Source organism: Panthera onca, chromosome A2, assembly GCF_046562875.1.
Source record: "Panthera onca isolate mPanOnc1 chromosome A2, mPanOnc1 haplotype 2, whole genome shotgun sequence".
Lineage (NCBI taxonomy): Eukaryota > Metazoa > Chordata > Mammalia > Carnivora > Felidae > Panthera > Panthera onca.
Genome location: NC_138340.1, coordinates 10,722,486 through 10,794,574, shown reverse-complemented (window position 1 = coordinate 10,794,574; position 72,089 = coordinate 10,722,486). Strand labels below are relative to the sequence as shown.

The window sequence follows — 72,089 nt, the reverse complement described above, 5'->3', positions numbered from 1 at the left end:
TCCATTTTTGTTTTTGTGTATGGTGTAAGAAAGTTGTCCTGTTTCATTGTTTTACATGTATCTGCCCAGTTTTCCCAGCACCATTTATTGAAAAGACTGTCTTTTCCCCATAGTCTCACCTTTTTAAATTTTTTTTAAAATTCACATCCAAGTAATAGATTAAACCCATTTAGTCATATTTTATTTCTGGGGTCTTTATTCTGTCCCACTGACCTATGTGTCTATTTCTGTGCCAAAAGCATACTGTCTTGATTACTACAGCTTTGGAGTATATCTTGAAACCTGGTAGGTCTGTTCTTTTTTCTCAGGATTGCTTTGGCTATGCAGGATCCTCTATAGTTCCATACAAATTTTAGTTTTATTTGCTCTAGTTTTGTGAAAACTGCTGTTGGTATTTTGATAGAGATTGCAATGAATCTGTCGATTGCTTTGCTTTGGGTAATATGGACATTTTCACAAGAATAATTCTTCCAATCCATGAGCATGGAATATCTTTCCATTTATTTATGTTACCTTCAATTTCTTTCACCAGTGTATTATAGTTTTTGGAACGTAGGTCTTTCACTTTTTGGCTAAGTTGATTCCTAAATATTTTATTCTTTTTGGTACAATTGTAAATGGTGTTTTTAAATGTTTTTCTTTCAGCTCCTTCGTTGTTAAGGTACAGAAACGTTGCTGATTACTGGGTATTTATTTTTTATCTTGTACTTTACTGAATTAATGTAATACATCTAGTAATTTCATATGTATGTATGTATGTAAAATCAAGTTAGTTAACATGCACTGTAGTATTGGTTTCATGAGTAGAACCCAGTGATTCATCACTTCTATAGAACACTCAGTGCTCATTCCAATAAGTGCCCTCCTTAAATATATGCCCATCACCCATTTAGCTAACCTCCAATCCACCTCCCCTCCAGGAACCCCCAGCCTATTCTCTGTATTCAAGAGTCTCTTATGGTTTTACTCCTTCTGTTATTAACTTATTTTCCCTCATTTCCCCTATGTTCGTCTGTTTTGTTTCTTAAATTCCACATATGGGTGCAATGATATGATATTTGTCTTTCTCTGACTGACTTATTTCGCTTAGCATAATACACTCTAGTTCCATCCACATTCTTTCGAATGGCAAGATTTCACTCTTTTTGATTGTATATTGTATGTATATATACCACATCTTCTTTATCCATACTTCTAGGAATGTTTTGGTAGATTCTTTTGGATTTGCCATGTATAGTATCATGTCATCTGCAAATAGTGACAGTTTAACTTCTTTACCAATATGGATATCCCTTATTTCTTTTTCTTATCTGATTGCTGTGGCTAGGACTTCCAGTACTATGTTGAATAAGTGTGAATGGACATATTTTCTTCTTCCTGACATTGGGGGAAAAGCTCTCCACTTTTCACCATTGAGCATGATGCTACCTATGCGATTTTCATAGGTGGCCTTTATATGTTGAGGTATGTTGCCTTTAACCCCACTTTATTGAATTTTTATCATGAATGAATGTTGAATTTTGTCAAATGATTTTTCCTCATCTATTGAGATGATCAGATGATTTTTACCCTTCATTCTGTTGATGTGTATAACATTGATTTTCAAAATATTGAAACATTCTTGTATCCTTGAAATAAATCCTACCTGATCATGGTGAATGATCTTTTTAATATACTGTTGTGTGTGGTTTGCTAGTATTTTCTTGAGGATTTTTGCATCTATCTTCATCAAGGATACTGGTCTATAGTTTTCTTTTTTGGGGGTGTCGTTGTCTGGTTCCAGCATCAGGGTAATGCTGGCCTGATTGAATGTATTTGGAAGCTTTACCTCCTATTCAATATTTTGGAATAGTTTGAGGAGAATAGGTACTAATTCTTCGTTAAATGTCCTGTAGATGGGGTGCTTGGGTGGCTCAGTTGGTTGGGTGTCCAAATTCAGCTCAGGTCATAATCTCATGGTTCATGAGTTTGAGCCCCACATTGGGATGTGTGCATTGGGCTCTGTGTTGACATCTTGGAGCCTTGAGCCTGCTTCAGATTCTGTGTCTCCATCTCCAAAGGCAAGGGAATTAAAAGCAAAAATGAACTATTGGGACCTCATGAAGATAAAAGCTTCTGCACTACAAAGGAAACAATCAACAAAACTAAAAGGCAACCAAAAGAATGGGAAAAGATATTTGAAAATGACATATCAGACAAAGGGCTAGTATCCAAAATCTATAAAGAACTCACCAAACTCCACAGCCAAAAAACAAATAAGCCAGTGAAGAAATGGAAAGAAAACATGAACAGACACTTCTCTAAAGAAGGCATCCAGATGGCCAACAGGCACGTGAAAAGATGCTCAACGTCACTCCTCATCAGGGAAATACAAATCAAAACCACACTGAGATGTCACCTCACGCCAGAGTGGCTAAAATGAACAAATCAGGAGACTATAGATGCTGGCGAGGATGTGGAGAAATGGAAACCCTCTTGCACTGTTGGTGGGAATGCAAACTGGTGCAGCCACTCTGAAAAACAGTTGGAGGTTCCTCAAAAAATTAAAAATAGATCTCCCCAATGACCCCGCAATAGCACTGCTAGGAATTTACCCAAGGGATACAGGAGTGCTGATGCATAGGGGCACTTGTACCCCAATGTTTATAGCAGCACTTTCAGCAACAGCCAAATGATGGAAAGAGCCTAAATGTCCATCAACTGATGAATGGATAAAGAAATTGTGGTTTATGTACACAATGGAATACTACGTGGCAATGAGAAAGAATGAAATCTGGCCTTTTGTAGCAACGTGGATGGAACCAGAGAGTGTGATGCTAAGTGAAATAAGTCCTACAGAGAAAGACAGATACCATACGTTTTCACTCTTATGTGGACCCTGAGAAACTTAACAGAAGACCATGGGGGAGGGGAAGGGGGAAAAAAAGAGAAAGAGGGAGGTAAACCATAAGAGACTCTTAAAAACTGAGAATAAACTGAGGGTTGATGGGGGGTGGGGTGGGCATTGAAGAGGGTACCTGTTGGGATGAGCACTGGGTATTGTAGGGAAACCAATTTGACAATAAATTTCATATTAAAAAAAAGACTCTGTGCCTCTCTCTTGCTCTGTGTCCCTCCCCCATTCTCTCTCTCTCTCTCTCTCTCTCTCTCTCTCTCTCTCTCTCTCCCTCTCTCTCTCTCTCAAAAATAAATAAACGTTAAAAAAATAAATGTCTTTTAGAATTCACCTGTGACTCCATCTGGTCCTGAACTTTTAGTTTTAGGTAACTTTTTGTTTACCAATTCAACTTTGTTACTGACAATTAATCTGTTCAGATCCTGTATTTCTTCCCAGTTCTGTTTTGGAAGTTTGTATTTTTCTAGGACTTTATCCTTTCACCTGGGTCATCCTCTTTGTTGGCATATATTTTTTAATAACATTCTCTTACAATTCTTTGTATTTATATGGTGTCAGTTTTTACTTCTCTCTCATTTATGATTTTACTTATTTGGGTCCTTGCCCTTTTTTTTCTTGATGAATGTGGCTAAGGGTTTGTCAATTTTGTTTATCTTTTCAAAGAACCAGCTGTTGCTTTCATTGATTTCGTTCCATTCATTTTTTAAATCTCTGTGTCATTTATTTCAGCTCTGTATTATTTCCTTTCTTCTACTCTCATTGGCTTTGTTTATTCTTCAGGAAAGAGTACTTTGAATATAAAATCAGTACTGGATAGTGACTTAGTGGCATATCAAACTTAACTTAACTTCATTGGTCCTATATCCATATAGACATTTAGCCTCTTTCTATTTAGGAGAGAGATATTTCATCCTTCTTCGATGTGAATCAGCTACCAAGGTTCTCGGTCCTCCCCTCAGCCATGCTCCACTAGACTTTTTTCCTTTTAACTCTATCATTGTAGCTTAATTATATATAATCATCTGTGTACATTTAAAGTTTATAGTTTGACACTTTGTGAGCACAGCATAACATAAAGAGTCTGTCGAATCAGTATGTTGTATACCTGAAATTAATGATTTTGTGTGTCAATGATACTTCAATAAAATTTTTTAGTAAATTAAACTGTTTGTTCTATTAAGGGAATCACAAATATTTAGGAGCACCTTCTGAACATTCATTTGTATGTAATTTCAGAAAGTGCACAATAAGTTTAATTGCTTTGTTCTGTAACTTATTAAAATTTAATCCCCTTGAGGTTCAGTTTTCTTATTTCTGCAGATAATGTGGGATAATAAAACTAATTTCAGAGGGATATTGTGGGAAATAAACAACTGTGTGGTAACATTATGTGGATTCCAAAGAAAATGCTCAATGGCGAGGGGTAGATATGGTGTGTGTGTGTGTGCGCGCGTGTGTGTGTATGTGTGCGTTTATACATTTTTCTTTAAAGTAAACATGGACACTCATGTGTGCACACACAGATTCATTATTAGGAAAGCTTTCGTGTCAAAATAAACTTGAGAGAAAGTGGGAGAGGACAAAAATGAAAATAACATTTGGATTAACATGAAAATAAAAGTAGGTAAAAATTTGAACATAAAGATTTAAGGTACAACAAGTGGCCTTAATGTTTTAGTTTGTCTACGTCAGTGCCTGCAAGACAGTACAGCTCATGGTTTAGGGGATTTTCTGTACCAGCTGTTGGGGTTGAGAGACTCCAAAGTGACTTCAGATTTTGTGTTTTACATAAAGTGGTATTTCAACACCAAATAGCCTTATTTGAAAGAATATAAACATGATCCAAGGCTGAATTTCATTTCTCTAAACAGAGTGTTATTGGATAACTATCTGGAATAGATATTTATTGTGGTTGTGACAAATTCCATGCCGCTGGCTTAGAACAAATAAATTTATGTTCTGATAGTTCCGGAAGTCAGAAGTCTGAAGTAGGTCTCCCTGGGCTAAAATAACTCTGTCTGGGGGAGGTCCTGGGGAACTAAAGTCACCTGTATTCCCTGACTCCTAGTCCCTCCCTTTATCTTCAAAGCCAGCAACATAGCATCTCAAATTTCTCTGTGATTCCTACTCTTCTGCCTCTGTCTTCCATATCGGGAGGCACCTTTTGATCTATTGAGCCCACCTGGATCATCAGAACAAATTTATCTTCAGGTCAGCTGACTTGCAATGTTAACACCTTTTGTCACCCTAATTCTCACTTGCCATGACACAAGATATATTCAAAAAGTTTGGAGATTAAGATGTGGAAATATTTGGGGGGCATTATTCTGCCTACTAAAAGTCTTTTTCATGGGTGTATTTGAGGCCAACTCAGGGGTCTTCAGATTAAAGAATCAAATACAGACTTTTTTTCAGACTCTAGGGTGAGTCCTTAGACTCTTCTTTCAAAACCACACATAAAGAGGATCTCATGGCTCATTTATTAAAATCACCCAGAGTTATAAATGGTAAACCCTCAACTCAATGAATTCAAAATCAACTCAAGGTGAAGGTAAAGTGCAAGCTGGTTAGACCTCTGATAAGCAGGCAAGTTCATGAGAGTGAGTAATACAAAACTAGATTCACCTGACTTCCAATCTGATATCCCAGCAACAGAGTATCAGCAGGAAACTTTTCCTTTCCCACCGCTCCAGTGGCCCACGGGGAAATGATGTGCTCCAATGTGGGAGTAACAATGGAAACAGTGTCTAATGAGCAGACATAGGGAGCTATAAATATCTCCTCCACTGCAGAAAGTCATCATCTGAAACCTTGTATATGGCAAGGCATGGTTGTTGCTTTTGGGATCCAGGTCTGTGCAGGGAGACCAATGCTTCACTCCATCCTGCTGTCCTGTCTGGGAACAGAGCTTTGGTCTCCATGATCAACCATCCAGGGACGAAGTCGGACCTCCACACAGAGACGTTCTTCTCATAGACCCCATCCATGTGAGTCTCAGAGCTCAGTGGTTATTTTGGGAAAGATTCTGAGAGAATGGAACCTGAGAGATTTTACCTGAGGTCACCTGAGGTGAGGTAGATTCATTTATAATTAATTTATGTAATATGTTCAAAAGAGAAGCTCCACTGGACTCAGCAATACAGGGATCATTGTTGACAATGAGCGGTGGGAATGGAAGTCCAGTTGGATGAGAATGAGGAAGGAATGGTGAGGGGGAGGACACAAATTGGTCGCAGTGAAATTAGAACATACCTAGGAGGTTTGCAGCTAAGGGGAGTGGGAAAACAGAGTATCAAGCTTGGAAGCATGTGCCGTGAGCTTTTCAAGATGTGGTGTTTTTGAGCATGTTCTGTATTTGTAAAAAGACCCAGAGCCATGGAGGTAGCTGTTTCCTTGCAACAGCACTTCTCGAGACACATTTCTCAGCATCACCTTTCACATGGAGTATTCACATAAAATTTGTATTCCATATGCAAAAGAGGGTATGCCAACTAGCTTCACTGCGTAATACTTCATTACCAAGTTGTATAGAAACTAGGAAGATATTTGTTCAACATAGAAGAAAAAACTCAGCCAATCTCTTCACCAGTGATAACCATCCACTTGCTAACGAGAAGGAACCATTGTAAGCCTTTTACATACACTGACTAACGCTGTCTACCACCCTAGGAGGATGGACACTGCTTATCCCTTCTATCTGAGTAAGGATATTCGCATTTGGAATAGATTCATTGTCTTTCTCAAGTTCAAACATCTTATATGGGGTAGATCTGACATTCAAACGCTGGTTTTCTGATTCCAAAAGTTTTGCATTTAAAATCGCTCAGAAAACTCTTGTTCTGCATCTTGAAAAATCCCTTCTGTTGTTGTACACTGTGTAATTTCTGTTGTCTTACGTAGGTTTCTTCCCTTTGCACATTTTTCTAGAGGGATATTCAATCATTAAAATGTCTTAACATCATAAATAATGCCACTCCTCTCTGGGTTAGATATACTGTTTTGTTCTGGTTTTGTTAATTATTCTGGGCATGAGGGTATGTAACTGGGGCTGGAATGCTGCCAGAACCAGGGAAGCTTTCTCATCACAGTCTCTCAGGGACAACCTGAGTTTCTTAGATCTTCTTTCCCCTGTGTCCATTTCTTTCCTCTCTGTGTGCTTGGAACCAATTTCTTTTGTTTATTTAAATACAGGACACAAGAGGATCTAATTAAAATGGAGCCCCATATTACATGTCCATGGCTTTCTAATTAGAATTTAAGTACTATTTACACATTCTTTAGGGTAAAGGTAATCTGATGTTGACAGCTTGCCTTGTATCGTTTCTTTCAAAATTATGGTGGTTGCATGTGAGAAAAGCATGATAGTAACGCAGCGCCAGGAGGCCACAGTGCACTCTGTGTGTGCGTGTGTGTGTACACGTGCGAGTGGGCATGTGCGTGTGTGTGCACGTGTGTGTTGTGGGGCACAAGCAGTCCTCAGGACAATGGTACCTGAGTTCATATACTCCAATATGTGACCTTTAAATGCTAGGATGTTAACCAACAGACGGAAATAAGGAAGGGATCTAGCTCAATTCGCAGAATACCTTGGAACAAAATTTTAAAAATGCCAAGAACATCTTGGGAAGGAAGGACTGCCTGTCTTTTCAAGTTTCAACAGTGGCGGGAGAGCCACCTTGCCCCTCAGCATTCTCTGCCAACACCTCTCATCCCTAGTCATTCCCTCCCCACGCTGACTTCATTTTGAGATTTGAATATCTGGACTAAACGCCTTCTCCAGGGCCTTGGCTCTGTTTCCCCTGCAGGGCACGCGCTTCCCCCAATATCCTCATGCTTCCTGCTAAGCCTTTCTGGAAGCCTCTGTTAAAGTGTCACCTTCTTTGCAGGTCTTCCTGAACACCTATTTAAAAATAGAGCCCTCCAGGGGCGCCTGGGTGGCTCAGTCGGTTGAGCGTCCGACTTCGGCTCAGGTCATGATCTCACGGTCCCACCCGTTGAGTTCAAGCCCCGCGTCGGGCTCTGTGCTGACCGCTCAGAGCCTGGAGCCTGTTTCGGATTCTGTGTCTCCCTCTCTCTCTGACCCTCCCCCGTTCATGCTCTGTCTCTCTCTGTCTCAAAACTAAATAAATGTTAAAACAAAATTTTTTTTAAATAGAAAATAAAAAATAGAGCCCTCCCCATCCATTCCTTTATATACCTACTTTTTTTTTTTTGCATAGCACCTGTCACCATCTGACACGGTATATGATTTTTTATTTTTTATATATATATTCTTTCTCCATAATTGGATTGTAGGGACTTTTTTCCTGCAAGTTTTTATTTAAATTCCAGCTAGTTAACATATGGTGTAATATTAGTTTCAAGAATAGAATTTAGTGATTCAACACATATACAATACCCAGCTCATCAAAAGTGTCCTCCTTAATCCTCAACCCATATTTAACCCACCCCCTCCACCATCCCCCTGTAGCAACCCTCATTTTGTTCTCTAGATTTACAAGTCTGTTTCTTGGTTTGCCTCTTTTTTCCCCCCATGTTCATTTGGTTTGTTTCTTAAATTCCACATATGAGTGAAATCATACAGTATTTGTCTTTCTCTGACTGACTTATTTTGCTTAACATAATACTCTCTAGATCCATCTACATTGTTGCAAATGGCAAGATTTCATTCTTTTTGTGGCTGTGTAATATTTCAGTGTGTGTATGTGTGTGTGTGTGTGTGTGTGTGTATACACACATAACATATACCACACCTTCCTTGTCCATTCATCAGCCTACGGACATTTGGGCTCTTTCCATAACTTGGCTATTGTTGATAATGCTGCTATAAGCATCAGGGTGTGGGTATCTCTTTGAATTAGTATTTTTATATGCTTTGGGCAAATATTATATACTGCAATTATGGAATGGGAGAAGATATTTGCAAAAGACTTATCTAATAAAGGGTTAGCATCCAAAATCTATAAAGAACTTATCAAATTCAACACCCAAAACACAAATAATCTAGTTTAAAAAATGGGCATTAAATATGAATAAACATTTTTTTCCAAAGAAGACATCCAAATGGCTAACAGACACATGAAAAGATGCTCAACATCACCCATTGTCTGGGAAATACAAATCAAAACTACAATGAGATATTACCTTACCCCTGTCAGAACGGCTACAATCAAGAATACAGGAAACAAAAGATGTTGGAGAGGACGTGGAGAAAGGGGAACCCTCTCTCTCTGTTGGTGGGAAGGCAAATCGTGCATCTGCTCTAGAAAACAGTATGAAGATTGCTCAAAGCATGAAAAACAAAATTATCCTATGATCCAGCAGTCGCACTACTAGGTATTTACCTAAAGAACACAAAAATACTAACCCAAAGGGATACATGCACCCAGATGTTTATAGCAGCAATATCTACACCAGGCAAACTACGGAACTGGCCCAACTATCTATACATACATGGACATGTATGTGTCCACATGTGTGCTGTGTGCATGTATATATACACACATATATTAATATATACAATGGAATCTTACTCAGCCATCAAAAAGAATGAAATCTTGCCATTTACAACAACGTGGATGGAGCTAGAGTTTATTATGCTAAGCAAGATAAGTCAGAGTAAGACAAATACCATATGATTTCACTCACCTGTGGATTTAAAAAAGAAAACAAATGGAAAAAGGGAAAAAAGAGAGGTAAACCAAGAAATACACTCTTAACTGTAGAGAACAAACTTGCCAATGGGGAGGGAGATGGGGTTTGGGGGAAATAGCTGATGGGGATTTAGGACCGCACTGGTCCTAAAGAGCGCTGGTCAAGTGTGGAAGTGTTGAATCATTGTATTCTACACATGAAACTAGTTTTACACTGTATGTCAACTACCTGGAACATAAATAAAAACTTTAAAAAAAGAAAATGAATAAATAAAGCCATTTGCTTGAAAATTAATCATGTTATTTTTTTATTTCCTAAGTAGTCAACTCCACCAGATGGAACTAGGCAATGATACACACATTTCAAAGTTTCTTCTTCTGGGATTTTCAGAGGAACCAGCATTATGGCCCCTCATATTTGGGCTTTTCCTCTCCATGTACCTGATCACTGTGTTTGGGAACCTGCTCATCATCCTGGCCGTCAGCTCTGACTCCCACCTCCACACCCCCATGTACTTCTTCCTGGCCAACCTGTCCTTTGTAGACATCTGCTTCACCTCCACCACCATCCCGAAGATGCTTCTGAACATCCTGACTCAGAGCAAGGTCATTAACTATGCAGGCTGCATTAGCCAGATGTATTTTTTCTTACTCTGTGTAGAGCTGGATGACTTTCTCCTATCTGCAATGGCCTATGACCGGTTTGTGGCCATCTGTCACCCCCTGCACTACACCGTCATCATGAACCCCCAGCTCTGTGGATTGCTTGTTCTGGTGTCCTGGATCATCAGTGTTACAAATTCCTTGTTACAAACCTTAATGGTGTTGCAGCTGTCCTTCTGTACAGACATGGAAATCCCCCACTTTTTCTGTGAACTCAATCAGATGCTCCAACTTGCCTGTTCTGACACCTTTCTTAATGACATGATGATGTATTTTGCAACTGTGCTGCTGGGTGGTGCTCTCCTGGCTGGGGTCCTTTACTCTTATTCTAAGATAGTCTCCTCCATATGTGGGATCTCATCAGCTCAAGGCAAGTACAGAACATTTTCCACCTGTGCATCTCACCTGTCAGTTGTCTCCTTATTTTACTGTACAGGCCTAGGTGTGTACCTCAGCTCTGCTGCTACCCAGAGCTCACGGTCAAGTGCCACAGCCTCGGTGATGTACACGGTGGTCTCGCCCATGCTGAACCCCTTCATCTACAGCCTGAGGAACAGAGACATAAAGAGGGCTCTGAAAAGAATCGTTGGGGTTCCAGTGACATAAGGACCAATTGTCCGGGGACTGAAGACATGCCCATGACTGCAGGGCTCAAAGCCTCAGAGCTAGAATCTGCCGTTCTTTGATCAGACTCTGGAAGAAGAATCTGCTTTTGCTATTTATTTCCCAGAATTTCATTTGCTTGACTTCAACTTCTCCATATTTTTTTAAGTAACTCACTTATTAAGCCTCTGCTCTGTCTGATATATAGACAGTTTCCCCTTTGTCCATTTCTTACTTTTTCAAAGATTTTTTCAGTTTTGATGAAAAAATATTCAGAAATTCCCACTTGTCCCCTGGGGTAACATGAATTTCTTAAAAATAATTTCTACTCAAACAACATATGTCATTCCAAGTAATTTTTCTCCTGTTTTACTAAAAGGATAGCCATGAGTTATATTATTCATATAGAAAAAGGAAAACAGTGTGGAGGTTCCTCAAAAAATTAAAAATAGAACTACCCTATGACCTAGCAATAGCACTGCTAGGAATTTACCCAAGGGATATAGGAGTGCTGATGCATAGGGGCACTTGTACCCCAATGTTTATAGCAACACTTTCAACAATAGCCAAATGATGGAAAGAGCCTAAATGTCCATCAACTGATGAATGGATAAAGAAATTGGGGTTTATATACACAATGGAATCCTACTTGGCAATGAGAAAGAATGAAATCTGGCCATTTGCAGCAACATGGATGGAACTGGAAGGTATTATGCTAAGTGAAATAAGTCGGGTAGACAAAGACAGATACCATATGTTTCACTCATAGGTGGATCTTGATAAACTTAACAGAAGACCATGGAGGAGGCAGAGGGGAAAAAAAGTTACAGAGAGGGAGGGAGGCAAACCATAAGAGACTCTTGGACACTGAGAACAAAGTGAGGGTTGAAGGGGGGTGGGGGAGAGGGGAAAGTGGGTGATGGGCATTGAGGAAGGCACTTGTTGCAATGGGCACTGAGTGTTGTTTGGAAACCAATCTGTCAATAAATTATATTTAAAAAAAAGAAAAAAACTACTTTTGATAACCAAGACCATTCATATAATTTCATAATAGGAAAGTATGAAACCACAGTTTTTCACTTGTGTATATCAATACTTTGTACTTCACTGCCTTGACTTCTCGTTCTGACAATGTAGACTAATATAGTTCATCTTATAGGTAAGCCATTGCATTCCATTCTCCTTATTATGATCATGTTCTCCTATGCAGCTGTATCCACAGTGCTTTCAACAGTGATTGGCAAAATGATCACCAAATACATGTCTCCAAATAGCGTTTACAACAGAAACACGTATTTGAATAAATAGATTAACTTCATATGGCCTTTGAGCCTAGGAAGATCTTAACTATGATGAAGAAAAATTGAAATTATACTGGGTATTACTGAGAAAAATATTTCATTTTGTGATGTCCATCTACTCACTGAAGTATGGAGTTAGTTTTGTGTCCATGTACTAGAGTTGTATTTTTTCCGTGTTTTCCAAAAACTTGTTTATGGTGTTTTTACTGAATCATCTTACTCTTTCTGCTGCATACAGATAGGACTCATTCCACTGCTCTAAATGAAAGATCATAACCATGCTATGGGCAATGATTGAACAATATCAATATCATCTTTTATATATCATACATATATATCCTCATGATCAAAGGATGACTCTTTAGACATTGAATTCCTGTCCAGTCATATGATTCAGGTCACAACTTTGGTGCCAAGAGCCTTGTCCTTCCAACTTCTCTTGATTACCTGGTTGGAACCCTAACAAAGTCTCTTTATAACACAGTCTATCTAAAATAAATTTTAATAACAGAGTAACTGTGACTTCTGTCCCCAAATATCAGCACAAATACCTAAAATGGGAAGAAGCATATTATTATAATTCCTCTCTGTTCTGGTTGCTGTTATAATTATATCTGTTCCCTAGGACTGTGTAACAAACCCTTCTGAAAACTCCTGTTTTAATATAATGTCTTTGTAATCGAATGGGATTGTCTGGTGGGAGTTGTTCTGATCTATTCAATTCTGTGCTACTTATCAGTCTCTACATTGTGTTTCTTCTTTTTTTTAAAGAAACTTTTATTTTATCTTATTTTATTTTATTTTATTTTATTTTAGAGACAGCACATGAGTGGGGAAGAGCTGCAAAGGAAGAGAGAGAGAGAAAGAGAAAGAAAGAGAGAGAGAGAGAGAGTGAGAGAATCTCAAACAGGCTCAACATTCAGCATGGAGCCTGATGCAGGTCTTAAACTCATGAACCGTGAGATCATGACCCGAGCCGAAACCAAGAGTCAAACGCTTAGCTACCAAGCCACTAGGCACTCCTATTTTTCATTTTCTTACTGACAGTGTTGAGCAGGCACTTCAATATTCTTCTTGTGTCAGTCCTTGCTATACACAAGAAATAAAGTGCTTCATTCTTAGCCATAATAAATTACCCTTTAGGCATGTTTCTGACTTGTTTTCATATCTTTGTTATTCCTTATTGGTCTTCTTGGCATTTGGGGAGTAGATCTATTTCTGAAAGTTGCATCACCTTTGGCCATCATCTGGAAGGTATTTTTCTTCATCATTTGACTAAAGATCACCTTTCCATTCTAGAAGTCTATATGAATCTGTGTATCTTTGTGTAAGATGAAATCACAACTTACTTACTGCTTCTTCCCCACGTTGTAAATGCCCTTCTGATATACCTTTTCATTTCCAAGTCTTTGGCCATCTGCCCTTGAATTAGTGACCAATGTTGGTATCATTAGGTTATTGTTCTTGTAGGTCTTTATGTAAGTTAGTAGCACATATTCATTCAATTTTGTTGTTTTCATTCAATATAGTTGTTTAGAAACAGTAGACTTAACCAAATGTTATTCTCACTGATTTTCTTTGTTCCAGAAGTCTTATAAAATTTCTCTTCCATTTTATGCATGAATTCCTATTCATACACTTTCATACAAATATTTCAGTAAGATCCTATGCACATCATGAATGCTCTTTATATTTCAGTGCAGGCTTTTCTTCTACCTTGTGTCCCTTTTCCTTCTTTCTTAACAATTCCTCATGGACTTGTCTCCAATCCACTAATGTAATGCTGGCTCCTTTTTTGATGAATATCAATGCAAAAATCCTCAACAAGTTATTGGCCAACTGGATCCAACAATACATTAAAAAATTATTCACCATGAACAAGTGGGATTTATACCTGGGATGCAGGGCTGATTCAATATCCACAAAACAACCAATGTGATTCATCACATCAAAAAAAAGACAGGACAAGAACCATATGATCATCTCAATAGATGCAGAGAAAGCATTTGATAAAATACAGCATCATTTCTTGATAAAAACCCTCAGGAAAATAGGAACAGAAGGATCATATCTCAAGATCATAAAAGCCATATATGAAAGACCCAATGCTAATATCATCCTCAATGGGGAAAAACTGAGAGCTTTCCCCCTAAGGTCAGGGACAAGACAGGGATGTCCACTCTCATCATTGTTATTCAAAATAGTGTTGGAAGTCCTAGCCTCAGCCATCAGACAACACACAAAAAAAAAGTCATCCAAATCAGCCAAGAGGGGTCAAACTTTCACTCTTCACAGATGACATGATACTTTATATGGAAAACACAAAAGATTCCACCAAAAACTGCTAGAACTGATTCATGAATTTGGCAAAGCTGCAGGATATAAAACCAATGCACAGAAATCAATTGCATTCCTATACACCAACAATAAAGCAATAGAAAGGGAAATCAAGGAATCGATCCCATTTACAATTGCACCAAAACCTATAAAATACCTAAGAATAAATTTAACCAAAGAGGTGAAAAATCCATACATTGAAGACTATAGAAAGCTCATGAAAGAAATTGAAGACAACACAAAAAAATGGAAAAAGATTCCATGCTCCTGGATAGGAAGAACAAATATTGTTAAAATGTCAACACTACACAAAGCCATCTACACATCCAATGCATTCCCTATCAAAGTAACACCAGCATTCTTCACAGAGATAGAACAAACAATCCTAAAATTTGTATGGAACCAGAAAAGACCCCAAATAGCCAAAGCAATCTTGAAAAAGAAAACCAAAGCAGGAGGCATCACAATCTCAGAATTCAAGATGTTTTACAAAGCTGTAATCATGAAGACAGTGTGGGACTGGCACAAGAACAGACACTCAAATCAATGGAACAGAGTAGAGAACCCATAAATGGACCCACAAACCTATGGCCTTGACAAAGCAGGAAAGAATATCCAATGGAATAAAGACAGTCTCTTCAGCAAGTGGTGCTGGGAAAACTGGACAGCAACTTGCAGAAAAATGAACCTGGACCACTTTCTTACACCAGACAAAAAAAAAAAAAAAAAAAACTCAAAATGGATGAAAGACCTCAATGTAAGACAGGAAGCCATCAAAATCCTCAAGGAGAAAGCAGGCAAAAACCTCCTTGACCTTGGCCGCAGCAACTTCTTACTCAACACGTGTCTGGAGGCAAGGGAAACAAAAGCAAAAATGAACTATTGGGACCTCATCAATATAAAAAGCTTCTGGGAACAAAAATAATATAAAAATAGGGAGGGGGACAAAACAGAAGAGACTCATAAATATGGAGAACAAACTGAGGGTCACTGGAGGGGTTTTGGGAGGGGGAATGAGCTAAATGGGTAAGGAGCATTAAGGAATCTACTCCTGAAATCATTGTTGCAGTATATGCTAACTAATTTGGATGTAAATTTTTAAAAATAAAAAATAAAATAAAATAAAAAGCTTCTGCACAGCAAAGGAAAAAATCAGCAAAACTAAAAGACAACCAACAGAATGGGAGAAGATATTTGCAAACGACATATCAGATAAAAGGTTAGTATCCAAAAATCTATAAAGAACTTATCAAACTCAACACCCAAAAAACAAATAATCCAGTGAAGAAATGGGCAAAAGACATGAATAGACACTTCTCCAAAGAAGACATCCAGATGGCCACCAGCATATGAAAAGATGCTCAACATCACTCATTATAAAGGAAATACAAATCAAAACCACAATGAGATACCACCTCACACCTGTCAGAGTGGCTAACATTAACAACTCAGGCAACACCAGATGTTGGCAAGGATGCAGAGAAAGAGGATCTCTTTTGCATTGTTGGTGGGAATGCAAGTTGGTGCAGCCACTCTGGAAAACAGTATGGAGGTTCCTCAAAAAACTAAAAATAGAACTACCCTAGACCCAGAAATTTCACTACTAGGCATTTATCCACGGGATACAGGTGTGCTCTTTTTAAGGTACACATGCACCCCCATGTTTATGTTTATAGCAGCACTATCAACAATAGCCAAAGTATGGAAAGAGCCCAAATGTCCATTGATGGATGAATGGATAAAGAAGATGTGTATAACAATGAAGCAACAGAAAGACAAATGAAGAAACTGATCCCATTCACAATTGCACCAAGAAGCATAAAATACCTAGGAATAAATCTAACCAAAGATGTAAAAGATCTGTATGCTGAAAACTATAGAAAGCTTATGCAGGTAATTGAAGAAGATATAAAGAAATGGAAAGACATTCCCTGCTCATGGATTGGAAGAATAAATATTGTCAAAATGTCAATACTACCCAAAGCTATCTACACATTCAATGCAATCCCAGTCAAAATTGCACCAGCATTCTTCTCGAAACTAGAACAAGCAATCCTAAAATTCATATGGAACCACAAAAGGCCCCGAATAGCCAAAGTAATTTTGAAGAAGAAGACCAAAGCAGGAGGCATCACAATCCCAGACTTTAGCCTCTACTACAAAGCTGTCATCATCAAGACAGCATGGTATTGGCATAAAAACAGACACATAGACCAATGGAATAGAATAGAAACCCCAGAACTAGACCCACAAACGTATGGCCAACTCATCTTTGACAAAGCAGGAAAGAACATCCAATGGAAAAAAGACAGTCTCTTTAACAAATGGTGCTGGGAGAACTGGACAGCAACATGCAGAAGGTTGAAACTAGACCACTTTCTCACACCATTCACAAAAATAAACTCAAAATGGATAAAGGACCTGAATGTGAGACAGGAAACCATCAAAACCTTAGAGGAGAAAGCAGGAAAAGACCTCTCTGACCTCAGCCGTAGCAATCTCTTACTCGGCACATCCCCAAAGGCAAGGGAATTAAAAGCAAAAGTGAATTACTGGGACCTTATGAAGATAAAAAGCTTCTGCACAGCAAAGGAAACAACCAACAAAACTAAAAGGCAACCAACGGAATGGGAAAAGATATTTGCAAATGACACATCGGACAAAGGGCTAGTATCCAAAATCTATAAAGAGCTCATCAAACTCCACACCCGAAAAACAAATAACCCAGTGAAGAAATGGGCAGAAAACATGAATAGACACTTCTCTAAAGAAGACATCCGCATGGCCAACAGGCACATGAAAAGATGTTCAACGTCGCTCCTTATCAGGGAAATACAAATCAAAACCACACTCAGATACCACCTCACGCCAGTCAGAGTGGCCAAAATGAACAAATCAGGAGACTATAGATGCTGGAGAGGATGTGGAGAAACAGGAACCCTCTTGCACTGTTGGTGGGAATGCAAATTGGTGCAGCCGCTCTGGAAAGCAGTGTGGAGGTTCCTCAGAAAATTAAAAATAGACCTACCGTATGACCCAGCAGTAGCACTGCTAGGAATTTATCCAAGGGATACAGGAGTACTGATGCATAGGGGCACCTGTACCCCAATGTTTATAGCGGCACTCTCAACAATAGCCAAATGATGGAAAGAGCCTAAATGTCCATCAACTGATGAATGGATAAAGAAATTGTGGTTTATATACACAATGGAATACTACGTGGCAATGAGAAAAAATGAAATATGGCCTTTTGTAGCAACATGGATGGAACTGGAGAGTGTGATGCTAAGTGAAATAAGCCATACAGAGAAAGACAGATACCATATGGTTTCACTCTTATGTGGATCCTGAGAAACATAACAGAAACCCATGGGGGAGGGGAAGTAAAAAAAAAAAAAGAGGTTAGAGTGGGAGAGAGCCAAAGCATAAGAGACTGTTAAAAACTGAGAACAAACTGAGGGTTGATGGGGGGTGGGAGGGAGGGCAAGGTGGGAGGGAGGGCAGGGTGGGTGATGGGTATTGAGGAGGGCACCTTTTGGGATGAGCACTGGGTGTTGTATGGAAACCAATTTGACAGTAAATTTCATATATTAAAAAATAAAAAAAAAATAAAAAAAAAAAAAGAAGATGTGGTGTATATATACAATGGAGCATTTCTCGGCAATCAAAAAGAACGCAATCTTGCCATTTGCAACTAGGTGGATGGAACTAGAGGGTATTATGCTAAGCGAAATTAGCCAGACAAAGACAAATATCATATGACTTCACTGATATGAGGGCTTTAAGACACAGAACAGATGAACACGAGGGAAAGGAAGCAAAAATAATATAAAAACAAGGAGGGGGAACAAAACATAAGAGACTATTAAATATGGAAAACAAACAGAGGGTTACTGGAGGGGTTGTGGGAGGGCGGATGGGCTCAGTGGGTAAAGGGCATCAAGGAATCTACTCCTGAAATCATTGTTGCACTACATGCTAACTAACTTGGATGTAAATTAAAAAAATAAAATTTAAAAAAAGTGCCTTTTTGCTACTTGTTTAAAAATTCTGATCCCAATCTGTGGGACAGCCCTTTGAGTATTTTCACAAGATGATCAGTGTGAAAGAGATTACTTGTTGATTCTTAAAACTATTAGTGAGCTCAATTAAAGATTCACATATTTGATTTAATTTGCCTATTATTATTATATGTCCACATATTATATCTATATTGATCTATTTATCTGTAATTTATATTTATCTATAATTTATTTATCTATAATTTATCTATAAATTTATATTATATTATTATATATATTATATATATTATATTATATTATATTATATTATATTATATTATATTATATTATATATCTATTTATCTATAATTATGAACATTTGAAATAATTGCTGTAAATCACAGCTTCTCTATTGACTTTTAGTTAGGTCTTTTGGCCCATAAGATAGTTTTAAAATTCATTTAGTGAAATGTATGTATCTTCTACCTTCTGAGTTTTTTTTCTTGCCTTACAAATGATGATTTTCCCACCAGTAGATTTTATATGTAATTTTCTAGATATGCATCTAAAATGGAATGGTTACTCTTACACTGGGGGTTTGCTTACTCTTTTGGATTTTTGGTGAGATGTGTGAAATAAGCAAGCATCACACTTCCTTCCACGTAGAAAGCCTTCGTGCCAGCTTTCACTCAACAATCCAGTCTTTTCCGACGACACTTAAATGCAGCTTTGTCGAGTATTAAATGCCCACATATAATGAGACCTAATTCCTGACTCATTGAATTAATACTGAAAGAGCATCTGCTATGGTGCCAGAAATTTTTAAGAGCTTTATATGCTATACTCTTATTTTTATCCAGGTCTTGGGGAATTTTATTATTTTTCTATCTTGATTTTGTTGACTTACTGGTCCTGTAGATCATGTTTCAGTTACTGCTCAAAACTTCATTCAGTTTTGTGTAACATGGTTGTACTGAAACTGCTCTTTAACCTGGTTTTATTCTGTCTGTCGTTCTTTGTATTTCATAATGTCTCATTTTCATGAATCCGTTTCTATATAAGTGCATATACATCCACATACTTTTGTAAAGGGAAGATGAGCAGACGTTCCTGCTCCTTTGGTAATCACGTCACAATGGCACACAGGAGTGCAGTAAAAATAAATGTGAGTCCAAAATAATGTACTTGGGTAAGTTGCATGAAGCTTATTCAGAGTTAGGGGATAGACTGTCATGGGGTGTTTAGGATTTCATAGAGTCTGGAGAGCACGTTACCTGTTGGACAAGGAACAGAACCATGACTAGTTGTGCTCGTCAGACTTGTCAAGAAAGCGACTAAAATTCAAAGCATAAGAACATCAAATACACACCAAAAAAATGCCACATAAGACAAGTGGCAAAGAGGCTTACCTCATCCTCTATTTGGCCATATAAAAACTGATTAATCAAATGAATATGGAATAAACACAGGAAAATCAAGTCTGCTCTCTGCCAATAAAAATGCCCAAATTATGAGACGTGTTGGTTTATTCTCTTGCGATGTTCGATCTGTGATGTTCACGTCATAAAGATGTCGCTACTTTTTTCCTTTAGAGAAATTTATTTTTGCCCTTTAATTATTTTTGCTGGGTGTAAATGCGATATAATTAGGATTGGAGGCCACCAACATCACTCTCTCCCTCTCTCTCTGTCTCTGGTCTCTGTCTCTGTCTCTGTTCGTTGAACACAATTTTTTAATTTTTCTTTATGTACAGGCCAGAAGACCATTCCAAAATGGAGCCCCAGGATTATTTGTCCTTAGGAAGCAATGAATAGGACTTTCTGGTACTATTTCTACTTTCCTTCTGGGAAAGGTAATATGATGTGTATGCATTCATATCCTAAAAAGTGTGTTGGTTGGGGCGCCTGGGTGGCTCAGTCGGTTAAGCGTCCGACTTCAGCTCAGGTCACGATCTCGCGGTCCGTGAGTTCGAGCCCCGCGTCAGGCTCTGGGCTGATGGCTCAGAGCCTGGAGCCTGCTTCCGATTCTGTGTCTCCCCCTCTCTCTGCCCCTCCCCTGTTCATGCTCTGTCTCTCTCTGTCTCAAAAATAAATAAACGTTAAAAAAAATTTTAAAAAAAAAGTGTGTTGGGGCAGGCAGGGGGAGGTGAAGACATACAAGTAACACACACCAGGAGGATACGGTGCAGTGTGTGTGTGTGTGTGTGTGTGTGTGTGTGTGTGTGCAGTGAGAGCAGGTCTCAGAGCAGGTGTTTATAGGCGCCTCTATTCCAGGTTGACCCTATAATACACAGGTCAGACTCCATCAACAGATGATACTGACAAGGGATGTTCAGTTGACAGGATGCTTTACAACCAGATTAACAAAGTGCAAGAGGTACATAGTGTGGACAAAGAGCTCCCTGTGTCTTGAATTTTAAGCAGCTGCGAGGCCACATGGATCCACAAAATTCACTGCCAATACCTCTCATCACTCTCCCTCTTTTCAACTCCCCGCCATTACACTGGCTTCCTTCTGAGCCTTGATTTTCTGAAAAAAAGTGTTTCCGCAGGGCCTTTGCACTGTCCTTCCTCCTGCCAGGAAGACCTTCTGTCTTGCACTCTCTCTTCCTTGAGGTCTCTGTTCAAATGTCACCTTCTTAGTCAATCTTGACTGAACACCCAACATAACAGCCCATCCACTCTTTCTTTTGACTTGCCTTCATTTTCTTCATAGCCTCAGTCCACATCTCAGGATTATTTAATTTTTATATACGTGTATATCCTATCACCAGCAATGATTAGTAGGTACCTTTGCTTTTCAGCACCGTCTACTTTATGACTTGGAAATGCTGAAAACATGGTTGATGGTCTATATATCCCTCAAACGCATGAGATAATTTCTTATTAAAACTGCACAATACCCAGCCTTTTGGGGAACATCTGATGTTGGGATGAAAATTCCTAATAAGAGAGGAAATGAGGATCCCTTCCAGAGCACCCATCCATTCACAAAATATTGAAATAACTTTCTTGACTGGAAAATGTAAATTGTAGCATTTCAACAATGTGAGCCATGTCTATTGATGTGAAAATTAGTCATGTTATTTTCCCCTTTATTGGTAGTCACCTCCACCACATGGACCCAGGAAACAATATAGGAATTTCAGAATTTCTTCTTATGGGATTTTCAGAAGAAACAGAACTGCAGCCCCTCGTATTTGAGCTTTTCCTCTCCATGTACCTGATCACTGTGTTTGGAAACCTGCTCATCCCCCTGGCCATTAGCTCTGACTCCCACCTCCACACGCCCATGTACTTCTTCCTGGCCAACCTGTCCTTTGTAGACATCTGCTTCACCTCCACCACCGTCCCGAAGATGCTCTGGAACATCCAGACCCAGACCAAAGTCATAACCTATGAGGACTGTATCACACAAATGAACTTTTTCATAACCTTTGCAGGGTTGGATGACTTTCTCCTGAATGTGATGGCCTACGGCAGGTTTGTGGCCATCTGTCACCCACTAAACTACATGGTCATTATGAACTCCTGGCTCTGTGGACTCCTGGTCCTGGTGTCCTGGATCCTGAGTGCTCTGCATTCCTTGTTAGAAAGCTTAATGGTGTTGCAGCTGTCCTTCTGTACAGTCTTGGAAATCCCCCACTTTTTCTGTGAGCTCAATCCGATGATCCAACTTGCCTGTCCTGACACCTTTCTCAATAACATGGTGGTGTATTTTGGAGCTATGCTGCTGGCTGGTGGTCCCTTTTTTGGGATCCTTTACTCTTACTATAAGATAATTTCCTTCATATGTGGGATTTCATCAGCTCAGGGCAAGTATAAAGCATTTTCCACCTGTGCGTCTCACCTTTCAGTGGTCTCTTTATTTTACTGTACAAGCCTAGGAGTGTACCTCAGCTCTGCTGCTACCCAGAGCTCCCACTCAAGTGCAACAGCCTCAGTGATGTACACGGTGGTCACACCCATGCTGAACCCCTTCATCTATAGCCTGAGGAATAAAGACATTAGTTCCTCTGATGAGATTCTCTGGTATGGCAGCTATAAAAGGGCCAATTGTCTTGTGCTGAAAAGTACCCATGATTGCAGGGTCCAAAGTCTGACCCAAATGTTGAGATTCTTTGATCAGATTGTGGGAGTGGAACATGCCTCTTCTATTTTTTTTCCTGGAATTTCTATTTTTTTTTTTAATTTCAACATCTGTGTACAATTTATGTAACTCCCTACGCTAAGCTTTTTGATATCTCTTATATCTAAAAGATTTTCCCTTTGTCATTTTCCTACTCTCCCAATGTGATTCCTCACCTTTGATGTGAAATATTTGGAATTCTCACTCATTTCAAAGGACTACATGGATCTGTTACGAATAATTTCTTCTCAAATAAACTATATCATAGTATTTTTTATTTTGTTTGACCAAAAAAAAAAACCCCAGTCATGAGTTATACTACTCCTATGAAAGTCTACTCTTGGCCATGACTCTTATTGATATAAGAGTATAAAAGAGTCATTAGAAATCATTGCAACCTATCTGCTGTGTTGAGAGCAAGCTTGAAAAAAACTTGGAGGGTAAAGAAAGGAAGAGAATGGAGGTTTTCATTAACATGGAATTCAAGGAATGCAGAAATTTAGGCAAAATAAATTATAATAGAACAGGTGGCCATAAGTTAATGATATATGGTTTTTCCTATCTTAATGCCCAGAGGCCTCAAAGACAGAACCATATTTACATTTATGCAAGGAGACATTCTCTGAACCAGGCAATAGGCTGAATATCCCCCAAACTGACCTTATTTTGCTTCTTCTACTTAAGTAGGGTTTCAACACACATCTCCTTTATCCAAGAAAGCTAAGTGAATGAGTTGAGAGGCTTAAGTTCCTTTTACTAAAAAAATTGGGGCACCTGGGTGGCTCAGTCAGTCAAGTGTCCAACTTCAACTTGGGTAATGATCTTGTAGTATGTGAGCTCGAGCCCTGCGTTGGGCTCTCTGTTGATAGTTCAGAGCCTGGAGCATGCTTTGGATTCTGTTTCTCCCTCTCTCTATGCCCCTCCCCCCACTTGCATTCTCTCTCTCTCTCTCTCTCTCTCCTTCCCTCTCTCTCTCTCCCTCTCTCTCTTAAAAATCATTTAAAACATTTATTGGATAAGTGTCTTTGTTATTTACTATTGCTGCTATATCCAGTTACCACACTAAGGGTTTAAAAGAAAAAAAATTCTACTCTTCCAGGTCTGGAGGTCAATGCCAAAAATGAATCGCATTTGGGCTAAAATTAAGATGTCTCTGCAAGACAGAAGAGAGCTTGAATTCCTGCCCACTTATGTGATTCCAGGTCACCGTTTTTTCTCCACAAAAATGCCTGTCCTTCCAACCTCTACTGGTTACCTGAATAGAATCTTCAATGGAGAGGATTTTTTTAATAGTCATCCAAAATAAATTTGAATAACAAAATAATCATGAATGTTGCTGAATAGCAAACCTTCCTGAAAACAAATGGCTTGGTAGAATATCTTTAGTATCAAGTAGAATTGTATGGTGATGAGTTGTTCTAATCTCTGTTGATGTCCTCAAGGATCTTGAATCAGGTTTTGTGTCACCTGGGAAGGCTCTGCTGATCTTGCCAGGGTTTGGGTCTTGGCTAGCTAGCTGTGGCTGATCAGAGTGGCCTTGGCTTGGACAACTGGGCTGTGCTCCACATGTCTTCACTTCTTCTGGCAGCCCATCTGGTTTTATTCTCTTTTCAGAGCAGTATTTCAAGAGAGAGCAGCAGAAATTCACAGGGCCTCTAAGGTCCACTGCCACTTCTATCATATTCTGTTGGCCACAGTAAATAAAAAGTTCTGATCCATCCAGAATCAAAGATGGAAGAATAGTCTCCACCTCCTGATAGAAGGTACTGCGCACATTGCCAAAGATATGACTACAGAGAAAGACCAGGACTTGGGGCCATCTCTGCAAACAGTCTACCACTGCTGTTAATTTCAATTCAAAAGGTTTATTTCCAATCCACATTCAGCAGTGGAATGATCCAAGAGAAGACAGTGAGAATGAATTAGGCGTCTAATGAGCAGTTATGGAAATTCTACTCCAGAGGGTCAGGTTGTAAATATTTCCTCCATGCCTCTTGCCTATGCATCACCTTTCCTAGTATAAGGAAAGATCAAATAAATAAAAGGTTTACTTTCCAGATGGCTCAGAGATACCAGGGACCTTGTATCTATTTCATTGATTAATGGAGCTAACAAGTGTTCTATCACTGATACTATCTTCACAGAATCCTTCTGTAGATACTGTTTTCCTATTGATAGACCTCACCATTGAAATACTCATAATAGTTTCCACTCTGGTATCATTTTTATGGGTATAATTCCCCTAGGACGAGGTGACATTTGAAATGCAATGGAAGACAGAGACATAGGAATGTTTTTCTTCATTTTTCCAGCCTTATTGAAATTTAATTGACATATAAATTGTGGAAATTTAAGCATACAACTTGGTGATTTCATGTACATATATGTTGTGAAATGATCACCATAATAGGTCCGTGAACACATCCATCACTTCACATAGTTACCACTTCTTTTTGTTGTAAGAACATTTACTAAATACTCTATTAGCAACATTCAAGTATACAACACAATAGAGTTAATCATAATAGCCATGTTGTACATTAAGTCCCCAGAACTTATTCATCTTATAACTGAAGGTTTATAGACTTTCACTAACATCTTCTCATTTCCCCAAACCCCAGCCACTATCAAACATCAACCTACTCTCTGTTTCTATGGTTCAGATTTTTATATTTCACATATAAGTGAGATCATACAGTATTTGTCTTTCTCTATGTCACTTAGCATAATGCCCTTGGGGTCCATTCATGGTTGAGCAAGGAAAAAATGTCTTCATTTATTATTGCTGAACTCCACTGATAGATATGCCATCATTATTAATTCATCTGTTGATGGATGCTGGGCTGTTTCCAAATCGTGGCTATCCTGAATAATGCTGTAGTTAATGTAAAAGTACAGATACCTGAGATGGTCACAAGTTTGTGGGATTTAAACCATGCACTTGTGAGTGGCTGATGGGTGAAAGAAGACATGAAAACTAAAATTTAAAAATCATGAATCAAATTAAAATGGAATCAACGCATATCACAATTTATGGTATGTTACAAAAGCAGCTCCAATAGAGAAGTTTAGAGCAACAAATGCCTACATTAAGACAAATAAAAAGACCTTAAGTAAATAACCTAAACTTTGATTCAAAGGCCTGGAAAAAAGAAGCACCAACTAAGTCCAAATCAACAGAGGAAAAGAAATAAATATCAGAGAATACATAAATGATATATAGACCAGAAAACCAATAGAAAAGATTAACAAAGTGAAGAGCCAATTTTTTAAAGTGAAGCAAAATTGACAAGCCCTTAGGTAGACAAAAAAAGGAGGAGAAGGCTTAAATAAATATAATCAGCAGCAAAATATTATACCTTACAACCAATATCATAGAAATGCAAAGAATAATAGGAGACTACTATGAATGATCTCATTCCAACAATTTGGACAACCTAGAAAAAAAATGGATAAATCCCTAGAAACATACAATTTACCAAGACAAAATCAGGAAGATATAGGAAATATGAACAGACCAATAATGAGTAAGGGTATTAAATTAGTAATCAAAAATCTCCCAGCAACAAAAGCCCATGAGCAGAGACCTTCATAGGTGAATTCTACCACTCATGTAAAGAAGAATTAATGACAAATTCTTCTCAAACCCTTCCAGAAACTAGAGAGGAAGACACGTTTCAACCTCATTTTCCAAGGCCAGATTTGCCTTAATACCAAAGTCAGAAAAGGCCAGTACAAAAAAATAAAACTATAGACCAATGTCCCTGATGAACACAGACACAAAATTTTTGAAAAATACTAGCAAAATGAATCAAACAACACATTGAAGGGATTTTACACCATGATCAAGTGGGATTTATCCCTGGGGTACAGGGATTGTTGAGCACAAACAAATCACTAAATATGATACACCCCATTCATAGGGTGAAATATAACAATCATATGATCATTTCAATACATGCAGAAAGGGCATCTGACAAAATACAGCATCCTTTAATGATTTTTTTAAAAATCTTTGACAAACTGGGTATAAGAGGAACACACCTCAACAAGAAAAGCAAAAGGCTGTATATGACAAACCCACAATAACATTGTACCTAGTGGTGAAAGATTAGAAAATGTCTCTTCTGAGATCAGCAGCAACACAAGGGGGTCCACTCTCACTGCTCCTATTCAACATAATCCTTCATGTCCTAGCTAGAACAATCAGGAAAGATTGAGAAAGTAAAAAGCACCCAGATGTCTTCTTTGGAAAAGTGTCTATTCATGTCTTCCACCCATTTCTTCACTGGATTACAAATCAGAAAGAAAGAAGTAAAATTGTCTTTATTCACAGATGATACGAACTGAATATAGAAAACCCTGTAAAGTCAGGGCACCTGGGTGGTTCAGTTGGTTAAGAGTCCGACTTTGGCTCAAGTCATGATCTCAGGGTTCATGAGTTTGAGTACTGCATCGGGCTCTATGCTGACAGCTCAGACCCTGGAGACTGCTTTGGACTCTGTGTCTTCCTTTTTCTCTGCCCCTCCCCCATTCATGATCTGTCTCTCTCTGTCTCTCAAAAATCAATAAACATTGAAAAAAAAGTAAAGAAAATCCTATAGACTCAATCCTTAAGAGCACACTCACAGTGATGAGCAATGAGTAATGTGTTGAATGGTTGAATCACTATATTGTACTGCACTATATTGTTCTGTGTGTTGATTTTCTGCCCCACACCAATAAACTTTATTGTATTGAAAACTACACTTATGGTAGACCTTTTGCAGAGGTGGACCCAATTCACCACTTATCTCTGTATTCGTGTACTTTGCAATGTGATTGGGAAGCTCCTCCCATTGAGAGGTGGGGTCGATTTCTCCACTTTCAAATCTGGACTGAATTTAGTATTTTATTTGCCTTGGCTAAGAGTGTATGGTGAAAATGACAGTGTGTCTGAAGGGTCCTTGGTGTGTTTCTGCTGCGCTCTTGGAACCCTGTCTCTGCCATGGAAACAAGTCCAAGCTAGCCTGCTGTAAGAAGAGAAATCACGTGGAGCAGAGCCCTGTTGCTCTAATGAAAGCCAGCCTAGACCAGCCTATCACCAGCAAGCCCCCATATGTGAGAACACAGCCAAGATTAACAGAGCTCCTCCAGCTGACCCACAGCTGACCACCACCTCATGAGGAGACCAACAGAGACCAAAAGACTTCCCCAATACAGACCCCCATGTGATGGATGGAGCTAGAATGTATTATGCTGACTGAAATAAGTCAGTAAGGACAAGAGTAAGATCATATGATTTCACTCCTGTGTGGAATTTAAGAAACAAAACATATGAACATAAGGGAGAGGGAAGAGAGGCAAACAAACCAGAAGAGGCTCTTAATGATAGAGAACAACCTCTGGGTTGACAGAGGGAGGTGGGTGAGAGATGGGCTAGATGGGTAATGGGTACTAAGGAGGGAACTTGTTGTGGTGAGCACTGGGTGTTGTATGTAAGTGATGAATCACTGAATTCTACTTCACTACATATTAACTAACTAAAACATATATTTAAAGAGCTAAAAAAGATAAATGATAAAAGATAAAAAGATAAAAAGCTTCCGCACTGCAAAGGAAACAGTCAACAAAACTAAAAGGTAACCAATAGAATGGGAAAAGATATTTGAAAATGACATGTCAGACAAAGGGCTAGTATCCAAAAGAGCTCACCAAACTCGACACCCGAAAAACAAATAACCCAGTGGATAAATGGTCACAAAACATGAATAGACACTTCTCTAAAGAAGACATCCGGATGGCCAATAGGCACATGAAAAGATGCTCAACGTCACTCCTCCTCAGGGAAATACTAATTAAAACCACACTGAGATACCATCTCATGCCAGTCAGAGTGCCTAAAATGAACAAACCAGGAGACTATAGATGCTGGTGAGGATGTGGAGGAACGGGAACCCTCTTGCACTGCCGGTGGGAATGCAAATTGGTGCAGCTGCTCTGGAAAACAGTGTGGAGGTTCCTTGAAAAATTAAAAATAGATCTACCCTATGGCCCAGCAATAGCACTGCTAGGAATTTACCCAAGGGATACGGGAGTACTGATGCATAGGGGCACTTGTACCCCAATGTTTATAGCAGCATTTTCAACAATAGCCAAATGATGGAAAGAGCTAAATGTCCATCAGCTGATGAATGGATAAAGAAATTGTGGTTTATATACACAATGGTACTACATGGCAATGAGAAAGAATGAAATATGGCCTTTTGCAGCAACGTGGATGGAACTAGAGAGTGTGATGCTAAGTGAAATAAGTCATACAGAGAAAGACAGGTACCATATGTTTTCACTCTTATGTGGATCCTGAGAAACTTAACAGAAGACCATGGGGGAGGGGAAGGAAAAACAAACAAAAGGTTAGAGAGGGAGGGAGCCAAAACATGAGAGACTCTTGAAAACTGAGAACAAACTGAGGGTTGATGGGGGGTGGGAGGGAGGGGAGGGTGGGTGATGGGCATTGAGGAGGGCACCTTTTGGGATGAGCCCTGGGTGTTGTATGGAAACCAATTTGACAATAAATTTCATATTTAAAAAAATGTTTAAAGCATTATCTTAAAACATTTACTTTTGGCATGGCTTGTCATGCAGTAAGCATATAGCTTACTGACACAATAATCAATGTAAATAGTACTGAGAATATTAAGAATAACCTACTGCTGCTTCTTTTTTGGCATTTGTTCTGATATTTGAAGGGAGCATTCATAATGACCTGGTTAGTCACATTAATTTTAGGTAACTGTATTAAAAAGGTACTATCTCTTCCAGGTAGAGATTGGAAAGACCTGTATGTTTTTGCACGGATAACTTGTAGGACTCTCAGGCACAAGTCTCCATTCCCAGAACATCACTGGGCATGAATTCAAGCTCTTGTCTGAGTCATCCTTTGATCATGAGGATTGAAGAGATTTTAGAGCATAAAAAAGTGAAAGAACGTAATGAGAGAGTGAATACACATATTGTTCACTCACTCTATCATTTTTAGGACATCATTTTTAAAGGGGGAGATATTAAGTTTAGGGCAATGGAAATCATAATATTTGTAGGCAGCACTAGAAATTTTCAAATAGAAACAGCAGTATCATCCAATGAAATAGTATAAAATCTGCCACTAGATTCTTCACTCCAATTAATAAATCCCTTTAAACATGGACACCAAATATCCCACACCTCAATAAGTAGTTATACATCATCAAAAACAGATTTTGTGCAATAAAATACGGCGTGATTGAAAATTTTATGTCATCATTTTTTTCAGGTCTTCTCGGATAGTAACCCCATATTAGTCACTTGGTTTATGCAAATTTGTCTTTCTGTACTTTACACTTGGAGCAGAGCATGTTTTTCATAAGGAATTTTTGCCTTGCTATTCTGTGCCAGGGATACTGTGGATGCTGAGCTGATAAGAGAGAGAACAGGATCCTAACGAGGATCCTAAAACCCCACGACTAGTGACAAAACAAACTAGTATGTTAATGTCTACATTATCAGGAAGAGCATTTAAGGTAGAATCTATAAAGGAATGGCAGACACAGAGTGAAAAAAAAAAACCTGTGATCGCACAATTTCCTCTACGATAAAATTATATACATGGCTTCAGTTGCCAAATGTAGTTTATTCCATAAAACTAGGACCGTTCATCACTATATGAGGCAAATGGGAATTTCCCAATTGTTCTGATTCAAGGTGGGGACTAACTTTGGAAACTAGGGAGAAAAAAAGGAAAAACTCTTGGGTATCAGGAGCAGAGAGTTAACCACAGGGACTTATTTAAATTCAATAAAGCAGTTGAACTTTAGAAAAACTGAAACTCTAGGCTATAAATAGAGGCATTAAGTTCTTCTTTCATGATCTGGTTAAAAAATCACAAATTCAGGCTATTAAGCAGTAAGCCTGCAATGACTGGTACTTCTTAAGAAATGGCCTTTTTATGGCTTCCCTCTGAAAAATACATTTAGAACCTCCTTTATGTCTCTGTTCCTCAGGCTGTAGATGAAGGGGTTCAGCATGGGCGTGACCACCGTGTACATCACCGAGGCTGTGGCACTTGAGAGTGAGCTCTGGGTAGCAGCAGAGCTGAGGTACACTCCTAGGACTGTACAGTAAAATAAGGAGACAACTGACAGGTGAGATGCACAGGTGGAAAATGCTTTATACTTGCCCTGAGCTGATGAGATCCCACGTATGGAGGAAACTATCTTAGAATAAGAGTAAAGGACCCCAGCCAGGGGAGCACCACCCAACAGCACAGTTGTAAAACACGTTACCATGTCATTAAGAAAGGTGTCAGAACAGGCAAGTTGGATCATCTGACTGAGTTCACAGAAAAAGTGGGGGATTTCCATGCCTGTACAGAAGGACAGCTGCAACACCATTAAGGTTTGTAACAAGGAATTCAGGACACTCACGATCCAGGACACCAGAACCAGCAGCCCACAGAACTTGGGGTTCATGATAACTGTGTAGCACAGTGGGTGACAGATGGCTACAAAGTGGTCATATGCCATCACAGTCAGGAGGAAATTGTCCAAAACTACAAAGAGTACGAAAAAGTATATCTGCGTGATACAGCTTTCATAAGTTATGACCTTTCTCTGTGTTTGTATATTCACCAGCATCTTGGGGACTGTGGTGGAAGTGACACAGATGTCTACAAAGGACAGGTTGGTGAGGAAGAAGTACATGGGCGTGTGGAGGTGGGAGTCAGAGTTTACAGCCAGGATGATGAGCAGATTCCCAAGTATGGTGACCAAGTACATGGACAGGAACAGCCCAAAGAGGAAGGGTTGCAATTCTGGTTCCTCTGAAAGTCCCAGAAGAAGAAATTCTGAACTTCGTGTATCGTTGCCTAGTTCCGTATAGTTGATGTGACTATCAAAATAAGAAGAACATGACACAATCATGCATTACTAACCTGGCTGGTACATTATTGTTTATATTCTGCACTCAAGAAATTAATTTTTTATATTTGTGTATGGAACATGATAAAAACACTAAAATGTGGGAATAGAAGGAACCTATCTCAACATAAAGCCATTAGTGAAAAACCCACACCAAGCATGATACTCAAGGGTGATACAGTATGCATTTTTCTGTATGATCAGGAATAAGGAAAGGGTGCCCACTTTAACATCTTCTACTCAACATAACACTGCAAGTTCTGGCCAGAGCAGTTAAAGAGAGAAAACGTATCCAAACTGGAAAGAAAGAAAGAAATTTATGTATGTAGATGATGTGATCTTATATGTAGAAAATCCTAAAGATGCCACAAAAGGACTAATACCACTAATAAATGAATTCAGCCAAGTAACTGGATACAAAGCCAACCCTCAAGAACTCAACTGCATTTTTATATACGAAGAATAAACAATCTGAAAACAAAATAAAATAATTCCATTTATGTGACAACACCCAGTGCTCATCCCAACAGGTGCCCTCCTCAATGCCCATCACCCACCCTCCCCTCTCTCCCACCGCCCATCAACCCTCAGTTTATTTTCAGTTTTTAAGAGTCTCTGATGGTTTGTCTCCCTCCCTGTCTGTAACTTTTTTTCCCTTCCCCTCCCCCACGGTCTTCTGTTAAGTTTCTCAGGATCCACATAAGAGTGAAAATATATGGTATTTGTCTTTCTCTGCATGACTTATTTCACTTAGCATAACACTCTCTCGTTCCATCCACATTGCTACAAAAGGCCATATTTCATTCTTTCTCATTGCCAAGTAGGATTCCATTGTGTATATAAACCACAATTTCTTTATCCATTTGTCAGTTGATGGACATTTAAGCCCTTTCCATAATTTGGCCATTGTTGACAGTGCTGCTATAAACATTGGGGTACAAGTGCCCCTATGCATCAGCACTCCTGGATCCCTTGGGTAAATTCCTAGCAGTGATATTGCTGGGTCATAGGGTAGATCTATTTTTAATTTTTTGAGGAACCTCCACACTGTTTTCCACAGCGGCGGCACCAATTTGCATTCCCACCAACAGTGCAAGAGGGTTCCCGTTTCTCCACATCCTCGCCAGCATCTATAGTCTCCTGGTTTGTTCATTTTAGCCACTCTGACTGGCATGAGGTGATATCTCAGTGTGGTTTTAATTAGTATTTCCCTGAGGAGGAGTGACGTTGAGCATCTTTTCATGTGCCTGTTGGCCATCTGGATGTCTTCTTTAGAAAAGTGTCTATTCATGTCTTCTGCCCATTTCTTCACTGGGTTATTTGTTTTTCAGGTGTGGAGTTTGGTGAGTTCTTTATAGATTTTGGATACTAGCCCTTGTCTGATATATCGTTTTCAAACATCTTTTCCCATTCCATCGGTTGCCTTTTAGTTTTGTTGATTGTTTCCTTTGCAGTCTTCTGTACTTCTTTAAAACTGTTGAGACCTCTCATTAAATTCTACTGCATGGATTTAAAAAAAAATTAATGTTTATTCATTTTTTGAGAGAGAGAGAGAGGGAGAGAGAGAAAGAGGAAGGCCAGAGACAGAGGGAGACATAGAATCAGAAGCAGGCTCCAGGCTCTGAGCCGTGTGCACAGAGCCTGATGCTTGGCTTGAACCCAGGAATTGGGAGATCATGACCTGAACCAAAGATGGACACTCAACCAACTGAGACCCCCAGGGGCTCCCATTTCATGTATTTTTAGAAACATATATATAATATAGCAAATTGAATACTTAAAATGTGATAGGAGACAGGGAGTAAATGTGAAATGCTTCTTCTGTGGGTTGAAAACAGGTACCTGTTAGAGTATCTGCTTTTGGAGGAAAATCATTGAACATGCCAGAATTTATAGATGAGTTTCCAGGGTTTTATGCCAATTCACCTTGGCAAGTGATCATATCTATAAGAGCAGAGCCACCGGGAACCCTGTGTGATTAGCTTACAATAATCCACATTCAGTATGCAATCTGTAGTTTCCCCTCACACAGTCCTAACCATAAATTAAGTGTGAAGGTAACAGAAATTGCAGCTCCTGCTGTTTCAGGCCTTGATGGTGTCAACCTTGGTGATTCTCCCAGGGATGCGTTATTACTTTTCTCTTAATATTTGGTAGGGGGCAGCACTGTCTCATGATTTCCCTCAGCACTTCCTACCGTAATAGGCTCTTCACAGATCTCACACACAATAAGGCTACTCTGCTTATTGCCACCTCCATCTTTTCTAATCTTGCACCCCAGGAATTAGCAGTGAGATCAGGATACACTTATGGACATAACCTGTGCTGTGTGAGTCAGAGTAAGACGAATGTCTCCTTATCACCTGATGCCAGAGTCCCCCACTTGGATTGTAGGCGATAATGGTAATTCCCTATTACCTGATTCACAGTTTTCCAGCTGAAAGTTCACAGGTCTTTTCAAACACTAGTATGCAGATAAATGTTCATGGAATGATATCTCAAATGCACAGACAAAAAGAAACAGGGAAAGCAAGAAGAAAGGCAGAAAATAAAAACAAAGGAATAAGAAGAAAGCTTCTTTATAGCATTTGCCAATTTCCATGGTATAGTTGCTCTCATATTGCCCAATATCAAGGCGCCAATTTTGGTTCAGACCACGGTCCCCATGAACCATTATAAGCTAGCCAGCGCCATCATCTCAGAGCCTTTGGGTTGTGTTTGGAGGAAAATGTAAATACTTGTTGTCATTTTACAGCCTTCAATCAGGTGTAAATGGTCCCATCAATTGAGGATCTGGGTCAGTGAACAGTCTCAGGACGGATAGTCCGAGATTATGACCCCTTATTGTGGTGACTCAGGTCAATCTTGTCTTCATGATTATTAGAGGTGGATTTTTTTTTTTTTTAGTTACACAAATCCGATGTGCCCTTGGTGAGCTGCCCATCAATTCTGTCTCTTGGAGACACCCTGATGAATTTGTCATTTCTAAAAATCCCTGTGGCCTCACCAATTTGGATGAAAATGATGAACTCTTACATGCACTATGAATAGCATACCTCAAATGGTGTTGGACAGCTGCTGACATGGCCTCTGGCAGTTCAGGAGGGGCTGAAGTCAGGACAAAGGCATTTCAATTTCAGCATGTCCATGGTAAGTCTGTCATATGGAGGGCAAGCTCTGTAGAGCTTGTGAGGGAAGACTTTAGGCGCTTCCCAAGGTAGTTCTCAATGACCTTATGAATTTCATGTCGTCTGAAACCTCAGTTTTGGTATACTTTGGGGTTGAGACATTGAATCACACAAGATAAACATATCACGATGCCCTTGTCTCCTTGTATTTTGGATTCCTTCCTCTACATCATATTAAGCTATTTATGGCACTGAAATTCTTTTTTTTTTTTTTTTAAGTTTATTCATTTACTTTGAGAGAGAGAAAGAAGTAGCTGGATTGGGATAGAAAGAGGGAGAGTGAGAAAATCCTAAGCAGGCTCCATACTGCCAGTGAAGAGCCCAATGTGGGGCTGGAACTCAGGAAACTGGCCTCAGGTCAGATCATGACCTGAGCCGAAATCTAGAGTCAGATGCCTAACCAACTGAACCACCAGGCACCCCTGAAATTCTTTTAGAACATGTCACTCTTTTAAAATTCTTTTTTGTTAGGGTAAAGTCTATATAAAATTTATATTTTGAACACTTTGAGATATACTTATGTGGCATTAAGTATTTTCTCTCTGTTGAGCAACCACCACCTCTATCAATCTCCAGAACTTTCTCATTGTCTCAAACTGAACCTTTGTGCCCTTGAAATACTATATCCGCATTGCCCCTTAGCCCAGCCCCTGTCTCCCACCCTCCTACCTTCTCTCTCTAAAACCGAGTACTCTAGATACCTCACGTAGATGTCACTGTGTGAAACTGGTCCTTTTGTGTCTGGCTTCTGACACTTAGCCTCGTGTTTGAGAGTTTCACCCATGTTGTAGACTATGCCAGAATTCCGTTCATTGTAAAGGCTGAATGCTGTCCCACTGTCTGCGTTCACGACACTTCGTTTATCTGTGAGTTTCTTGATGGACATTTGGGTTGTCTCCACATTTTCATTACTGTGAATAATCTGTTATGAAATTGGTGTAGAAATATGTGTTTTGCTCCCTGCTTTACATTCTTTTGGGGTGTTTAAGTGGGTATATAAACAGAAGGAAAACTACTGCATCGAATGAAATTCTACATTTTATTCTCATCAGCAAAGCACAACGGAGTTCCAGTTTCTTCACCTCCTCACCAACACTCATTTTCTGTTTTGGTTTTACAACAGTCATCCTAGTGTGTGTGGCGTGGTATCACGCTATGGTTTTTATTTGCATTTCTGTAGTGATTAGTCATGTTGTGCATCTTTCATGTGCTAAGTAGCCATTGCTATAAATTCTTGAGTCCATTGCCTTTTTTTGTTTTCCAAAATTAGTTTTAGTTTTTTTATAAATGTATTTTTTATTTTTTAACTTTGTTTATTCTGAGAGAAAGAGAGAGAGAGAGAGAGAGAGAGAGAGATCACACGAGCATGAGAAGGGGAGGGGCAGAGAGAGAGGGAGAGAGAGAATCCCAAGCAGGCTCCATGCAGTCAGTGCAGAGCCAGACGTGGGGCTCGAACTCACAAACTGTGAGATCATGGCCGAGCTGAAACCAAGAGTCAGACATTTAACCGACAGAAGCAACCAGGCTCCCCATTAGTTTTACTTTTTTAAAAATTTATTTAAAAGTTTTAATTCCTATGTAGTTAACATACAGTGTAATATCAGTTTCAGGTGTATAAGGTAGTGCTTCAACACCTCCATGAAACACCCAGTGCTCATCACAGCAAATGCACTGCTTGATCCCCATCACCTATTTCCCCCATCTCCTCCTTTCCCCTCTGGGAACCATAAGCTTCTCCTCGCTCTCTTTTCCTCTTGTACTCATTTGTTTTGTTTCTTAAATTCCACACATGCGTGAGGTCATGTGGTATTTGTCTTTCTCTACCTGACTTATTTTGCTCAACGTTATACTCACTGACTCCATCCAAGTTGTTGCGAATGGGAAGACATCATTCATTTTTATGGGTGAGTAGTATTCCATTGTACGTCTATACCAGATTTTTATCCATTCATCTTATCAATGGACATGTCGGCTGCTTCCATTATTTGGCCACTGTAAGTGATAGCGCTAAAAACATAGAAGTGCATTTATCCCTTTGAATGAGTGTTTTGTATTTTGGGGGGTAATGACCCAGTAGTGTGATTACTGGATTGTAGGGTACCTCTGTTGTTTTTCTTCCAAGAGTTTATTTAAGTTCAAGTTAGTTACCATAGAGTACACTATTAGTCTCTGGAGTAGAATTTAGTGATTCGTTGTCTGCATAGAATACACGGTGCTCATTGCAACAGGTGCCTCCCTTAATGCCCATCACCCATCTAGAGTCTCCCCCATCCACCTCTCTTCCAGCAACACTCACTTTGTTCTCTGTGGTTAAGAGTCTCTTATGGTTTGCTGCTATCTATGTTTTTATCTCATATTAGTTTTCTCTCCCTTTCCCTGTTTGTCTGTTCTGTTTCTTAAATTCCACATATGAATGATATTGTATGAAATTTCTCTTTCTCTGACTTATTTTGTGTGGCACAATACATGCTAGTTCCATCCATGTCATTTCAAATGGCAAGATTTCATTCTTTATGACGGTGAAGCAACAAATGTCCTTCTATTTTTCACTTTTTGAGGAATCTTCATACTGTTTTCCACAGTGGCTGCAGCAGTTTGCCTTCCCACCATCAGTGCAGAGGTTCCCCTTTCTCCACATCCTCATGGGCAGTATTGTTTAAAAATATATATTGTAAAAGTTTGTATTATGGAAGTATTGATTCACTCTATTGTACACCTGAAACTAATATGACACTGTGTGTTGACTAACAGGTATTTAAATAAGTTTTGTCTTAAAAAAAAAAAAGTTTAAAGAGAGAGAGCATGTAAGTGGGATAGAGGGGCGAGGGAGAGAGAGAATCCCAAGCAGGCTCCCTGCACAGCACAGAGCCTGACACAGGGCTCGATCCAAGAATCCTGGTCGTGATCCAAGCCCAAATCTAGTGCAGACGTTCAACCGACTGAGACACCAATTTGCCCCAGCGCCACCTTTTTAAAATTGAGTTGCGGTTTTTTTTTTCAAGAATTCTTGAAATTCTGTACACAGTTTGCATATTAATCTTTTATCAGGTGTGTGATTCAGCAATAGTTTCTCCATTTTTCGGTTTCCTTTTCATTTGGAAATAGTGCCCTTCAGGCACAAATATTTTGATTTTGCTGACGTAATTGTTTCTCTAGCTGCCTGTGTCTTTGATGTTATATCCAAGAGATCTTTGTCAAATCCAGAGTCACAAAGATGTATCTGTATGTTTTCTTCTAAGTGTTTATTTACAGTTTTATATCTTATGTTTATTTTTTATTTTTTTAATATAATTTATTGTCAAATTGGTTTCCATACAACACCCGGTGCTCATCCAAGTGCCCTCCTCAATGCCCATCGCCCACTTTCCCCTCTCCCCTACCCCCCATCAACCCTCAGTCCATTCTCAGTATCCAGGCCTCTTATGGTTTGCCTCCCTCCCTTTCTGTAACTTTTTTTCCCTTCCCCTCCCCCATGGTCTTCTGTCAAGTTTCTCAAGATCTAATGTTTAGATCTGTGACCCATTTGGAGTCACGTTTGTAGATGTGGAAAGAAGGGTCGCCTTCCTCATTTTGCACGTGGATATCCAGTTTTCCATCACATTTGCTTCAAAGGACTGCCTATATACCATTGAAATATGCTGCAGTCTTGTCAAAAGTCATTTAGTAGTATGTATGAGGATTTATTTCTGGGCTGCCTCCTATTTCATTGAGTTATATACCTATTTTTCTTGTTGTTGTGAAAGCTAGTCATTTAAAAATTAAAATGTGGTGACTCCTCTATTATATTTTCCTCCTTACCCAACCATTATTTTTACTGAAGTATACTTTACAGACAGAGCTATATGAATTTCAGATGCACAATGTAATGCATCAGCAATTCTATATACTGTTCAGTGCTCATGGGGATAAGTGTACCCTTAATTCCCTTTATCTATCTCACCCAACCGTAGCCACCTTTTCTCTGACAACCACCAGTTTGTTCTCCGTGTTAAAAGTCTGGTTTTGTTGTTTCTCCTTTTTTCCACGTTTGCTCATTTGTTTTGTTTCTTACATTCCACACAGGAGTGAAATCAAATGGTGTTTGTCTTTCTCTGACGGACTCGTTTCCCTGAGCACCATACCCTCTAGGTCCTTCCAAGTCGCAAACTGACATAATGTTTATTACTTTTTTGCTCTTCACTGGGGTCCATTGATTCCCTATTTTTCCATCTACACTTTTCTTAGGGTATTGTAGTAGCAACAGTCTCTGTCTAACATTGTTGCAGGATGAGTTTTTCACAGGGAGAGCTTGGTCCTGGACATCCCGTCACGAGATCTGCACTGACTTGCAGCTATTTTCCTAAATACGTGTCAAGCTGAGAGCCAAAATATCAGCATCTCTGCTCTCTGAATGCTGTCTAATGGCTCAGAGTAATTTTTGAGTTGTCATTCTTGCCTTCTGATTGTTGGTAGCAAGTGTGAAGTATTTCCCTCATTGGCTGCCGGGCTTCATCTTGGAGTGCCCTTACCACCTTCACCCACATGAAGACTCGGGACAATTAGTGGCTTGTTTGTACTCCCTTCACCCATCTCTTCCGGAAGAGGTGACTCTGTTGGTCTTCTCTTCATCAGGTGTCAGCGCCTCTCCAACTTAGCACATTCATTTATCTTTTTTTCTCACTCTGTTGAGACTGTGAGCTCCTCAAGAGAAGAGACCATTTCTTACAACTTTCATCCTTCCCAGGATGTAGTTTAGTGCCTAGTGTAAAGCAACTGCTAATGAAGAGTTAGTAAGATGCTTAAGGAAGCAAATGGCTGAGTGATATTAAACAGACATTGCCCACAATGAAGGAGAAAGGAGAAAGAGGAGAAAAGGAGAGACACTGTGGAGGCTGGGAGTTCCATGATTGTGAGCCAACAGAATGTGTACAGATGGGATAAAGAAAAGAGTGAAGGAATACAGAATTTCTGAATAAAGAATTGTATACTTATGACGGGGTGCTCTGACTTATTGGCGAGAATGTCTAAAGACAGTGGATCTCCTTTTGAGATAAGAGAGTTTAATGGCATAAGAGACATTCAGGGAATTCCAGGCTGTGTTCCAACACTGGGATGAGTTTGCATTCTGTTTTTCTCTCCTAGCTCCAGAGACCCTAGGCTCATAAGGGAAAGAGAGACAAAAGATTATTTCTTTAATGAGACTCATGGGAGTTTATTCCCTGCAGGTACAGAAATTGAAAATGCCTTTGCCGCACCCAGGAAGTCGACTCCTGTAATCTCTGATGATATGAGCACATAGCCATGTTCTACAGCCTTCACGAGTGGGGCCATGTCTCTTCCCTTCCTGGGGACATAACTTCCAACCACATCACTCATCCATGGGAGAGACTGGGTCATTGATCTCCCGCTGCTCTGTGCTAACATCTGGGTGAGTCAGGGCATCTTTAGAAGGACTGCATAAATGTGTTATGGTGGGAGGGACCCCTTGTATCTGTAGTTACTTTGGGGACATCAACAGGGACAATAAGTTAAGGAGAATTTTGATGCCAAGTCCTGCCCATTAAGGCTTTGATTCTGGAGGGCAACTCTGGATACACTAGACCATCTCCCCTGATCTGTCTCCTCCATAACACATGTCCTCCCCCTAACGTTGTCTCTTTATTTTATTTGTAATTGTTTTCATGAAAGACCACTCTTTCACAGGAGTCAGTGAAGGCTTTGCATAGAAGCTTATAGGTGCTGAGCCTTGAAAGTGGTGTTGGGGATTTTTCATGGAGACAAGGGATGTGAGAAGTCCAGGAAGAAAGAGCAGAGAAGGAAATTTAGAGATTAAGTAGAGTGGGAGTTGTGCTGCTGGAATTAGAAATACTTCTTACTGTCTAACCAACAGTCAGGAGCAGGTCTGCAAAGTGAATCCAAATGAACCTGGCTGGGTAGGCAATAGTCAGATTAAGAGACAATCTTACATTTTGGCTACAAGGTCAAAATTGAAATCTGAAATTATGAAGTGTCAGTGCCGTTTTTATGTCAGGGGACAGCTACGACAAGATTTTGTCTATGGAAAAACGACCCAGGTTATTGTGAGGAAGAAACTATTGCTGCATTCAGAGTGGGAGAGTGTTATTGAGGGATAGAAACAGCACCAGGCACAGAATGGGTCTCGGAGGGGTGGAAATCGTGAATCCAGAAATTCAGATGAATTTTTTCATTCATTCTTAAATGTTTACTAGAAACAATGCAGATACCGTATAGTCATCATTTCATTGAAACATTTCAAAAACTGTACGTGGTATGATTATTTAATGTTACTGATGGGAAGAGTTACTGACAGCAGCGACACTGGTCATACAGGGCACCTACCAGACTCTTTGGGACAATCTCAGAACACGGTGTTTCCAAAGATTTTTTAAATTCAATAATAATTTTAACTTTAATTGGCTTTCATATTTGAACAGTGGTACATGTACAAAACAAACTTGCTGTGTTTTTTCAGACGGTTCTCATAAGCTCCTTTCCAGTTTCTCCTGTTATGAACACATCCTCTCTCTTACACATGTTACTTTTAATCGTCCTATCCGTTGACCTTCCACATGCAGTGCCTTTTTCCTCAGTCTTCCTTTGTTCTTGAAGCAATTGATAGTGCTAAGAGTACTGGTCAGGCATTCTGTAAGTCTTTTGGACTTGCCTTATTATTCTTTCTTTTCATGAGAAGACTGGGACGTGGATGTTGGACAAGAAGACTAGAGAGGGAAAGAGGCATGTTCATTTCCTGACATCAAGGGTACACACTATCAGCAGACTATTTCTCATTGGTGTTGATATCGATGTCCTGGCTGACACGGGATTTGTCAGATGTGTCTTTCCCCTTTCTTTCCATCCTGTCCTCCTGTAGGAAATTTCTACGCACAACCCCATCTTTAAGTAGTGGTAGTTATCTCACACCTCCTTAAGTGTAGAATATTTGTGTAAATCATTGGTTTTCTTCTACACTGGAGATTGTGTCTTCCTTATTTTTTTCAATTATTTACATTATATACTCTGTGTTATACCCCAATACTACTTTATTTTGTTGCTCAAATGGTTTCAGCTGTGGCAATGGAGAGCTCCTTCAGTTACTGATATGTCCCTTTGGCATGTCTCCATCATTCTTGGCTTTTGGGGGGTAGCATTTCATTACTGTCTTACAGGAAAAGATGCTTCAGCTTCACCTTCAGCTTACTGTACTTTCCTCCAGAGCTCTACAATCAGTCATTTCTGCAAGGAGCCCTGTTTTATTTTGTTGGATCATGGGATGAGATTCAAGAGATTGGTACCTGCTGTGCTTGTTGCTACCGGGGTCTCTATATCCCCTCAACTGACCTGGCAAAGACACATGAGTGTTTACTACTCTGTGTATACGCAGACATCCATACATGTGTCTATATGTAACCCTCTGTATTTTTATATAACCTGAAGCAAGTTCATACTCATGGCTCCAAAACTAATTTATCACCAAAGGATCATAAGAGCTACACCACCTTGCTTACATGTAAAATGACACAACAAATGTGATACCTCATTCCCACCATTTACTATCCATTTCCTTATATGTTCAAATTCAGTTCACATGTGCAGGAGTATCAGCATTGCTAACAATAACTTCTGGATACACTTTAACAAGTATGGTGCTGGAGACCCATGGGGGAGGGGACGGAAAAAAAAGAGGTTAGAGTGGGAGAGAGCCAAAGCATAAGAGACTCTTAAAAACTGAGAACAAACTGAGGATTGATGGGGGGGTGGGAGGGAGGGGAGGGTGGGTGATGGGTATTGAGGAGGGCACCTTTGGGGATGAGCACTGGGTGTTGTATGGAAACCAATTTGACAATAAATTTCATAAGTTAAAAAAAAAAACAAGTATGGTGCAGCACCTGTGTGCAATTTCTTTCAAGTCCAGTTTTACACTCTTCTCTTTTCCCAGATCTTGCCTCTCTTCACATTTTTTTGCTTCACATTTTTTGTTTCACTGAGAATGTGTCATGCAATTGTAATACAGTTAGATTGTTTATTTTCACTTGGTGCACTCCATTCTAGGATTCCATCGGCCCCCTGAGTTTTATGTTTGCATTGACTTATATTCCGCAACTTTACTGAATTCGTTTATTACTCTAACAGTTGTTCTGGTTTTTAATGTCTTTTTTTAGTAACACCACCTTTTGTGAAGAGGAATCATATTACTTCTTCCATTCTGATTTTGATGCCTTTTATTTCCTTCTTTCCTTTCTTTTCTTTTTTCTTTTTTTGGCTAGTTGCTCTGTCTGGAACAGGCAATGCCACGTTGTGTAAAAGGTATGAAAACAAACATGCTCGTCTTGCCTTATCTTAGGGGTCGCTCTCAGTGTTTCACTATTGAGAATGATTTTAGAGGTGGGTTTTCATATGACCTATTTTGTGTTGTGGAAGCTTCCTTCCATTCTTAGTTTTTGAATGCTGTTACTATTAAGGAGCGCTCCACTTTTATTTTATTTTACCATCAGTTTTATTTACCATCAGTTGATATAATCATGTGCTTTTGTCCTTCATTCTGTTAACGTGTTGTACTACACTGAAGGAGAGTTATTAATTAAACCATCCTTGCCTTCCAAGTATAAATCCCACTTGGTCATAATGCAAAATCCATTCCTACACTATGATCAAAAGCCTGCTACGCTTAAATAAGTTCTCATCAATATTTCATGGGAATATTGCTCTGTAGTCTTTTCTTGCAATGGCTTTTCATGGCTTTGGTATCAGTGCAATGCTGACCTGATAGAATAAAGTATGAAATATTTCCCTTTGAAGACTTTGAGAAAGACTTGTGTTAATTCTTTTAATTCTGTGTGGTTCTAGTGGTCCTTAGCCATGACCAGTACATTGGAATGCCTACATTACAAAGTGCAATTCTCCTAGGAGAAAGGAGCTCTTTGACTTATGGTGTAGCCTGTCCTCTGCTTTCTAAAAAGATGTGCTTCAGCTACAAGAGTATACGGTACCACAATAATGAAGAACTCTGTCTCTCTCCCTACCCACACTCATGTGTGTGTGTGTGTGTGTGTGTGAGTGTGTATGTATATGTGTGTATAGTGCAAAGAATATTTATTAGTGAAGTACACACCCATAAAGCATTTATAGAAAGATGAAGCTGTCTTATGCAATAGAAAATGAAGAAATTAGACCAACTGGACCCAGAGTAAAGGTAGAGAGAAAGACAGAGAATTATGCAGGAATGAATTATGTTCCATTTGTATACATTACATAAAATGTATCCTGTTGTAGACAGACATCATATATAACATATACATATAAAAATGATGGTGAACTGTGGTGTCCATTGCCTTAGAATGTTTCCACAGATGCAGAAGGCTTTGAGCTCTTCTCTCTGTTATTTGCATCCAACTCCTACTCCTGTTGTGTTACCTGCTCTGCTCACAACATTCTTTTTGATGTTGCCTGATGCTTTCATGTGAGCTCTTGATTCAAGTTCTTTCCACATGTGATTTCTCTGCCTTAAGTGTTTTTTTTTTTTTCAAAGATATCTGCACGGTTCATATATTTCTTAGTTTTCCAGCTCAGAAGCTCCTGATCGCACATGATACAAAGGCAGGTTTCCCTTCCACTTAGGAAAACGTTGTCCTGAATTATTTTACCAGTTACTTGTAACCACCACTTGAAACGTCATTTATTACTTTATTAATATTCTATTCCTCCTGTGAGACACACACATCTTAGACTCAGTCTTGTTAAGGTAAAACACACATCACTACTTTTTGCTATGCTTTCAACAACACTTGTCACAATATAATTTGTAAATTTTGTTGGGTCAAAAAAAAAAGGTCTCAGGAAATTTATGGAGGAGAACATTGCTTTGAATAATTGTTTTGATTCAGAACAAGAATTGCAAACAGTTTCAGACTCATGGAAAACATGGAACATTCAGATTCTCTGAAATTTTCTGGTACCTATTCAAGAATGGTAGGGAGTGTATAATAATTAATGGGTGAAGTATGTTGAAAACACAGCATTTCTTTCGATTCTGTGATCACTGCCTGTGCCTTTACAATGCTCTTGTCTCTGTTCCAGCTGTTTTCACCAGACACATGGAAGGAAGAAATCAAACCCGTGTTACAGAATTTATCCTCTTGGGACTCTCAGATGAGGGGGAGCTGCAGTCACTGCTCTTTTGGCCGTTCCTGTCCATGTACCTGGTCACCTTCACTGGGAACCTGCTCATGATCCTGGCCATTATCACAGACTCCCGCCTCCACACGCCCATGTACTTCTTCTTCTCCAACCTGTGCTTTTCAGACATCTGTTTCACCTCCACCACCGTCCCAAAGATGCTGCTGAACATCCAGACGCAGAGCAAAGTGATCACCTACGAAGGCTGCCTCAGCCAGATGTACTTTTTCATGCTTTTTGGAGTATTAGACACCTTCCTCTTGACCGTGATGGCCTATGACCGGTTTGTAGCCATCTGTCACCCACTGCACTACATGGTCATCATGAATCCCAAGTTCTGTGGCATCCTGCTCTTGGTATCCTGGGTATTGAGTATTTTTAACGCTCTATTACATGACTTACTGATTTTGCGACTCTCTTTTTGCACAGATCTGGAAATCCTTCACTTTTTCTGTGAACTTAATCAGGTGATCCAACTTGCTTGCTCTGATACCTTCCTCAATGACCTGATGATCTATCTCACAAGTGGACTTCTGGGTGTTGTCCCACTCACTGGCATCCTTTCCTCTTACTCTAGAATTGTCACTTCCATTTTGAGAATTTCATCAGTGAGGGGCAAGTATAAAGCATTTTCCACGTGTGGGTCTCACCTCTTAGTGGTCTCTTTGTTCTATGGCACATGCCTTGGGGTGTATCTGAGTTCTGCTGCTGCACAAAACTCCAGGACAAGTGCCATAGCCTCAGTCATGTACACGGTGGTGACACCCATGCTGAACCCCTTCATCTATGGCCTGAGGAACAGAGACATCAAGCAAGCCCTGGGAAAGCCCTTTAGCAGAGGGACGTTCTCAGCATATAAGATGCTTTGTTTCAGGATAAAGACTTGAGTAACAGGGCTCCAAACCCTCGAAAACCTAGATCATGATATTTGTATCAGTTCATAGATTGACAAACTGCAGTCTATCTTTTTACAGTATTTGATTGATAGAAGTTTTTCATACATTACGAGCAACTATTTCTTCTGTCATTTTTAGTGTTTATTTATTTATTTTGAGAAAGAGAGCAGGAATGGGTGTGGAGGGACAGAGGGGTTGAAGGAATATCCCAAGCCACATCTATCCTATCAGCACAGAGCCTGAAGTGGGCTCAATGCCACAATTTTTAAGATCTTGACCTGAACCAAATCAAGAGTTGGACACTTAACTGACTGAGCCACTCACGCACCCCTGCCATAAAATATTTAATAAAGGAAATTGGGTGCATCTTAAATGACAGGAAAAGGCAAAGGAATGAGGGTATGCTGTTATTCCTGCCAGGGGAAGGCATCTACCCCCTTAGATTATCTGCTTTAGGAAAAAGGAAATTTGTTATACCCAAGTCATACCAAGTATGAAAGTTTATGTTAACCACTCTAGGAAAAGGTCATATCTGGAACTGGAATCAACATGAAATTAACTCTATAACAACTCATATTTAGTCTGCAAAATCTAATTTTCTTCAACACAGTTGAAAACAGAACTTCATTGAGGATAAAAATAGAAATCACAACCCATGATTCTTCAATTACTTTGTCACTGATCTACGTGATTCCCCCCGGCAGGCATTACTGGATTTCTACTAATGTTTTGATAGGCGGGACCATCCTCAGGATATATTCCTTGTCAGTTCCTACCATAATAGTCCTCATTTATAGATCACAAAAGCAAGGTGGGTATTCTGTCAGTGGCCAACTTTGTCATTTCTAAATATGCATCTCAGAAAGTGGGTATGAATAACAGAATAAATCTGTGGACTTGCCATGGTCTTTGTGAGACAGAGTAAGTGAACTCCTTCATTCACCATGCAACCTTTATGCCACCACTTTGATTGGGAAGCTGCAATGGCATTTTGCTTTAGTGTTAGAGCCAGAATCCAGTTTTCAAAAAAAAATGATCTTAGTATTTTCCTTTATACCCCATTCACTCTTTTCCAGGTAGAAGGCCACAGGTCTTTTGAATTCTAGCATTTTGGTCAATGTTAACTCTTGCTAAGAAAAAAAAGAGAGAGAATGCACAGAAGGGAGGGAGAAACAAAGGAGTGATGGAAGAAGGGAATAAAGAAAAATAGAAAGAATGAAAGAATGAGAAACAAGTGGAAGCCAATTTCTATGGAATACATAGTCCCTCTATGACCATTAAGTGAACAATGTGCTGTCACTAAGGCAGGAGCAGAATGGCAGTGTCGTACAGCTGGCATTCATGAAACATTAGGAACCTGCTGCTTCACGTCACTGCCTTCGGGTAAGGTTAGGAGGAAAATGTTGATCATAATGCATGGCGGTTTTAGAAGTCCATCCTCAACAGGGGTGGGACCCGGGTCACTGAAAAGTCTCAGGTCTGACAATCGAGAGATTGTGACTCTTCATTTGGGTGACTCATGTCAAACCTCCTCACCTCGGAACTAGAGTTGTTTTTCTTTTAAGTTTATTTATTTATTTTGAGAGAGACAGAGAAACCTGCAGTTTCACTGCCAGTGCAGAGCATGACTTGGGGCTCGAGCCCATGAACCATGAGATCATGACCTGAGCCAAAATCAAGAGTCTGCCGCTTAACTGACTGAGCCACCCAGGCACCCCGAACTAGAGTTTTTATATTTACATAGATTGTTAGGTCTTTGAAAATTCTATTTTATGCATCCAAATACCATGATCAATCGCCTTTTCCAAAGATCCCGGTGGCTTAATGTGTTGGCAAGAATAAGCTGGCTGTCCTGCTTATCACATTAATGCCTCTGATGGCCACGTGAGTCACATATGGTGTTCACAGTTCCGGACCACATTCTGTCTCCTGGGGTCAGAAGGAACTCATGTCAACTTCAGCAGCTCCCATCTTAGCTCTATCATACGTGGAAAACCACTACACAGCCGCTGTACTCCTCACAAATTCTTTTCTCAATCTCTTGGTGAATGTAATGACCTTTGAATCCATCTGGAGTGATATTTGGGTAGCGAGTGATTGTGCAAACACGAGAGATCTAATGCCACATTCCTGTTGGCTTGTACCTTGCTTTCCTTGTTATATATAGCTCTATATAGCGGTACATAGTTCTCTCTCTCTCTCTCTCTCTCTCTATCTATATATAGATAGATAGATTAGATAACTAGATTATCTAATTTGTTGGCGTACAATGTTTCATAACATTCTCTTATGTTCATTTTTCCATGGTCCACACTAATGTCCACACTTTTATCTCTTACTTCAGTAACTTATGTCTACTCTCTTCACTTCATTTCAGTTTATCTTAACTTCTGTTATTTTTATTATTGTTCTCAACAAACCAACTTTTCATTTCATTGATTTTCTTTCTTGTTTTACTGGTTTATATTTTTATTATCACAAATCTTTATTATTTCCTATATGCATACACATATATACTGTATAATAACATACTAGGACCCTGAACTGCTTTTAGAACAGGCCATCACTGAATCCACACTTCAGTCAACTAAGCGATAAAAATATATTTAAATATGCTCATTTGTTCAAGCTGCCATATGGACCTGGGTTTCTGATAATCACTCCATCAAAATATTTGGTTTGCTCAAAAATTCCTTTCCATATTCCATCAAGCATGATCAGTAGAATTCATTCTGTTGTGCATTCATTACATTTTTATTAAAAAATTAGAAAAATCTCACAACTACTTGGATACCTTAATTTCCATCATATATATATATATATATATATATATATATATATATATATATATAAATGTTTATTTATTTTTGAGAGAGAGAGGGAGAGAGCAGGGGAGGGGCAGAGAGACAGGGAGACACAGAATCTGAAGCAGGCTCCAGGCTCTGAGCTGTCAGCACAGAGCCCAATGGGGGGCTCAAACTCATGAACCACGAGATCATGACTTGAGCCTAAACTGGACAGTTAGCCAGTTGAGCCAGCCAGGTGCCCCTTAATTTAATTTTATCTAAACTTTGCATTTACCTCTGTGGTGTCCTGAGATCCGACGTCAGATGTTGGTTCAGGGAAGAGGAAAAGGAATGGACATGACAAGAATCGGCAGGCATCCCCTTGCAAGGTGAATGTGTTTTAGGTGAAGTGATTACAAAGCTTTTAGACAAGGTACCGTGTGGCTCATCAGACAGGTCAAGATGTGCTGTGTGGGCCAAACTGAAGCCTCTGTGTAGTGGGACAAATTAGAGTATTTGAATTTACCCAAATCCTAGATTCTTTCTACTCATTATTGTTCTCAACTGTCTCTTTACAAATGATGCCTTGAATTTTATAAAAGATATTTAGCAGGCTATGAATTCAGCTTATTTTGTAGCACATCCATATATGAGATCTGACTTTGTTTTTGTTCCATTCCCATACTGAGATACAGCTTTGAGAGATCAGAGATTTGATTTATGCAGTTCTGTATATGTCCTGATTATTGTATTCTAAATAATCTGAGGATCTAAAACCCCTATCTTTGTCATGTCTTTCTGTAGCCTCTCCAGTGCAATTGAAAGCACTCAGCACACTCCCAACTTTATTCCTTTTCATGGCTGGATAACATCCCATGTGTGGATAGACTACCGTTTGTTTATTCATTCACCATTTGATGACCATGTGGGTAGTAACCATCTGTTGGCTACTGCCGATCTTTTCCCCACGTAACTACTTTACATTCCAATCAGCAATGCATGAGGCTCCCAATTTCTCCACATGCTTGTAAACATTTCTCATATTCCATTTGAAAAATAGTAGCCTTCCTATGAGTGTGATTTGGTATCTCACGGTTGTGAGTTGTAGTTCCCTAATGACTGTTGATGTTGAACACGTGCCTCTTGACCCCTTGTATGTCCTCCTTGGGGAAATGTCTACTTAGGTCTTTTGTCCGTTTTCAAATTGGGCTGTTGTTTCTGTTGTTGGGTTTTTGTACTTGTTACATATTCCTGATATTCAACTCTTACGAAATGTATAATTTGCAAACACACTATGCTCTCCTATGGGTTGTATTTCTGCTCTCTTCATAGTGTCTAATGATACTCTAAAGGGTTCAATGTGGTCCCATTTTCTTTTCTTTTTCTTTTGTTGTTTGTGCTTTTGGTGTCATATTTAAGAAATCAGTGTCAAAATTCCCCTTGGTCACAGTGTAGGATCCTTTTAACATGTTCCTGGATTCCACTCGCTAGTAGTTTGTAGAAGATTTTTGCAGCTACACTCATAAGAACACTGGACTGTAATTTACATTTCTTGTTTTCTTCGGTTAGGTGTCAGGGCGGTCATGGTATCATCAAACATGTTTTGGAAGAGTTTGAGAAAGTTCAGTATAAATTAAGGTTTGATAGGATTAACCAATGAAGCCATCAGATCCTGGACTTTCCTCTGTTGGAAAGGTTTTTTTTTAAAAAAAAATTATTATTATTGTTCTAATATCCTTATTTGTTATAGAACTATTCAGATTTTTCACTTCTACTTGAGCCACTTTGTTAGTGTATTTCTAGGAATGCATCCATTCAACTAGATTATCTAATTTGTTGGTGTACAATGTTTCATAACATTCTCTTATGTTCATTTTCTTATGGTCCACACTAATGTCCACACTTTTGTCTCTTACTTCAGTAACTTACGTCTACTCTCTTCCCTTCATTTCAGTTTATCTTAACTTTTGTCATTTTTATCAATGTTCTCAACAAACCAACGTTTCTTTTCATTGATTTTCTTTCTTGTTTTACTGGTCTATATTTTTATTATCATGAATCTTTATTATTTCCTTAGGTAGCTTGGAGTTGAGTTTGCTATTATTATTCTTATTAATTATTTCTTTAAGGTGTAAAATTAGGATATTGATTTGAAGTCTTTCTTTTTTTTTTTTAAGATGTAGACATTTATAGCTATAAGCTTACCCTCTGATCATTGCTTTTGCCAAACTCATAAGTTCTGGAAGGTTGCATTCTTGTTTTTGTTCTTTTTTAAAAAATTAATGTTTATTTTTGAGAGAGAGAGAGACAGAGCACGAGTGTGGAGGAGCAGAGAGAGAGGGTGACATAGAATCCAAAGCAGGCTCCAGGCTCTGAGCTGTCCACACAGAGTCCAGCATGGGCTGGAACCCGCCACTGTGGAAAAGAGTATGGAGATTCCTCAAAAGTATAAATAGAGCTTCTCTACAATCCCATAAATGCACTATCAGCTTATTACCCCCCAAAATACAAAATCACGAATTAAAAGGGATACATACCCCTTTGTTTAGAGTAGCATCATTTACAATAACCAAATTGTGGGAACAGCCAAAGTGTCCACCAATAGATGAATGAATAAAGAAGATGTGGGACATACACACACACAATGACATATTATTCATCCAATGAAAGGGAATGAAATCTTGCCATTTGCAACAACACTGATGGAGCTAAAGTGTATTATGCTAAGCAAAAGAAGTCAGTCAGGGAAAGATGAATGCCATATGACTTCACTCCTGTGTGGAATTTAAGAAAGAATACAAACGAGCAGAGGATAAAAAAAAGAGAAGCAAACCAAACATCAGACTCTTAACCACAGAGAACAAACTGATGGTTACCAAAGGGGAGGCATGGGGGAGGATTGTGATGCGGACTAAGGAGCGCAGTTGTGATGAGCACCAGGCATGGTATGGAAAGGTTGAATCACTGTGTTGTACACCTGAAAGTGAGGTTACACTGCATGCTAACTATACGGGAATTAAAATGTAAACATAAATTTTAAAACAAAATTAATGATAAAAAAAGAACAGGCAATGGACTCAAACAGGCATTTCTCCAAAGACTATATAAGAATGGCTACTGAGCGTGGGAAAGATGTACAACAGGACTAATCAAGAGGGAAATGCAAATCAAAACCATAACGTGATACCACGTCACACACACTAGGATGGCTATTTAATTTTTTTTAATATATGAAATTTATTGTCAAATTGGTTTCCATACAACAGCCAGTGCTCATCCAAAAGATGCCTTCTTCAATGCCCATCACCTACCCTCCCCTCGCTTCCACCCCCCATCAGCCCTCAGTTTGTTCTCAGTTTTTAAGAGTCTCTTATGCTTTGGCTCTCTCCCACTCTAACCTCTTTTTTTTTTTCCTTCCCCTCCCCCATGGGCTTCTGTTAAGTTTCTCCGGATCCACATAAGAGTGAAACCATATGGTATCTGTCTTTCTCTGTATGGCTTATTTCACTTAGCATCACACTCTCCAGTTCCATCCACGTTGCTACAAAGGGCCATATTTCATTCTTTCTCATTGCCACGTAGTACCCCATTGTGTATATAAACCACAATTTCTTTATCCATTCATCAGTTGATGGACATTTAGGCTCTTTCCATCATTTGGCTATTGCTGAGAGTGTTGCTATAAACATTGGGGTACAAGTGCCCCAATGCATCAGCACTCCTGTATCCCTTGGGTAAATTCCTAGCAGTGCTATTGCTGGGTCATAGGGCAGATCTATTTTTAATTTTTCAAGGAACCTCCACACTGTTTTCCAGAGTGGCTGCACCAGTTTGCATTCCCACCAACAGTGCAAGAGGGTTCCCGTTTCTCCACATCCTCTCCAGCATCTATGGTCTCCTGATTTGTTCATTTTGGCCACTCTGACTGGCGTGAGGTGATATCTGAGTGTGGTTTTGATTTGTATTTCCCTGATGAGGAGTGACGTTGAGCATCTTTTCATGTGCCTGTTGGCCATCCGGATGTCTTCTTTAGAGAAGTGTCTATTCATGTTTTCTGCCCATTTCTTCACTGGATTATTTGTTTTTTGGGTGTGGAGTTTGGTGAGCTCTTTATAGATTTTGGATACTAGCCCTTTGTCCGATATGTCATTTGCAAATATCTTTTCCCATTCCGTTGGTTGCCTTTTAGTTTTGTTGGTTGTTTCCTTTGCTGTGCAGAAGCTTTTAATCTTCATAAGGTCCCAGTAGTTCATTTTTGCTTTTATTTCCCTTGCCTTTGGGGATGTGTCAAGTAAGAAATTGCTATGGCTGAGGTCAGAGAGGTCTTTTCCTGCTTTCTCCTCTAGGGTTTTGATGGTTCCTGTCTCACATTCAGGTCCTTCGTCCATTTTGAGTTTATTTTTGTGAATGGTGTGAGAAAGTGGTCTAGTTTCATTCTTCTGCATGTTGCTGTCCCATTCTCCCAGCACCATTTGTTAAAGAGACTGCCTTTTGTCCATTGGATATTCTTTCCTGCTTTGTCAAAGATTAGTTGGCCATACGTTTGTGGGTCCAATTCTGGAGTCTCTATTCTATTCCACTGGTCTATGTGTCTGTTTTTGTGCCAATACCATGCTGTCTTGATGATGACAGCTTTGTAGTAGAGGCTAAAGTCTGGGATTGTGATGCCTCCTGCTTTGATCTTCTTCTTCAAAATTACTTTGGCTATTCGGGGCCTTTTGTGGTTCCATATGAATTTTAGGATTGCTTGCTCTAGCTTCGAGAAGAATGCTGCTGCAATTTTGATTGGGATTGCATTGAATGTGTAGATAGCTTTGGGTAGTATTGACATTTTGACAATATTTATTCTTCCAATCCATGAGCACGGAATGTTTTTCCATTTCTTTATATCTTCTTCAATTTCCTTCATAAGCTTTCTGTAGTTTTCAGCGTACAGATCTTTCACATCTTTGGCTAGGTTTATCCCTAGGTATTTTATGCTTCTTGGTGCAATTGTGAATGGGATCAGTTTCTTTATTTGTCTTTCTGTTGCTTCATTATTAGTTTATAAGAATGCAACTGATTTCTGTACATTGATTTTGTATCCTGCAACTTTGCTAAATTCGTGTATCAGTTCTAGCAGACTTTTGGTAGAGTCTATCGGATTTTCCATGTATAATATGATGTCATCTGCAAAAAGTGAAAGCTTGACTTCATCTTTGCCAATTTTGATGCCTTTGATCTCCTTTTGTTGTCTGATTGCTGATGCTAGCACTTCCAACACTATGTTAAACAACAGCAGTGAGAGTGGACATCCCTGTCGTGTTCCTGATCTCAGGGGGAAGGCTATCAGTTTTTCCCCATTGAGGATGATGTTAGCTGTGGGATTTTCATAAATGGCTTTTATGATGTTTAAGTATGTTCCTTCTATCCCGACTTTCTTGAGGGTTTTTATTAAGAAAGAATGCTGAATTTTGTCAAATGCTTTTTCTGCATCAATTGATAGGATCATATGGTTCTTATCTTTTCTTTTATTCATGTGATGTATCACATTGATTGATTTGCGAATGTTGAACCAGCCCTGCATCCCAGGAATGAATCCCACTTGATCATGGTGAATAATTCCTTTTATTCGTTGTTGAATTCGATTTGCTAGTATCTTATTAAGAATTTTTGCATCTATATTCATCATGGATATTGGCCTGTATTTGTGGATCACTAATTCAAGTATAAAGTGCTAAAGACTGGAACTAGGGGTTTCTGAGGGAAACAAAAGCAAAAATGAACTTTTGGGACTTAATCAAGATAAAATCTTCTGCATAGTGAAGGAAACAACCAACAAAACTAAAAGGCAACTGACAGAATGGGAGAAGATATTTGCAAATGACATATTGGATAAAGGACTAGTATCCAAAATATATAAAGAATTTATCAACAGACACATATCCAGCAAAGAAATTGAATCAGTCATCAAAAATCTCCCAACAAATAAGAGTCCAGGACCAGATGGCTTCCCAGGGGAGTTCTACCAGACATTTAAAGCAGAGATAATACCTATCCTTCTCAAGCTATTACAAAAAATAGAAAGGGAAGGAAAACTTCCAGACTCATTCTATGAAGCCAGTATTACTTTGATTCCTAAACCAGACAGAGACCCAGTAAAAAAAGAGAACTACAGGCCAATATCCCTGATGAATATGGATGCAAAAATTCTCAATAAGATACTAGCAAATCGAATTCAACAGCGAATAAAAAGAATTATTCACCATGATCAAGTGGGATTCATTCCTGGGATGCAGGGCTGGTTCAACATTCGCAAATCAATCAATGTGATACATCACATGAATAAAAGAAAAGATAAGAACCATATGATCCTATCAATTGATGCAGAAAAAGCATTTGACAAAATTCAGCATTCTTTCTTAATAAAAACCCTCAAGAAAGTCGGGATAGAAGGAACATACTTAAACATCATAAAAGCCATTTATGAAAATCCCACAGCTAACATCATCCTCAATGGGGAAAAACTGATAGCCTTCCCCCTGAGATCAGGAACACGACAGGGATGTCCACTCTCACTGCTGTTGTTTAACATAGTGTTGGAAGTGCTAGCATCAGCAATCAGACAACAAAAGGAGATCAAAGGCATCAAAATTGGCAAAGATGAAGTCAAGCTTTCACTTTTTGCAGATGACATCATATTATACATGGAAAATCCGATAGACTCTACCAAAAGTCTGCTAGAACTGATACACGAATTTAGCAAAGTTGCAGGATACAAAATCAATGTACAGAAATCAGTTGCATTCTTATAAACTAATAATGAAGCAACAGAAAGACAAATAAAGAAACTGATCCCATTCACAATTGCACCAAGAAGCATAAAATACCTAGGGATAAACCTAGCCAAAGATGTGAAAGATCTGTACGCTGAAAACTACAGAAAGCTTATGAAGGAAATTGAAGAAGATATAAAGAAATGGAAAAACATTCCGTGCTCATGGATTGGAAGAATAAATATTGTCAAAATGTCAATACTACCCAAAGCTATCTACACATTCAATGCAATCCCAATCAAAATTGCAGCAGCATTCTTCTCGAAGCTAGAGCAAGCAATCCTAAAATTCATATGGAACCACAAAAGGCCCCGAATAGCCAAAGTAATTTTGAAGAAGAAGATCAAAGCAGGAGGCATCACAATCCCAGACTTTAGCCTCTACTACAAAGCTGTCATCATCAAGACAGCATGGTATTGGCACAAAAACAGACACATAGACCAGTGGAATAGAATAGAGACTCCAGAATTGGACCCACAAACGTATGGCCAACTAATCTTTGACAAAGCAGGAAAGAATATCCAATGGACAAAAGGCAGTCTCTTTAACAAATGGTGCTGGGAGAATGGGACAGCAACATGCAGAAGAATGAAACTAGACCACTTTCTCACACCATTCACAAAAATAAACTCAAAATGGACGAAGGACCTGAATGTGAGACAGGAACCATCAAAACCCTAGAGGAGAAAGCAGGAAAAGACCTCTCTGACCTCAGCCATAGCAATTTCTTACTTGACACATCCCCAAAGGCAAGGGAAATAAAAGCAAAAATGAACTACTGGGACCTTATGAAGATTAAAAGCTTCTGCACAGCAAAGGAAACAACCAACAAAACTAAAAGGCAACCAACGGAATGGGAAAAGATATTTGCAAATGACATATCGGACAAAGGGCTAGTATCCAAAATCTATAAAGAGCTCACCAAACTCCACACCCAAAAAACAAATAATCCAGTGAAGAAATGGGCAGAAAACATGAATAGACACTTCTCTAAAGAAGACATCCGGATGGCCAACAGGCACATGAAAAGATGCTCAACGTCACTCCTCATCAGGGAAATACAAATCAAAACCACACTCAGATATCACCTCACGCCAGTCAGAGTGGCCAAAATGAACAAATCAGGAGACCATAGATGCTGGAGAGGATGTGGAGAAACGGGAACCCTCTTGCACTGTTGGTGGGAATGCAAACTGGTGCAGCCACTCTGGAAAACAGTGTGGAGGTTCCTTGAAAAATTAAAAATAGATCTGCCCTATGACCCAGCAATAGCACTGCTAGGAATTTACCCAAGGGATACAGGAGTGCTGATGCATTGGGGCACTTGTACCCCAATGTTTATAGCAACACTCTCAGCAATAGCCAAATGATGGAAAGAGCCTAAATGTCCATCAACTGATGAATGGATAAAGAAATTGTGGTTTATATACACAATGGGGTACTACGTGGCAATGAGAAAGAATGAAATATGGCCCTTTGTAGCAACGTGGAAGGAACTGGAGAGTGTGATGCTAAGTGAAATAAGCCATACAGAGAAAGACAGATACCATATGTTTTCACTCTTATGTGGATCCTGAGAAACTTAACAGAAGCCCATGGGGGAGGGGAAGGAAAAAAAAAAAGAGGTTAGAGTGGGAGAGAGCCAAAGCATAAGAAACTCTTAAAAACCAAGAACAAACTGAGGGTTCATGGGGGGTGGAAGCGAGGGGAGGGTGGGTGATGGGTGTTGAGGAGGGCACCTTTTGGGATGAGCACTGGCTGTTGTATGGAAACCAATTTGACAATAAATTTCATATATTGAGAAAAACAAAAAATAAAAAAAAAACAAAAAACAAAACAAAAAAAAGAATTTATCAAACTCAACAACCAAAAAATAAATAATCCAGTTAAGAAATGAGCAGAAGACATGAACAGACACTTCTCCAAAGAACACATCCAGATGGCTAACAGACACATGGAAAAACATTCAGTATCACTCATCATCAGGGAAATGCAAAGCCATAATGAAATCAAAGCCACACTGAAATATGAGCTCACAACTATCAGAATGGCTAAAATTAACAACTCAGATAACAACAATGATGGTGAGGATGCAGAGAAAGGGGAACCTTCTCACACTGATGGTGGGAATGCAAACTGGTGCAGCCACTCAGGGAAACAGTGTTAAAGATAAAACGACCTTATGATCTAGCAATTGTACTACTAGGTATTTACCCAAAGGATACCAAAAAAAAAATACAGATTCGAAGGGGCAGGGCACATGCATCCCAATATTTATAGCAGCATTATCAATAATAGGCAAATTATGGAAAGAGCCCAAATATCTTTCAACCAATGAGTAGATAAAGAACATGGTGTGTGTGTGTGTGTGTGTGTGTGTGTGTGTGTGTGTGTATGTATATATATACATATTATGTGCATACATATATATGTATATATATACATACACTAATCCATATTTTTTAGGAAGAAAAGGTGAACATTAGTCAAATGACAAAGAAGAATTCCCTTCCAACCCATGGCTGAAGGTGATGTGACTTTGAGAAATAGATCTAACCACAAAAGGCCAAAAGGTACAACAAGGAATAACAGAAAAGTGAAGACAGTTAAAAATATGTATAAAAGGTGACTTATTAATTCAAACAATGTAGAAAAACTTTTACACTTAAAAAAACAAGAAGGGGGAGGAAAATATGACCAAATGATAGGTTTGAGCACACAAAATGTATTAACTTTCCTACTACCCTCTAATACATCTGTACATAAATAAAAGAACTGAATAGCAAACAGCAAAGTTGGTGGAAAACTCTAGTTCTTATGTTTGAAAAAATGCAATCAGAAACGGGAATAGAAACATTCCAAACCTACTGAACAAAACACAGAACTGGCACAGACAATTTGCAACAGAGAAAGTCAATGTCTAAGAAACACAGAAATATACTCATCCCGACCAGTAAAGAAATAACTGCCATGCAAAGCGTTTTAGTATATCCCTTTTCACCTATTAATTGTTTTTAATTGGTTGGAATACCCAGCAAGAAAAAGGACACTGAAATGTTTGTCTCATGATCCATAGGTCCAAATCTTTCTCACTATATGGAAACATACTCAAATTTTCTCTTGCTTAAAAATATTAAAAGGGACACCCTCTCTTGACTGCATATCCCTCAGAGCTAATACCCTACTTCTCTATTCCTCTTAATTGCTAATATTCTTGGACTTGTTTTCTACTTTTACTGGGACCGTGTTGTGCCACCCATTACATTCTTTCATTACCACCAATTAATTCTCAACAATCTCCCCTGCATTGCTGATTTCAATGTTTACTTTCCTAAGATTTTAAATAAATATATTAATTAGTTAATCAAGCAAACCAACAACCACAGTGTTGTTCCAGTGCTGAGCTAAGTTGTCTTGACTTTTATGTGGCTTCATGTAAATGTTCTCACCGTTCTATTCTCTCTGGCCCTGCCCTGCAGAACCTACTGTGTTTTCGGACTCACCTGCAGGGAGTCTCTGGGATCAACATCTCTGTGTGGAAGTCCGAATCCCTCCCTCTATAATTAATGATGGAGACTGAAGCTCTGTTCTCAAACAATACAGCGGGAGTCTGCTAGCCAGACCTAGGACTCCAAAAGAAATAAACGTGTCCCATTCAGCCCAAGGTTGCACACGCTGAGGGACAACAATGGAAGAGATATTTACAGCTCCTTATCTGTTCCTTAGGCATATTTCCCCCTTGTCGCTCCCACCCCTGAGCACACCATCCCCTATGGGACATTGCTCTACACAGATAAAATTTTTTCCTGTAGCTTCTCTGTTCCCAAGAGACCAGGTTACAAGACAGGTGAATGTGGTTATTACTCTTCCCTGAACTCACCTGTCTCCCTAGCACCTCCTGGCACCTTAGCCCAACCCTGAGTTCAAGTTTTCTCCAAATCCAAGAATGAAGAGTTTTCCTACTAGGTTCCTTGAGTCTCCCAAATATTGATTCGTGATGGGACACAGCACTGATACCCCCAGAGGATTACTATTCCCGCCTTCAACAATGTGAAGAACTGTGTCCCTTTGACATAAAACCACGAGTACTACAGTCCTTGGCTCTCGCAACACTTTTGCCAAAACAGTTAAGTGTTCAATGCTTTGACATAAAATAAGAGCTGTCATTGAGTCAATTTAATTTATAATGTATTTTGGTAACTAAAAGGTATATATTTAAGTGTAGAGCTTCAGTTTCATAAGAGGAAAGGGATTCTGGAGATGGACTGTGGCGATGGCTGCCCAACAATATGAGTGTATTTAATGCCACTGAGCTGTGCACTTAGAAATGGTTAAGATGGGGGTGAAATAGGTGACAGGGATTGAGGAGGGCACTTGTCATGATGAGCACTGGGTGATGTATGGAATTGCTGAATCACTGTATTGTACACCTGAATCTATTATAACACTGTACATTAACTATACTGGAATTAAAAATGAAATAAAATAAGAAAAATATAGAGAGTGAATAACTAAGTGGTTAAAATGGCAAATCATATGTGACATGTATTATTAGCACAATAAAAAAATCTCTAACTAAAAAAATATATATTTGGAACTCATGCACATTGCCTTGATATTTATAACACCTTCTACCAGTTGACTTTAATTTTTTATACAAGTCCATTTGCCAAGGTCAGTACTCTTATGAGTCTCATTCCACATTTGCAGAATGGGGCTCAGAATGGTTGAGTGGTCTGCCCAATGTTGTGAACTGAGTAAGGGATGGGCTTTGATTGGAACTCCTTCAACGTGTTTACAGGCCTCTTGCTCTAACCTAATCATTCTCATCTAGAGATTTTGCCTCTTGGGAACACTTGGAAGGATCTAGTGAAATGTTTGGTTGTCAGAACTGGGCAGGTGCAATTGCCCCCCCTAGACAGTTCAGGCCAGGAATGATGCACAGCATCTACTGTTCCCAGGACACGTTCATCACAAAGAATTATCCACTACAAATGTCAACAATGTGAAGGTTGAGCAACACTACACTAGACCAGCACTTCTCCAAATTCAGTATATATGAGAATTATTTGGTTATCTTACCCAAATGCAGATTCTGATTGGGCAGGGCTCACGTGGGCCCAGCAATTCTGTATTTGGATCTAGCTCCCAGTTGTTGATGCCACAGGTCCCGGTCCATAGCCACTCTTTAAGCCTCAAGGCTGTGGTCCATACAACTCAGTAACAAAAAAAATCTGATTTAAAATTGCACAGAGGAACTGAATAAACAGTGCACAGCTCCACGTTCAAGGAGCATGATGCAGGGCTCAATCCAGGACCATGAGAACATGACCTGAGCCAAAAATCAAGAGTCAGACACTCATAAGACTGAGCCACTCAGGCACCCCTCAAGGAGAGTTTTTATATGCAGTTGTCTCAACTAAACCAAAATAAAACAGTTACCATGAATGTATTCTTCAAATAGAAGAATAAATGCCAAGAACAATCAGTAGCAGATTGTGATAATTGTCCTTATTTCTGTTCACTTTGATGACTGGATCAGTTAGCTATTGCTGCATAACAAGCCATCCTAAAAGAAAACAGTTTAATCTAATGTCTTTATTACCAAATGATATTGTATGTTGGGAGTTTGTTCTGAGCTGTGCTTGTCTCCTCGTGGGTCTATAGTCAGCCGTGAGTCTCTACCTTGTGTTTCTAAGGCTCGTCCATGATGTCATGTGTGACTATGGTGCTCTTTTCTCTTGAACCAATATATGATCAGCTAACTATTTCTGTATGTATTATTATCTCCTACGGTGGAGTTTATGAGGAAGGAGTAATCAACACTGGATTCACGTGGTTATAATATGATCTATTGGGAACACAGAATCTCTAGGAAAACATTTCTTTGTGTCCAGACCAGTGTCCCCCAGGGAAATCATGTGCTCTGTGTTGGAGAAGCAGGAGGGAAATGTGCCTCAAGAACAGACAAAGGAGACTATAAATATCTCCTGTGTGCTGTCCCTCTGCCTGTGCCACCTTGGGCTGATGGGACCTGGCTGTTCCTTCCAGAGTCTGTAGCTTGGCTAGGAGACTCATGCTAGCCTCCTTCCTGCCATCCTGTGTGGGGACAGAGCTTAGTCACCATCAGTAACCATCCAGAAAGGAATTCAGACTTCCACACAGATACCTCTCCCTCAGAGTTCCCAAACAGGTGAGTCCAGGAGCCTGGCAGGTCCGACAGGAAAGGGTCAGAGAGACTCGAAGTCAGGTGCATTTACCTGAGGTCACCACATGGCCACCAGCCTAGCCCAGAACGCTGAGATCTCTATGGTCATTTGCTTGCCTGACCATGTCATTCTGAAAAACTGCAGTGAACAAGGTCAGAGAGGGCCCTGTTCCTTTGGTACTTGCCTTCTATGGTGGAATCACAGTAGAATGAAATAAGTGTGTGGTATAAGAGCCTCAGGCAGAAATCCTATGAAGACAGTGATTTAGAGCCAGAATGGTTGTCGTAGTACGTGCAGAATTTTGTAGAGAAAGTTCTGAACAGACCTTACAGTGTTGTGCAAAGACCAGAAACAGGACCAGAGTGTGCCCACTGCTATTGTCAAAAAAGAGATCACAACGCAAAGCCCAGGAAAAATGAAGAAAAGATGCCACATCTGAAAAGTGAAAGGGACTTGTCCACCTTCTCTAAGATCACAGGACATCCAATTGAAACAGGCACAGAAAAAAAAAAAAAGTCCTCTACTGATTCATTATAACCTGCCCAACTTTTGCTGTGCTTTGCATATTTCCTGTGCTGAAGTGTTGATTTATTCCTTGGCACAGGTTTCTCTTGAAACATTCACTCTGTAAGGTGAGCAACGCCCTGAAGTTCCCACTAATTTTGTCTTCTGACTAAATTTAAGTTTCCTCCTTATTATTTTTGCTGGGCATCAGGGAGGTAACAAGACTTGGAATGTTGTCAGAACCAGGGATACACTTTCTTCTTCATGGACACTTAGGTTTCAGCGACTACCTGAACCATTAGATCTTCTGTGCCACTTCTATTCCATTTCCCTCTCTTGCCTCTCTCTCTCTCTCTCTCTCTCTCTCTCTCTCTCTCTCTCTCTCTGTGTGTGTGTGTGTGTGTGTGTGTGTGTGTGTGTGATTTTGAGCAGATTGTTTGTGTTTCATTAAATACAGGATGGAATATGAGCATGCCAGTCTGACTTGTCAATTTTATTTGTCCATGGGAAACATGAGCATTGGAATTCAGGTATAATTCTACATTGTTTGGGGGAATTATAATGGACCTGGCCAGCTTGAGTTATAGCCACTCCGACTTTAATCATTGGGGCTGGGGGTCAGAAGTCAGGCTAAGAGCACAGCCCAGGGAGCAATGATTTGGTGTGTGTGTGTGTGTGTGTGTGTGTGTGCATGCGTGTGCATGTGTGGGTGCCTCGTGGAGTGAGATCCATCCTCAGAGCGGGGGGTATATTAGACATGGTCTAATATATTCTAAGGTGATTCTTGTAATACAGAGGCCAGAACTAAACCAACATGTGGCATTCAGGAGGGCTCTATGTCAATTTACAGGACACTTTTGCAAGTGGATTCTAAAATACAAGCAGTGTATACCGTGGGCGAGTGACTCCTTTCTCTTGAAGCTTAACCAGCAGTGAGGACACCTATTTCCTTGAAATTGCCTGATACCACATCTGATCTCTCTCCTTTTCCTTCCCCTTCCCACACATGCTACCTATTTTGGATTGAACAGCTCATAGTATCATCCTCAGAGTCTTTGCAGAGACCATTCCCTCGGCCAGCACACACTTCCCCAGATATGCTCGTGGCTCCTGCCTTCCTTTCCCTGAGGTCGCCTTTCAAATGTCACCTGTTTACTGGTCTTCACAGAACACCAATTACAAAATAACACTTGTATCCACGCTCTCCTTCACACCTCCTCTTGTTCTCTTCACAGCACTTGACACCCTCTGATGTCCTATTAATATTTTGATTTGTTTCTATTCAGTCTCCATCACTGCATCATAGTGGCTGTTGGTTTTCAGTTTCCTGCGCTCATTGTCTAGACAACACCCGGAACATGTTTGACACTCAGTACATATTCTTCGAATGCATGAAAGATATTCTTGGTAAAACAGTAAAATGCAAGACATCTGTTGGGGAATGCAGAGAAAGGGACTGAAATGCCTAATCAAAGATGAAATGAGAAGGAATCCCTTCAAGGGGGCAGTCAATACACAAGATACTGAATTTAATTTCTTGACTGCACAATATAAATTGAACCCTTTCAACTATGGGAGTAATGCCTTCAGGTGAAAATTGATGATATCTTTTTCCGGGGGCCAGTTCAACCTCATGGAACCAGGAAATGATACACGACTATTAGAATTTCTGCTTCTGGGATTTTCAGAGGGACCAGAACTTCAGTCCCTCATATTTGGGCTTTTCCTCTCCATGTACCTGATCACTGTGTTTGGCAACCTGCTCATCATCCTGGTTGTCAGCTCTGACTCCCACCTCCACACCCCCATGTACTTCTTCCTGGCCAACCTGTCCTTTGTAGACATCTGCTTCACGTCCACCACCGTCCCGAAGATGCTCTGGAACATCCAGACACAGAGCAAAATCATAACCTATGAGGACTGCATCACCCAGATGAACTTTTTCTTAATCTTTTCAGTGTTGGACATCTATCTCCTGGCTGTGATGGCCTATGACAGGTTTGTGGCCATCTGTCACCCCCTGCAATACACGATCATCATGAACCCCCGGCTCTGTGGGCTGCTGGTCCTGGTGTCCTGGATCACGAGTGTCCTGCATTCCTTGTTGCAAACTTCAATGGTGTTGCGGCTGTCCTTCTGTACAGAAGTAGAAATCCCCCACTTTTTATGTGAACTCAATCAGTTGATCCAACTTGCCTGTTCTGACACCTTTCTTAATAACGTGGTGATGTATCTTGCAGCTGTGCTGCTGGCTGGTGGTCCCCTCGTTGGGATCCTTTACTCTTATTCCAAGATAGTTTCCTCCATATGTGGGATCTCCTCAGCTCAGGGCAAGTATAAAGCGTTTTCCACCTGTGCATCTCACCTTTTAGTTGTCTCCTTATTTTTTTGTACGAGCCTAGGTGTGTACCTCAGCTCTGCTGCCACCCAGAGCTCCCACTCAAGTGCCACAGCCTCGGTGATGTACACGGTGGTCACGCCCATGCTGAACCCCTTCATCTACAGCCTGAGGAACAAAGACATAAAGGGGGCTCTGAGGAGATTCTCTGCAATGGCAGTTAGAAAAGGTCCAATTGTCCTGCGGTTGAAGAATTTCCCATGATTTCAGTCCTCAAAGACTTTGAGTCAGAAGGTGTGACCTTTTTAAAGCAAATTGTGGACATAGAATTTGCTTTCATTAACTCCCTGTAATTTTTATTTTTTCAGTACAGTACAATGTAGTTACTCATTTTATTAATTTTTTTTTACCTCTCTCTGATATCCAACCATTTTCCCTTTATTTTCTTCTGTTATTTCTAAGTTGATTCCCAATCTGTTTTATGAAAAAATTAGCAATTCCTATTTATCTCTTGGAACTGCTTGGATTTCTTATGAATAATTTCTCCTCCAATGACAAAAATCACCCCATGTAATGTCTGTAGTTTTCCTAAAAAAGTAGTCATTTGTTACCGCTCTGATGGAAAAAAATTCAATCTGGCAATAGGTCATTTGTATTCTATTCTATTCTATTCTATTCTATTCTATTCTGAGACCACAGTTTTTCACTTTATGTCTGTCATTCGTTTGTAAATCACTAACTTAACTGCTCTTCCTGGTTAACATATTAGCATATTTTATAACAGGCCATTGGTTTTATTCCCCTAATTAGGATTCTGTTCTCTTCTCAGGTTCTATGTCCCCAGTGCTTACATTAGTCACTGGCAAAACTGATTATCAAATACATGTCTATTAGTGGAGTCTACGGAAACAGGAATTCAAATAAATAGAATGACTTAATATAGCTTTGGAGTCAAAGATGACGTCGAATATGATAAAGCAAACTTTAAAGTGTCCTTTGTATTACTAGGCACTACATTTTCTTTTCAAGTACATCTCTCAATCAAGTATGGTGCACCAGTGGCAGCGTTTAAGGGGATTTATTTACTGGGGTGAATAACTGGTTAAGGTGTTACAGTCAAAAGACATAAATAAAAACCATAAAATGTTGCTGAAAGAAATTAAAGAGGACATCAATAAATGGGATGGCATTCTGTGCTCATGCTTGGAAATTTTTAATTTAAAATTTAATTTTAGGATGGCTTTTTAAAAACTTTTCCCAAAAAAAAACCCTTTTTGTTATTTTCATATTGTCATTGAATTTGTAGATATTTGGGGTAGTATTGCCATCTTAACAACGTTAAATTTAAATTTAAATTTTCTCCAACAAAGGACCACGGCTTTGCTCTCAGTCTGTGCTCCACATCCAGGACCCGCAGCATCAACACCACCAAGGAGCTTGTTAGAGAAGCAGAGTTGCTGGGGCCCCTGGAGACCTGAGGAATAAGAATTTGCACTTCAACTACAGTCCCTGGTGAATTGCGTGCACACTGAGGTTGGAAAAGCCTCAGTGGCGAACAGGTTTTCTCACCTTCTCACAGTTGGCCTTTAGACATAGATAATTATTGTTGTTGGGTGCTGTCCTGTGAAGGAAGGTACTCAGCAGAATCCCTTCAGACAAATATCCCAAGAGCAACTCTGGTTGGGAACCGCTTCCCAGAGTTTCAGAACCGGAAGCATCCCGAGATAATTCCAATTAAGACTACATCCCTGCTTGGTTTATGCCTTTGAGCAGAACATTAAATTCCTCTGAGACCCATTTAGACAATAGAGAATAGAGCTGATGAAAGCATGACTTCATTGATAATACTTTTGTGAAAATTAAATCATAGAATCGCTTTAGTGTGCTAAGCTAGCCTATGCTGCAGAAAATCTAAATGTATCTCTTACAATTAAAATACACTTCATCATGAGGGAGTAAACAATAGTTCTTAACTTGTGATCTAACTATTAAATTCCTAATTGCTTTGGCTAAACTATCATGAAGCTAAGGAGTATAGTACCCAAGGGTTTTTTTGTTTTGTTTTGTTTTATGTTTATTTTTGAAGGATAGAGAGACAGAGCATGAGCAGGGGAGGGGCAGAGAGAGAGGGAGACACAGAATCCCAAGCAGGCTCCAGGCTCTGAGCTGTCAGCACAGAGCCTGACATGGGGCTCGAACTCAAAAGCTGTGAGATCATGACCCAAGCCAAAGTCGTATGCTCAACCGACTGAGCCACCCAGGTGCCCAGTACCCAAGGTTTTATACCACAGGATCAAATTTCTCCCCTCTGCTGAAGAAGGAAATAGTAATTTTCTAGAGACATCAGGGATTGTGTCCCCACTGTAAATCAATGTTTTGAAAACCTAAGGGAACTAATCAGATGAGTTCCTCAGTATTAGATTTTTGGGAAAACTTGAAGTCAGGGTTGTGATGAGGTGCTGGGAGGTGTGGACCTCCGGAAAGTAGGAGATTAGTGGAGAAGAAGGAATCAAAACTGAATTCACCTGGATTAGAACACAGTGTCCTAGGATCAGAGAGAGAACCAGCAGGAAAATTTCCCATTGTGTCTGGATCATTGCCCCATAGGGAGATCATGTGCTTACAGGTTAGAGTAAAAGCTGCTTAATGAGCAGACATAGGGAGCTGTAAATATCTCCTCTGTAGTCCTACAGTGTGTGCAACTTTGGGCTGTACAGGACATTGTTCTTTCTTTGGAGTCCCAAGTCTGGCTGGGAGACCAGCACCTGACCCCTTCCTGCCATCTTGTGGGGACAGAGCTTCAGTCCCCAATATCAACCATCCAGGGAGTCCTCTCTTGGCTTTCTACATTCTTCCCTCACCGGACATAATTACTTCTGTTAAGTTTCTCAAGATCCACATATGAGTGAAAACATATGGTATCTGTCTTTCTCTTCTTGCTTTTGATTTAAAGTGAGAGACATCTGAGTCTTGCAAATGAATATGGATAGGCCATCGTAGGATTATTAACTGACTTAATATCAATATTGCCGTGTCTTGGGGAACAGGAAGGCCTAAGGAGAGGGAAGGAGATGGGGAACAATCAAACAGTGGATTGGTCGAAATACATACCATTTATCCATTAAGTTTGCTGTCATATGTGTGTGGTTCATGAAACCTCAAAACAATGACAATAGTCACATTAGGATCACAGATCACCATAACAAATACAATAATAATAATAATAATAATAATAATGAAAAAATATGAAATATTGTAAGAATTTCCAAATTGTGATACAGAGACATGAAGTAAGCAGATATTGTTGGATAATTGGTGCCAATAGACTTTCTTCACACAGGCTTGCCACAAACCTTTAACACGTTTTTTAAAAAATGCCATATCTATGAAGTACAGTAAAGTGCAATAAAACAAGTCATGCCTGTTTGTGCTGTCATACATATGTCATATGATATTCGGAAGTCACACGTACAAATAGACATGAAATTCCAAGTCAATGACAAAGATGACTAGGTCAGAGTCAAGGTCAGGTGAACATGTTCTTTGGTAGATTACTGTCAACAAAACTAGAACCATTGTGTGATTTTCTGCACTATGGAGGAAAAGATCTAAGAAGTGTGAAAACATATCACTGAGGAATGGATTCAGCTGGGAATAGTAAATGAGAAGTAAAAAAACCTGTCCAAGGAGAAGACATGTAAGACGTATCAGGGAGCAATATTAGCTCCCAGTGTTAGCTAGCTGATCGGGGTGATGTTAGCTAGTTGAAAGGGTTGAAAGAAATGTGCAAAGTGGGTAGAAACTCCAGCTGGATCTTTTTTGACTCTCTTTTCTGATTTTCCCCAGCATCACTAAAAAAGACAAGCAAAAACCTCCCAATCTGAGGTTCTGGATTACAGAATTCCCTTGAGGCAATTCAAGATGGTTTGGGCAGAGATAACGAATGCAATTGGCCTCAAGTATTAAAATTATTCCCTAACTCAGTCCTTCTAGATAGAGTACTGATTCTTTCCTTTCTTTTGTTCATTAATAAAAATGAAAGGATATTAAGATTCTAAAGCCAGAGTAAGGGAAATAGATTGCCAGCTGAGAGTCAAATGGCAAAATCAACAGTTATAATACAGCTGCTATAAATTCTGTACACCCTCACTCTGCTGAAAGTACATTTGTTCCCCCTCCATGCCCAACACAGAGCCTGATACACTTGAGCTGTGTAGTATAGACTGAATTGTGTCCCATTAAAATTCCTAGATTGAAGATCTAATCCCCAATGTGACTGTATTTGCAGATAGGATTTTTAGGAAGTGATAATGGTTAAGTGAAGTCATAAGGGTGGGGTACTAACCCAGTTGGGTTGGTGCCTTTATAAGAAGAGAAAGATCGCTCTCTCTCTCTCTCTCTCTCTCTGTCTCTCACTATCTCTCTCTCTCTGTCCCCACATGAACCAAGGAAAGGCCAGTTGAAGACAATGCATGAGGGTGGCTTCCTACAAGTCAGTAAGAAGTCTGTCACCAGAACTCAACGATAATGGCACATGATCTTGCACTTCCATCCTTTATAACTGTGAGAAAATAAACTTCTGTGATCTAAGCTAATGTGTAGCACCCATTTGATGAATGAAGGAGGAGTACATTTCCCTTAGAGAAATTACCCAAATGTTCTTCAACTTCTGAAAAACGTGTATGGAAGTTTTTACGGAAGTCTTTGTCTTTTGATGAAAAGATTATATATGGTATAAGGCAGTAATATTCTATGTGCCCTGACTCTGGTTCTGAGTCCTGGGAGAAGCTTTTCTTGTCTCTTCAGAGCAATACTCCAGGAATAATTTTCTTTTTTGGTAGAGTATTATCCATATAAGTCACTCTTCTTGGACAGTCTTACCTAGAGTCTACGTGTAGGCTCCCCCAAGCCCCAATCATAGGGCTACCCAATCTATAAAATATGATTTCTTCAACTGTGCTTATGAAGTGGGCATTAAAAGGAAACAAAAACTGCTTTTGTGAAAATGGTTTAAGACACAGGCCACTCAGAGAAGGTCTTTTAGGATGACTATTGTTTTAACTTGCCATCTTTGGACCAGTGTCCCTCAGAAATATTTTTAACTCAATGTGTTCACAAATGTATGCATCCATGTAAATATTAGTCCAGGAAAGACATCTTGATTATCTCACATATTGATTATCTTAAAGTTTCTGTGGGCTGGGAATCTGGGCATGGCTTAGCTAAATTCTCTGAATCATCATCTCTCAAAAAGCTACAATCCACCCATCAGAAGTGGTCAGGGTCTTGTGTGAAGGTTTGACTAGGGAAAGTTATATTTCTAAGTTTACATCGTTTTTAGAAGGATTCAATTTTCAGGAGCTCTTGGCCTGATGGCTCCATTTCTCCTGTAGATGTTTGCTGTAAAGCATGTAACCAGCAGGAATACTAGGCAATAAAAATGAACAAACGATTGATACATGCCACAAGTTGCCACATGGGACTCTCCAATATGGCAGCTTGCTTCATCAAGATGTGAAAGTTAAGAAGGCAATAGAGTCTGCTAGTAAGACAGAAGTCACAGTCTTTGAAAACCTAATCACAAAAATTATCTATCACTTCTGCTGTACCCTATTTATTACAAACAATTCACTACATCAGTTTCACATTCAAGGCATGAATAACATGAGATGAAAACTACAGGAGACCATCTTAGAAGTCTGCCTACCACACTCATCATCTGGTCAACATTTGGTGTTGTCAAGTTGAAAATGCCAATTTAGCCACTTCCATGGCATCTGCAATGGCATCTTATTGTACTTTGGTTTATATTTCTCTAAATGACTGATGATGAGCAATTTTTATACATTTATTGGACGTTCATATATATTTTATGTGAAATATCTCTTCAAGTCTTTTAACCATTTTTATTACATTATTTGTCTTCTTACCATTGAGTTTTAAGAGTGCTTTATGTATTCTCTATGCAAGCCTTTCATCAGACATAATATGGTAGATATTTTCATCCTATCTCTTAATGCTACCTCCTAAAAAATACCGATCAATTTTTTAATAATTAGTATCTTATTTTTAAGCAATATTAGGTACTCCAAAGTCACAAAGTTTCTGTCTTATGATTTTCTGGAAGTATTATAGTCTTATCTTTTATGTTTAGGTCTATAATCCATTTAAAATTAATTTTTGAATGTAGTATAAATTGGCATCAATGTTTATTTTTTGCCCTATAGATATCCAATTATTCTAGTACTATTTGTTGAGAATATATTTTTCCTATTGACTTATCATGTCACCTTTTAAAATAATTTGATTGTATATGTGTGGGTTTATTTCTGGGCTCTATGTTTCTTATAGTGATTTATTTATATGTTGTAAGCCAATATCACAATATCTTGATTACTATAAATTTGTAATAGTTTGGAAATCAGGCAGTATAAAAATGCTAACTTTGTTTTTCTTTTTCCATATTTTTTGGGTTTTCTAGATCTTTCAAAATGCATATTCATTTTAGAATCAGCTTAACAGTTTTTACAAAATTGCCTGCCAGAATTTTGATTGAGATGATACTGAATATGATAGATCATTTCTGGAAAGAATTCCAAAATCTAAGCTCTAGCACTTGTTAGATGTGTGACTATAGAAGTTACTTAACCTTTCCGTGCCTTGGTTTCCTCATATGTAACACGTAATCTCCATTGCAAATACCTTACAGTTTTTGAAAGAAATAAATTATTTCTGTATGTAAAACACTTAGAACAACATTTACATATAGCAAGTCTCATGTAAGTATTAGCTATCTGAATGTAATAATGATTACTTGTACTTTATTTGTCTTGTTTATTATGTTGTAGCAGGAACTATAATAAAGATGATTTTTTAAATGCTTGATTTGTTTATGATTTTATTGGAATGCTTGTATGGTTTCCCCAGTTAGTACAATGTTAATGTAGGTCTAAAGTAACATATCTTCATGATAATAAAGAAAGCGACCATCTATTTTAAAAAGAGCAGCTTTGAACAGACAGAAATAATTCATGAACTTGAAGACAGGCCAGTTGAAATTATTGAGTGTTAGGGGCAGAAAGAAAAAAGAAATAAGAAAAACTAAACAGAGCCTAAGAGACTTGTGGGACTCCATTACCAAAACCAACACAAGCAGTAAGGGAGTCCAGAAAGAAAAGAGAGAAATGGGCAAAAAGAAGTAATTGAAAGAAAGAAGTAATTATTTGAAGAAGTAATTGCTGAAACTCCCCAAATTTGATGAAATAAATTAATCTACGTATCCAAGAAATTCAGTGAACTCAAAGTAGGATAAACAAAGAGATTCATACTGAGACACATAATCAAACTACTGAAAGCCAAATATAGAAGAGGTAATCCTGAGTTCAGTAAGTGAGAACTCATCATGCACAAGATCCTCAATAAGATTGTAAGCCAATTTTTCCACAGAAACTTTGGAGGCCAGAGCCAATGGGATAATATATTTAAATTACTGAAAGAAAATATTGTCACCTTAGAATTCTACACCTCATGAAAGTGTACGAAACATGAAGGAGAATTTCAGACATTCTCAGATAAACAAAAGCCAAGGCAGTTGGGTTCCTACTGGACCCGCCCTACAAGAAAAGCCAAAGGGAGTGCTTCAGGTCAGAATGGAAGGACACT

At 39.3% G+C, this 72,089-nt stretch overlaps 5 protein-coding genes across 5 annotated transcripts; 4 read left to right on the top strand and 1 right to left on the bottom strand.

Annotated features, from left to right (window-relative positions):
* The first annotated feature begins 8,280 nt into the window (after window positions 1-8,280).
* On the top strand, window positions 8,281-10,818 carry LOC132679766 (olfactory receptor-like protein OLF4). Its single transcript, XM_060633594.3, has 2 exons — window positions 8,281-8,310; window positions 9,886-10,818. The coding sequence occupies exon 2, from the start codon at window positions 9,886-9,888 to the stop codon at window positions 10,816-10,818; it is 933 nt and encodes a 310-aa protein (XP_060489577.3). The 5' UTR covers window positions 8,281-8,310.
* Window positions 10,819-21,571: 10,753 nt separating this feature from the next.
* Window positions 21,572-22,523, top strand: LOC132674942 (olfactory receptor-like protein OLF4). The gene is given in 2 exon segments (XM_078435656.2): window positions 21,572-22,467; window positions 22,469-22,523. Coding segments are annotated over 2 exon segments (951 nt in total).
* Window positions 22,524-30,546: 8,023 nt separating this feature from the next.
* LOC132679751 (olfactory receptor-like protein OLF4) lies at window positions 30,547-31,521 on the bottom strand. Its single transcript, XM_060633581.3, has one exon. It carries the CDS (start codon window positions 31,519-31,521, stop codon window positions 30,547-30,549), a length of 975 nt encoding a protein of 324 aa, XP_060489564.3.
* Window positions 31,522-44,797: 13,276 nt separating this feature from the next.
* On the top strand, window positions 44,798-45,882 carry LOC144614165 (olfactory receptor 7A10-like). Its single transcript, XM_078436735.2, has one exon. It carries the CDS (start codon window positions 44,798-44,800, stop codon window positions 45,764-45,766), a length of 969 nt encoding a protein of 322 aa, XP_078292861.1. The 3' UTR covers window positions 45,767-45,882.
* A 17,831-nt stretch (window positions 45,883-63,713) lies between these two features.
* On the top strand, window positions 63,714-64,691 carry LOC132679761 (olfactory receptor-like protein OLF4). The gene has a single exon (XM_060633589.3). The coding sequence runs from the start codon at window positions 63,723-63,725 to the stop codon at window positions 64,689-64,691; it is 969 nt and encodes a 322-aa protein (XP_060489572.1). The 5' UTR covers window positions 63,714-63,722.
* The last annotated feature ends 7,398 nt before the right edge of the window (window positions 64,692-72,089 follow it).

Coding starts and splice junctions, on each gene's coding strand:
- LOC132679751 (XM_060633581.3), bottom strand. CDS start 31,521: ATGATTGTGTCATGTTCTTCTTATTTTGATAGTCACATCAACTATACG.
- LOC132679761 (XM_060633589.3), top strand. CDS start 63,723: ATGGAACCAGGAAATGATACACGACTATTAGAATTTCTGCTTCTGGGA.
- LOC144614165 (XM_078436735.2), top strand. CDS start 44,798: ATGGAAGGAAGAAATCAAACCCGTGTTACAGAATTTATCCTCTTGGGA.
- LOC132679766 (XM_060633594.3), top strand. CDS start 9,886: ATGGAACTAGGCAATGATACACACATTTCAAAGTTTCTTCTTCTGGGA.